General features: G+C 42.0%; 2 protein-coding genes and 3 long non-coding RNA genes across 5 annotated transcripts; 1 reads left to right on the plus strand and 4 right to left on the minus strand.

Moving 5' to 3' along the window:
• Positions 1 to 7,185: 7,185 nt before the first annotated feature.
• LOC134873364 (uncharacterized) lies at positions 7,186 to 8,354 on the minus strand. The gene is made up of 3 exons (XR_010166949.1): positions 8,204 to 8,354; positions 7,713 to 7,808; positions 7,186 to 7,271 (listed from the first exon to the last, which is right to left on the minus strand). It is a non-coding gene; the product is annotated as an uncharacterized LOC134873364 (long non-coding RNA).
• Positions 8,355 to 10,787: 2,433 nt separating this feature from the next.
• On the minus strand, positions 10,788 to 12,343 carry LOC134873990 (uncharacterized). Its single transcript, XR_010167009.1, has 3 exons — positions 12,251 to 12,343; positions 11,238 to 11,469; positions 10,788 to 11,104 (listed from the first exon to the last, which is right to left on the minus strand). It is a non-coding gene; the product is annotated as an uncharacterized LOC134873990 (long non-coding RNA).
• A 7,856-nt stretch (positions 12,344 to 20,199) lies between these two features.
• On the minus strand, positions 20,200 to 21,443 carry LOC134873065 (uncharacterized). Its single transcript, XR_010166910.1, has 2 exons — positions 20,942 to 21,443; positions 20,200 to 20,668 (listed from the first exon to the last, which is right to left on the minus strand). It is a non-coding gene; the product is annotated as an uncharacterized LOC134873065 (long non-coding RNA).
• Positions 21,444 to 31,942: 10,499 nt separating this feature from the next.
• On the minus strand, positions 31,943 to 36,420 carry LOC134873270 (uncharacterized). The gene is made up of 5 exons (XM_063896754.1): positions 36,335 to 36,420; positions 34,301 to 35,274; positions 33,859 to 34,011; positions 33,039 to 33,128; positions 31,943 to 32,263 (listed from the first exon to the last, which is right to left on the minus strand). The coding sequence occupies exons 2-5, from the start codon at positions 35,267 to 35,269 to the stop codon at positions 31,943 to 31,945; spliced, it is 1,533 nt and encodes a 510-aa protein (XP_063752824.1). The 5' UTR covers positions 35,270 to 35,274; positions 36,335 to 36,420.
• Positions 36,421 to 45,495: 9,075 nt separating this feature from the next.
• Positions 45,496 to 47,398, plus strand: LOC134873149 (E3 SUMO-protein ligase ZBED1-like). The gene is made up of 5 exons (XM_063896586.1): positions 45,496 to 45,571; positions 45,686 to 45,917; positions 46,011 to 46,148; positions 46,267 to 46,338; positions 46,446 to 47,398. Exons 1-5 carry the CDS (start codon positions 45,558 to 45,560, stop codon positions 46,809 to 46,811), a joined length of 822 nt encoding a protein of 273 aa, XP_063752656.1. The 5' UTR covers positions 45,496 to 45,557; the 3' UTR covers positions 46,812 to 47,398.
• The last annotated feature ends 5,867 nt before the right edge of the window (positions 47,399 to 53,265 follow it).

Here is a 53,265-nt window from a genome sequence, read left to right on the forward strand (position 1 = left end):
GCGTCAAAAATGGAACCAGGAGAAGAGTTTTATTCTTGGTCATGGTTGCGGACTCCACAGCACCACGCGGGTCATGGATGCTAGGAAGAGTCCTGGAAACCTTCCCTGATAAGAGAGGTCTGGGACGTGTGGTTCCTTTGAAGACAAACATCATTGAACGACCCATAACTAAAATATGCTTGCTTAATGAAGCTAAAGAGTAATTGGTTCCCATTTAAAATGGGCTATATATATATTATTTTATTTTTTTCTCTGTATTTATGGCTCATTTGAATTTGGTGTAATTGCTCTGGCAGACACAATTAGGGGCTGGAGTGTATGAGCCATATTCATTTTGCATTATTTCATGTAATTTTGCCCTGTACCACTAGGGGGCTGTATTTGCTGTGTGGCTCAGCTGACCTGGGGTCAGCCAAGTTAGGCCATTTAACCTAGAGAAACCCAGACACAGGTGTTGCTGATTTGGGAAGCAAACAGTTTATGCGCCTATGTGCCTTTGTGGTTTTGATGTGGTGCGCAATTTGGTTTGTTGTTTTGGTTACATGTATTATGAGTTAAAGTTATTGCCGCTGATTCACATACATTCCCTGTTCCCTTCCGTTCTTGCATGTTGGTTGACAAACCTCACTATTATAACTGTTTTCTCCTCTATGTTAGTAGCGCGACCATGGGTGCACACTTGGCCGTTCTCGTTGCATTTAATCATACATTTACACAAACCTGATTTTAGACCGACATTTCCTGAAGTGTGGGAGGCATATGCACCACCGTCTCCTCTTCCGGCAAGAGTGGCTGGCAAGACGGGGCGCACCATTTCTCCCGTTTAAGTAGTGAATTCTCGCGCGCTTGCGAGATTAATCTATTGGTGGTATGAGAAAGTTAAGCCCAGTGGGAGGGGCTATACAGTTAAAAGGGGCTGTTTTGGCCTGGGATGACGGGTTCAGTCTGGGGAAGCTACAGAGCAGGTAGCACCTGTAAGACCCAGTGAGAGTTGTTTTGAGAGTTATTGTATGTCAGAGTTATTGATGAACTCCATTTGTGGTGAATACTTGTGTTACATGGTAAACTATTTATGTTTCCAGTCTTTTTCCACTATTTTCATTTTGTTGTAAATAGTTGTTTTTCACTTTGGGAGACCGGCAAAATAAACATCACTACTTCTCCGACTATGCCTGTGTTTGTGGAGGTATGAAATAGAACCCCGCTACATATTGTGGCAGTGGTGGGATGGCTAGTCGGGGAAAGACAAACCGCCTCCCAAAGCAGCGCACAGGATTGCGTTCCCAGCAGCGACCGCAGTATGAAGGAATAGCAACCGCCAATGCAGACCTGGCTTGGGAAACAGCTCTATCATCAGAGGACAACGATGAGGAGGACGGGTTTTGGGTGCCTCCAGCAGATCCTACGGCAGCAGCGACAATTGGTCCAGGTGGAGAGCTACTGACATTGATGAGAGACTTTTTGGCAGGTCAGGAAAGAAGGGAGGAGGGTCTGTTGACAGAGCTCCGAGGTCTGAGGGCTTCTCTCCCGTTGACTGACCACCTGCCTCAACCTGCCACCCAGCCACCTCAAAATGTGGTCCAAGTGTCGCATACTCCCCACTTGCCAGTCACTGCTGAGACCGCAAGCACAGTGACTGCAAGTGGCCCAAGACTTTACCTACCAACACCGGCACCCAGGCGTGTGCAGCAGTATACCCCATCACCGGCACCTTCTCTCCCGTTTCCAGACGCTAGCGGCAGACCTGAGCAGCCAAGACCAGAGTGGAGGCACTATGCTGAGCCAAAGATTCCGCCATACCAGTTGGGTGAGGACATTGAAAACTATTTGTTGCGTTTTGAGCGCATTGCCAAAACATGGAAATGGCCAGAGAGTGAGTGGGCATGCCGGCTCGTTCCCCTGCTGGCGTGGAAGGCATTGGAGGCCTACACCACGATGGACGAGGAGAGAGCCCACTCATATACAGACCTAAAAGCAGCGCTGCTGATCAAATTTGACATTTCCCCAGAGACATACCGGCAGCAGTTCCGGTCTGCTACGTTACCACAAGGCGAGAACCCCATCGAGACCTACCACCGCCTGAAGGGCCTCTACGGGCGCTGGATTCGGCCAGGGCAACACACCAAGGAGGAGATTGGTGAGGCCATCATCTTGGAGCAGTTACTCCGGCTACTTCCCTATGAGGTGAGGACCTGGGTGAAGGAGCATGAGCCAGCAGAGGGCCTTGCAGCTGCCAAGCTGGCTCTACAGTACCTCAATGCTCGCAGAGGAGGACCAGCTATACGCTCCACCAGTGCAGCACCCCGACCAACACTCCAGCCGACTCAGCCCAGGCCAACAAGGAGAGAGTATGGCCAGGAGTTTCCAGGTAACACCAGTACTGCCCCAAACCAACGAGCATCCGGTAAGGACTTGGTTTGTTATTATTGCCAGCAGCCGGGCCACAAAGCTGCTGTGTGTCCAGTCCGCAGAGCAAAGGTCACAGGCGCTTGCTATGCACCCCGGGCAGAGGTGGGGCCCACGGGGGAAATGGAAGCAAGAGTTCAGCGCTATAAGACTGTCATTGTTAATGGTCAGCAGGTTACTGCTATGTTGGACACTGGTAGCTTCATGTCGCTGGTTAAACACAGTCTAGTGCCAGTAGGCAGAGTGGATTACAGCAGACAGGCGGACATTTTGTGTGTTCATGGGGATAAGCATCCTTATCCCAAAGCGGACTTAACGGTGACCATTGATGAGTAGCCTTACCTGTAGACTGTTGGTGTGGTAAAGAACTTGCAAGTAGATGCTATCCTGGGATGGGACTTACCAGTACTTCTGGACTTACTGCACAAAGAAGAACTGCCAGAGGAAACTGACTCTGGGGGGAAGGTCAATGTGAATGTTTACTGTCCTGTGACCACTCGAGCCCAAGCGAAAGCTGGTGTCCAACCACTCCCAGACCTTGACAGTAGTCTGTGTGAGGGTGGCACTAAGGGGCCAAAAAAAATCCAGTCGTCAACGCCGCTTTGAGAAGCAGCTAAGGCCAACGGTACCTGAGATAAAATAATAAAATGTACCTGAAAATATTTCTGTGTTGCAAAGGGGGGATGAAACGTTGAAACCTTTGTTTGTGAAAATGGGGAATCAGACAAATGGGAACTGTGTGGCAAGGGAGAGGTTGATTGTTGATAAAGATGTGTTGTACACAGTTGAGGATGACCATAGACGCCTTGTAGTCCCTGCTAGCTGTAGAGCACTTGTCATGCACCTAGCACACACACTCCCATGGGCCGGACACCTAGGCCGCCACAAAACCTATATTCGCATCAGTTCACGTTTTTATTGGCCCTCCATGTACACCGACATTCAGAAATATTGCAGCACATGCCCCACATGTCAGAAAACTGCTACTGCTCGCAAGTCCGACCGGGCTTTTCTGCAGCCACTTCCTGTCATTTCTGTTCCATTCCGCAGGATCGCTATGGACATTGTGGGCCCTCTGGTGAAAAGCAGTGGTGGTCACCAGTACATCTTGGTGGTGTGTGATTATGCCACCGGTTTCCGAGAAGCCTTTCCCCTGCGCACCATCACCGCACCCGCTGTTCTGCGTGCTTTGGTACAGCTGTTCTCCAGAGTGGGGATTCCGGACGAGATCCTGACGGACCAAGGGACCAATTTCACCTCCAGGTTAATGCAGCTGTTCCATAAACAACTGGGCATCTCAGCAATCAAGACCACGCCATACCATCCACAGACTGACGGTCTTGTTGAAAGATTCAATCAGACGCTGAAGAGGATGCTCCAGAAGTTTGTGGAGGACACTGGCAAGGACTGGGACCGATGGCTACCATTCCTGCTCTTCGCCTACCGAGAGGTTCCCCAGGCCTCAACAGGGTTCTCCCCATTCGAGCTGCTATATGGATGGGAGGTACAGGGACCGTTGGACCTGCTCCGAAAGGGATGGGAGGCCCCTTCGACCACTCCAAGTGACAGGGGGGTGGTACAGTTTGTTCTTGAGATGAGGGAGCGGCTGGCAAAATACAAGGAGGAGGCAGAGGTCAATCTGCGTGAGGCCCAGAAAACCCAGAAGACCTGGTATGACCAACAGGCTCGGCACCGTGAGTTCCAGCCTGGCCAAAGAGTCCTGTTGCTTCTCCCTTCTTCCACCAGCAAGCTCTTGGCAAAGTGGCAGGGGCCGTATGTCATCACCCGCAAGATGGGCTTGGTCACCTACGAGGTCCATCACCCAGAGAAGAGGAAAACAAAACAGACCTACCATGTGAACTTACTAAAAGAGTGGAAGGAGCGTCCAATCCAGGCTCCAGCAAAGGTTCTGCTGGTGAAGGAGGTGGATGTAGAAGAGGAGGTGGAGACGGGGTTGGAAAGTCTAACTACAACTGCCATTCCTGTGCTGGCACATCTTTCACCGGAGCAAGCTACGCAGCTCCTGCGGATCTTTCAGGATGTTCCATCACTTTTTGCTGCAAGTCCAGGTAAAACCACCATTGTTGAGCATGTCATTCGCCTGAAGGATGGACGACCAATCCGCCAACGGCCCTACCGGGTCCCACAACAGCTGGTGGAAAAACTGGAGAAAGAGGTGGCGGAGATGTTGAAGCTTGGGGTGATTGAGCATTCCAACTCAGAGTGGTGCAGTCCAGTGGTCATTGTCTTCAAAAAGGATGGGTCTCTCCGGATATGTATTGATTTCAGGAAGCTCAATGCCATCTCTGAGTTTGACGCCTACCCCATGCCAAGAATTGATGAATTGCTGGAGAAGATCGGAGCTGCCAAGTACATCACCACCCTCGATCTGTGTAAGGGATACTGGCAGGTGCCGCTGGAGGAGTCGTGCCGGCCATACACAGCGTTCAGAACACCAGCTGGACTTTTCCAGTTTACAGTGATGCCATTTGGACTGCATGGAGCCCCAGCCACCTTCCAGAGACTGATGAACAGAGTCCTCCAGGGTTGTGACAACTGCAGCGCAGCTTATCTGGATGATGTGGTGATCTTCAGCAACACATGGGCGGAGCATACCCATCACCTATCACTGGTCCTGGGAAGGATTCAGAAGGCTGGGTTGACACTCAACCCTTCCAAGTGTGAGTGCGCACGGCAGGAGACACGGTACCTGGGATACCAACTCGGAAGAGGAGAGGTGCGGCCGCAAGTGGATAAGGTGGACGCTATCCAAAACTGCCCTCGACCTCGCACCAAGAAGGAGGTAAGGTCCTTCCTGGGATTGGCTGGCTGGTACAGACGGTTCGTGCCCCAGTTTGCAACCATTGCAGCCCCACTCACAGCCCTGACCTGCAAGGAACAGAGGAACCCAGTAACCTGGTCAGACGACTGTGAAGCAGCCTTCTGCACCTTAAAACCCTACCTGTGTTCTTCCCCTGTCCTAAAGAGTCCGGACTTCAACCAACCATTTCTGGTACAGGTGGACGCCTCCACAGTCGGCCTTAGAGCAGTCCTGGCCCAAGGGGACCCTGGAGAGGAACATCCAATCCTGTACCTAAGCTGCAAGCTGCAGCCACGTGAGACCAGGTATTCTACGGTGGAACAAGAGGGCCTGGCCATAAAGTGGGCACTGGAAAGCCTGCAGTACTACTTGCTTGGGCGGGAGTTTGATCTGGAAACTGACCACAGAGCTCTCACCTGGATCAACTCCATGAAGGACCACAACAGCCGCCTTACCCGATGGTACCTCTCACTACAGCCTTTCAAGTTCACCATCCGACACCGATCGGGCAAGACCAATGTGGTGGCAGATTATCTTTCCAGGTTGCCGCACATCGCCAACCTAGGGGAGGAGGGGGATAATGTGACGGAGCGGCTCTGTCACTGACCGGCTCTGTCACATGCTGCAGCGCATACACACACACATACACGTTCACATTCACATACATTCCCTGTTCCCTTCCGTTCTTGCATGTTGGTTGACAAACCTCACTATTATAACTGTTTTCTCTTCTGTGTTAGTAGCGCGACCATGGGGGCACACTTGGCCGTTCTCGTTGCATTTAATCATACATTTACACAAACCTGATTTTAGACCGACATTTCCTGAAGTGTGGGAGGCATATGCACCACCGTCTCCTCTTCCGGCAAGAGTGGCTGGCAATACGGGGCGCACCATTTCTCCCGTTTAAGTAGTGAATTCTCGCGCGCTTGCGAGATTAATCTATTGGTGGTATGAGAAAGTTAAGCCCAGTGGGAGGGGCTATACAGTTAAAAGGGGCTGTTTTGGCCTGGGATGACGGGTTCAGTCTGGGGAAGCTACAGAGCAGGTAGCACCTGTAAGACCCAGTGAGAGTTGTTTTGAGAGTTATTGTATGTCAGTTATTGATGAACTCCATTTGTGGTGAATACTTGTGTTACATGGTAAACTATTTATGTTTCCAGTCTTTTTCCACTATTTTCATTTTGTTGTAAATAGTTGTTTTTCACTTTGGGAGACCGGCAAAATAAACATCACTACTTCTCCGACTATGCCTGTGTTTGTGGAGGTATGAAATAAAACCCCGCTACAATCTCTTCAAGGCAAAGCATACAAAGCATGAGAGGCCATCTGACAATGTAAAGATGAAAGGCATCATGGTACACTGTAAAAAAAAAAAATGTTGAGAAAACTCAAACTATCAAGGCCACATGATGCAAACAGACTTTTAAGTTTTCTCAACTTTTGACTAACTGTTGTTGACTTTACTAAGGTTTTAAAGTTTATACAAGAGTTCTGCCAACTTAGATGTTCTTGTTCACCTGAATATGATATTCTTGTGAGGCTAACAATGAAATTCTTGTTTGAATGCCAGGTATTTCTACTTTCAACAAACACAGATATTCTTGTTGAATAAACATAATTATTGAATCAGTGAGATATAACTTTGCCTTTATAAACCAAGGAAAATGTATGTTGCTGTAATTGTATTTAAGGAATGGTCAATAAATCAATGAATGGATCAAATAAAGGGCACACAGCTGAAAGTTAGCTGAAATCTTATTGATTCTTCTTGTAAAGCATAGGTTGTGAACAGTTCTACAAACATTTCTTTATGCGCCTGTGAACTGGCACTTCCACAAATTTTGTAAAGATATTATACAGCAAGAAAACTTAACTCGCCGTTGCATTAATACACTGCTGTACTAGGATCTACAAATGAAGTGCACAGATATAAATAAAGCCAATTGGACACATTTGGTGATATGGCGGCATTATCATCTTCAATGACGGCGAGGATGCCCACAGACACACCTCTGACCACTCTTTCTTCATGGTCAGTGTCCTGAGGAAAAGTAAAATATGCATGAATGAGTGCTATGGAAAATAAAAGACAAAATACATTTCTACTGATTGTAAATTTAGCTTTAGCACCATGCTACTGATTCTTACCATTCAGTTTGTGGAAGTTAAAATTGCAACTCAACTGCACGGCTGCCATCACCCAGCAACCTTGTTGTGCCAAGTTCTATAAAGAAGTATTTTCTGCCAAAGAACACCAGCCAACAATGGCCAGCTGTATCGGGTTGGCTTTTGCCCTATCAGCGGGCATATCTATTTTTTATTTTGGGTGAACTCATCCCACTTGGGTTCATGAGGTGAAAACATCTCTGGGCTCAAAATGAAACCTTCCATAAAGTGTATTATGCATAAAATGATTAGCATCAGCTATGACATCATAAAATGTTTAAGCTAAGTTTATTTCCTACAGTTACTATTAACTTACCAAACACTCCAGAAGAAACTTGGTTGTGTCTTCCCGGACAAAAATGGGCAGGCCTCTCAGTGCTGCTGTCTTTCCGTGAGACACAATGTCCGATGTCTAAGGAGTATCCAGTGGAAAACCCACAAACATATCAATTAGTTTAGTGTCGTAGTGAATTTATACAAAATCTGACTTTCTGTATAGTAATGAGGAGGATAATGCACAGGTCAGATCCCAGTAACATGCTTCAGTAAAAGACTAGCAAACAAAAACCAAAAAAACTACAATCTTGCAGACAATTTTATTTTCCACTTTTACAAATTAAGAATACTGTTATAGTTATTAAATTCCACCAACTAAGAACACCAAGCAATGACTTTCCATCAAAGTGTTTTTGCTCCTACAAATGTTAGGCGAAGGAGCATTTCATATTTTCAAACAGGGGAAAAAGGCTTTGGTGGACATGGCTCCTTATGCTTTTGCATGCTCTTAGATTCAGGCACTTCACTCACTTGTTCATCAAGCTTTTCGAGGAGGTCTTCCATCTTCTGTCCAAAAGCTCCCTTCCTAGCCCGGTACAGTTTCAGCAGGCAAGGCACATGTTTGTCAAGGGATGCACTGAAAGTCCCCAGGAGGTCTCTGCTGGTGATCCGATGAAATTCTTGAGATATCTGAACAACACAGAACAAGACAATGTCATTTGATTGTAACCCATCTTAAGGGGATAGTTTGGATGTTTTGAATTGGGGTTGTATGAAGTCACAGTCTTTAGGAGGAGATTTAAAAAAACTAAAATGGCATTACAATTTTGGGGACTGATGGGGGAAGTGTGGCGTAGTGTGTTGGAGGGGCCTGTAGTGGAGTGGTAAGGCAGGGTATAGTACAGTTTGCCAATTGTCTTTCCACCCTGAACAGCAGATCCTGTATTTCTTCAATTATAGTCAATGTAGTATAATGACTCCTGCCCAATTACACACACTGCAATGAGGATTTAAATAAGACAAGTAATAAACGAGGACAGCCTTACCTCCTCAATGGAAAACAGCGCAGGCCATCTCTCCTGGACCTCTGCTACCATAGGCTGCCCCTCTACTACCTCTCTCCGCCTAAGGGAAAATGTCAGCTCCATCTTGTCCCGGATCAATGTCATGTTCTTTTTTTTCTTCTTCATTTCATCGACCAGAGCAACTCTTTCCTCCTCAAGAGTAGAATCATCATGGTGTTGTGGGTAATCCGGGACATGATTGAGGGTAAGAGTACCCATTAAGCCCACCAAAATCTAAGTTTAGCTATTTTTCCTAGATATAGACATAATTTGTAATTGAAACAATTTGTTATATGGCAAGATTTACCTCTCATTTGAAGATTTACTATTTAGTTTATGTACATTTCAAAATACATAATTAACAAATGTTAAGGAAAAAGTCAAAAGTCTGGCATGGGCTTAATTGGTACCGTGGTACCATTTAAGCCCATGTGTGTTCCAAATAAGCCCACAACATCATTTATTGATAAAATAAACTTGTTTAATGCTTTTTTTTAAAGTGAAAAGCTTTTTATTTAATAAATGACAGTGGAAATGTTTTTAAAATCTCTTTTGAAAAAGATCTGAACAAACGATGTAGGCCTAGATGACAAACAGTGCAGTACACAACACAGAACAATGAATCCGTTAATTTAGTTTAATTTCCTTTTAAATCCTTTGTTGTAAAAGATAATCTGAACTGACATTCAACATGACAAACAGTGCAGTATACATCAACACAGAACATGAATCATTTCATTTAATTTTCTTTTGTTTCAGGCAATTTAATGAGCAGATTTCATCATTTTAATTTTTTGTTTGTATGCAGTCTCCACCTCAATGTGGTTGCTCAGGTAGAATGGGCCGGCTCCCTCCAGGTTTGCTCTGCAAAGAATGGCCTTCTGTTCAACATCCTCAACCTTATCCCTTGATGGGAGATGGTAGGTGTTATTTGGGCCACGGTCAAGAAACTTCATAACGTATGAAGTCTCGCCTTCTGGTGGGGTAGACTCGTTCAGGACGCGTGCTATATAGTATGCCGCAGGCTTAGTAAACATCACGGCGTAGTACATGTCGCTCTTTACTGCAAAGTTTGCATCACTTGTAGTGGCTACTTCCAAGCCTACATCATGGATGTCAGTGTTCTCGTTAGTCTTACCGTCTTCCTTGTTGTGGTTGGCTGCTTTTGTTTTCTTCTTTTCTGGTTTTTGTTTGTTCTGTTTCTTTATTTCAGCTTCATTTAATCTGTTTAAAGCCTGCTCTGAGGTAAGAGACTCTCCATATTTCATGTTTGAGATTCTCTTTTTTTTGTTGGCAGGAGTTTTTTCTTTTGGCATGATGCGTTTCAGGAAATAGTCCTTTATTTCAGTGATTGAGGTGGGATTAGAGGATGGAGTCTGGTGTCTAGACACTTCGATGTTTGTGATGTTCAATATGTTGGAGCCCGGCAACATTTCAACATTTAGGATGATCTGAGAAGCGGTCTCATCACCCACTGTCAAACGTGGAGGATTGATTGTTGTCACTTCATTCACAGATGCTGCAAGCACAGGTACTGGCATAGCTGGAGGCACATCTGCAGGTCAGTGGGATGGTTGGAGGTTCTTCAGTCGGGTTTGAAGTATGTTCTGCAGCGAAGGGTGTGTTGGGCTTCAACCCCTCGCGTACGCGCCTTGGGTTTAATGGGTAGTAGCACTACATTATTTTCTTTTGCCCTCACTGCAAGACTCAGGGACACATGTGAGGTATGGCCATCAAATATTAAGAGACGAGGTGAGGTCGGATCTGAGAGCCGAGCAGATTCCGGTAAGAAAAGATTTGTGAAGTAATCTAAAAAGACAACCTTTTCCATCCAGCCATGGTCGGTAACTGCGAAGCGTGCACGGTCAGGTCCACCTTCACACCAAGAGCTGTACAGATGTTTACCTTTGTACACAATCATTGGTGGCAGGATGAGGCCAGCAGCATTCCCAGTGATACAGACGGTTACCTGCTCCCTACCACTTCCTCCTGTACTCTGGTACACATTCTGTGAACCTCTTCGAGCCAAGACGTATCCTGACGATGCATCGGTCACAAACCCTGTCTCGTCGACATTATAAATGTTTTGAGGCTTTGATGTGACACCAGCCAGATCCATTTCCCTTTTGAGAAGCTCGTACCAGTGGTTCAATACATCAGCATTAGCTGAGGCCTCCCATCTAGCCACAGCAAACTGTTCGGATTTGCGAATGGTGAGCTCAGGATGATCTCGCATGAAACGTTTAAACCATTTGCGTCCTGGCCTTCCATTAGTGAATGGACTCTGTAGATTATTATGTAGAATGTATTCCTCAACAAGATCTAGAAGATCAGCACGGGTAAGGCCCCAACCCCAGTCACAGAGGACCTGCAGGACAGAAACAGTAGTGTAAGACACTTTAAGATCACATCAAATCACGTAAATGTTGTCCTTTCATGTTGGACTGAACCTGTTCTGTGCACTATAGCCTCACAGTCTAGGTTCTATGTTTACAGCCTACCTGAAGACTCTCCGAAATGTCCCTCTCTATTTCTGAACTGAGGAAGGTCTCCCGTCCCTGATGAGCCTCAACTCTGACCTTGACCGTCACTCTTTCCCTCAAAGATTTCCTGTCCACGCCACATTGTTTAGCAAGCACAGACAAATTCCTTATTGCTCCGTCATGGTAAAGGCGACATGCCTCTACCATCTTTGGACATGTGCTGTAGTTTTTTCTCTTTGACATTTCCTTGCTGAAAACAAAGACATCTATAATCATAATCACACCAAGTTAGTTTACATTCTATCTGTCTATCTATAGGCTATATCTCTCTGTCTGTCTCTCTATCTCCATCTATCTATCTATCTATGCGTATCTATATAGTAAAGTAGATCAGTAATTTAAAGTCACACATTGCACTGTTTATTTTAAACAATTTTGAACAGAAAACTGCATTTAACTGGTACTAGAGGAAATTCTCTATTGAAATACATGAGGTGGGCTTAAATGGTTCCGCCATGATGAGCGCTGAAAAAAGACAAAGCTTTCTTTTCAAAATGTAAGATATGTTTACAAAAACATGCGTGGAGCTTAAATATAGTTTGAATCAAACATTACAGCAGTTACTGCTGTGCACAAATTCAGAAATATTAAGTTTTTATCATTAAATATTAGCATGTGCTCGCTGTAGTTTGCATGCACTTTCATGTGATGTACCATTTAAGCCCATCTGTAAAAGAAGCTAATTTATGAAATTAATCAACTCCACAGAACAATCTATGATGTATTTATCTAAATATCAATGTTAAAGGAATAACAAAACGCTTAATATTTGTAGCTGACAACTTAAGTTCTTGTGGCAGTGTAGCTTTAACACGGCAGGGGGTATTAGCATGAGATTAGCTATGTTTGCAAGCTCATAAAACTCATCTGTCCATTTGAAGGGAAATGGTATAATTCGGCAAAATACTATATATCTGTATATCAAAATTAGCACATTTACCTCTTATTTGACATAATATTAATGTACTTACCAAAGATGTGGCTGAAAATTGATGAAATTTGATAATTTCTGACAGGTCCCAAAACACCAAAGTTTTTGGCTGTCTTCTTGTCAGGGGTCCCGAACCTATATACTTTTGGGCGGGGCTAACTCAACAATGGAAAATGTGATTGGTGTGCAATAAAAAATGTGATAGAAGTAACAAACCATTTGATTGGATGAAATAATTGATGACAAAATATATGTTTTCCTTTTTTCGTAAATTGACATCAAAGTTAAAAGTGGGCTTAAAGGGTGCATGGGCTTAATGGGTACTCCTACCCGACCTCTCCACGTTTGGGCTTTTTCAGGGTGAACGGACTGTCATCCTCATCTCCCCCTTTTCTTTTCTTGTTTACATCTACCTCATTGCGACCCGCCTGACGAAGCTTTGACCTGTAGTTTCCAAGCTTGTATTTAATACTTGTTTTCCATCCATCGTATCCTGTGATGCTACCTGGCTCCTTCAGGCATGGATACTTGAGAACTAGCAAAGAGGCAACTGATTCAAGTTCATCTTTCTCAGGGTAGCTTTTGATTTCAATAATTGCTTGTGCAAGTTTGTCCAAAATTTCCATTTTAATGTCTCTTGTCACGTCAAGGCCCTTCTTTGTCTTTTCATGTGCCATTGCCCTTACGCAATTTCAGTTCAACATCATATGAGAACTTAGGGATAGAGAATGGAGAGGGCCACTCTGCAACACGCCTTAAATTGCTCGGGATAGAATCGGTATAGCTAGACCTGAAATCTTCAGAGTTAACACTGGCTGTATCCAGAGAGGAGACTGAAACAATTGAACAGTCACTGGATTGGTTAAGTGGAGATGAATCAAAGTCCCACATAATATGCAGGACTGCACGTTCAGCTGGTAATTCAGACATTGCTGTCAAGTTACATAGTGCATTTCCAAACTCTGGATCCTCAAACTGTAGTGAGAAATCCCCTTCAAGTTGAAGTTTCTCTTTAAGTTCATCAATCAGTTGGGCCACAGATCCTGGTACTTCAGGAAGCTGGATTCGCCGGGCATGTTTGGAGGAGACAACTACCTTAAGTAACAAAGTCTGAAAAGAGGAGAGAAAAAAAGAAAATAGTTAAACCTGGTTAGAAAACATTTGACACCTGTAACATAGGGCTGCGAGTGGTATTTTCACTTGATACATCAATAATACAATCAATGATCAAATAATGAATCAATTTGTTCTCAATCAAATAATCCATTAATTGTTTCAGCACCACTATAATGTAATACTTTCAATTTCGCACAAGACAACATACCATTTTGTGTTTCTTTAATGGAGAATGAATGTTCTTGTGGTCACCATCACCTTTCCACCAACTGAGTATGCTTCTAGTGGGTGGTAATCCGTCAGCACATCTGGATCCAGGACGACAATTTCTGCACAGTTGCCTTCAACAAGCTCATAAGACCTGAAATGTTCAATGTACCAGGAAGAGAGTCTTTTACAAATGAATGTCACTTCCTCTGCATTGACAAGAATAGTCACAATCTTATGGAATTCTGGGAGGCCACTGCACTGCCCAGCAGATAAAATCCTGCCCTCCGCATACAGTGTTCCATGCAGGTGAATCGATTTAGACAGAGACACACTGTCTAGATGTGGGTACTTCTTTTGTATTTCACACTTCAGTGATGGATCCAATTCTGAAACCCTGACCACTTTCACCTTTTCAATATACAGTTTTGGCTTGAAAAGGTTCCGACTATCCAGATGGAATGCCATCATTTGCTGGTGTTTGGAGGAAAGAGTGAGCAGCACATTTTTCCAATTGTGAGTGTCATGGACCACCTTTTTAAAGAAGCTATGCTTAGCTTCGAACCTCATTGTCCACAATTCCACTAAAGGCCCATAGCAGCGAATGAGATGTGGGTAGTGGTCAATGAAGTGGTGTTTCGGCCTCAGTCTGAAGTCCAGAAAGGTATTGGTGAGCAACTTGCGATGATCAAGTAGTTTACAAGATAAATAACACAAGGTTTCCTCTACACTGCAAAAAAGGAATTTCATGAAAGTAAAAAAAGCCTTGTATCAAGGAAATAAGTCTTATTGTTTGTCCAAAAAGAATATCAATCTTGTCAAGCATGTTTTGCATTAGAAAAATCATCTCATTTTAAAACAGTATGGCTAAGTTTTTCTTGATAAGATATTCCAGCTCATTTTGAGCTAGAATGAACCAGAAACAGAGTATACAAATGTTTAACAATAAAACTCAGTGGAGCAACAAGATTATTTGCCTTATTTTAAGAGTATGACAATTTGCACAACTTCTCAATTTAAGAATGCCATGAAACAAGAACAATTCAAGTTGTTTTTATTATTATTATTTCATTGCAGCCCATCTGAACCTGACAGAACCTGCTGCTTCATATCTAACATGCTAAGATGACAGCAGACTGGTCTATACAACACACAACATACAACATAATACAAATAACCATTCTGGATGAAAACTGCATGGCCCACAAACAAAACAAAATGACCAAAAACGGCCAAAATGAAATGACCCTTGACTCAACTGCATCCTGAATCACAATGTAGCAAAGAACATGCTTATGCAGTACCCTGCAGCATCATCATTTGACTGCTAATTGATTGTTGATCTGCTGTTTTATCAGTCAGATTAAAGTCATTTTGATACATGGAAAGAAGAAAGAATCATGAAACAACAAAAACAAAAACAACGGTCAAGAAGTACAGTTGGTCTATGAGAGGCAAACACATTAAACAATGCGCCTTTTACAGTCCATCAGATGAGGCTCTGTGTAGCCCAAGCACATCTCCCAGATAATATTTTGTAGGGACATATGTCACATCCTTGGGAGGATAACTATAATATGGAGTGAAATCTACCAGATTATCAGATGTTATCAGTTCAGTTGCTTGTGCCATGTTTGGAATCTGTATTGTATATGCCATGTAATTTCTATCATAGCAAACAGTATTATGCTGCTGCAACTCAAAACAATGTAACGATGAGTTAATTACATAGATATTGCTCACAAGTCCAAACTCAGGTAAATCACTGGAATTAACAGCGGTTACAAGTAATGTCTTCTCCCGTATATATTTATTACCATTTAGATGAATCCATTTAACAGACACTGCATTGTTTATGTCATCATTTCCAAGGAAAGCCCTCGTTTTTTCTTTCAAATATGACATGTTGCGTATTTCTGAAGTTGGTCCCAATGCACATTCGTTAAAAACAATTGGATGTTCAGAATGACTTACATTTTGACAACATTCATACATTTGATTATGCCTTGTTAAAGACTTGCAAACGTTTCGAAAATTCAGTTTTGAGGCCCACTGTTTGAAACAACAATGTCAACAATTTCCTTAAGGTCCATTAAAATCTCCCATGCAGGCTCCTGTTCTGGTATCTTACATCCAATTATAAAAGGAAGTAAGCGCAGCAGTGTCCAGTTTTCATGTCCATTACCGCCAACAGTTCCTTTTCCAAAGCTTGCTTTTGGAATCTTTTGTGGTTTGTTAACTTTGTCTGAATTCTTGTAGGGAAATGATTTTATGCAGTCATTTAATGCATCAAATGTAATGAAACCTTTTGAGATCAGATTTTTCAAACACAAGGACAATTCTACAGGGATGACCCCTTCAAAAAGGTCATGCAAAATATCTGGAGGAAATCCAGTGACTGGATGAAAGAACTGTAGATGTTTGCTCAGTACACATTCCGTTTTTACCCCATTAATACTTTGGAGGTTTCTGTCCTGCCTAAGCTCTTCCAAAAAAGCATTGTGTTGATCAACATCCCTCAATTGGAAATCATTAACTTCAGTTGTTGCAATTTGGTCCCGACTTATCAAACAAAACCGACAGAACTTGTCAACAATAAACTTTCAAAAAAGCCTGCAAGACCATGTGCTCCGAGGTTATCTGAACACACACAAAATATAGCACCCTTAACAAACTGACCTACAACTTCAACAAAAATTCCCTCTTGTTCTAGACACCTTATATCTTTAATCAACGGCTCAAGAAACTTTTCATAACCATATTGCTTGACATCCACACTTTTACCCAAGACAGCTAGCTGAATTGAAGTGAGACTTGATCGGAACCTGGCTGGTAAATTTAGAACAACCCAATATACTGCGGTTATCTTGTGAATTTTTCTAGAGGTGCCCAGAGGGTTACAAACTTCAAAATCATCAATATATAACGCCAAACTGATACATAGGTTTTGCTGCCCCAGTAGCTTATTATCTTTGTAATACTTGCCGTCTTGAAAAGACTTAAAGTGTCCAGATAAAGCTTCTTGATCAAACACAATTTGGTCCAAGAAATCAGCCCGTCCTAGTAACTTCTCAAGTACCTTAGTGACAGATACATAAACAAAAGCATTTTTATGGGCTGTGTTATAAAGATATTCTATGGGTTCTATAACAGAAATTGTTCCTTGAAATATAAATTCCTTCGGTAATCTGTAGATAGGAAACCTTTCTCTGATGTAGTTAAAAGGATTGGATTAGTTTTAACTATAGCATTAGAAATTTCTTCCAAAACAGAATCATTTATTTCAATTTTATGTTTTGAAAGGATCTCTTTGACACTGTTGAGAGTCTGAATGTTAGAAAAAGACAGCAGATTATGCAAATCCTCTACTATCTTTTGTGTTGCACCTCTAGAAACATGCAACACTGTTTGCATATATAGAAAGAGAGAAGCCAATTTGTGCTGAAGTGTCTCACTACCCACATTTTCTACAATCTCTTCAACCTCGTCTGGTCTCAAACTATTGTGTGATGATGCTCCTGCTTCAGTATCAGATTGTTCACCATCATTTGCCTCATCTTCAGTATTGGCTCTTGCTATTGTTCGAAAATCCTTAAGTGTACAATTTTTATGGTTACGACTTCTGTGAGAACTGAAAGTCGGACGAGTGTTTGTTTTAAAGGTACACCTGAGAATAGGACATCGTACAGTTTCTCGATTCTTTAAATGATGTCCAAGATGGTTCCAAAAAGTTTTTTCACTGCAAATCTCTTTAAAATCACACAATTCACATCGAAATGTTGAGTTTTCAAAGATTTTCCCAGTTGTGTGTGATCTTGAGAGGTGTGATCGTAATGCACCAGGTGTTTTAAATACACATACACAGTCCGTGTGAATACAAGGCCAGTGTGCACCTTTTCCGTGATGAAGGCGACAATGTTTTAGAAGAGTCTCTTGACTGGAGCTTGCGAATTTGCAAAATTTGCACTGCATGTGATCCACCCCTGAAACACAAGAGACACATATAAGACATTCAGTTTTGCTAAAAGCATTTTAGCTGCAGACCCTGTAATTTTCAAACATAGGATAACTGACACATACAGCTCTATTTCACTCATATGACACGTATTCTATCGACGCCATAACAACCCTATCCATGTTCCATGACTAAATAGACAATGGCCACGTTGAATCTGTCATACAGGGGGAAGAGGATGTGCACAATTGCCAACTGAAAACTTAACAGTAAACCACTTGCTTGAAAGGATGGCACTGCAGTATTGAGTGAAAGTAGTTTCTAATTTTCTTACTGATCACAATATGCAATGTTTACAATATGAAGGATCTCTTAAAAACTGCACTTAGTAACTTCATTGTATTTCAGAGAAGCAAAATAGGAATGGGGCAAAATAAAAGGTGAGAACATTCTGTGAATAAAAAAAACTGCCACATCTTGGGGGGTGAGGGGGCATGCTCCCCTGGGGAGAGGGATATTCGATTTTCATGCTCTTTCTAGTTACTTTTAAGTATATTTGCATCTGCCTGAAAACTAATTCTAACAGCCACAATGGGGTATAACCCTAAATACAACACATACAAGGAATCAATCAATATGGGAGCTGAATACATCAACAACACAAAACAAGATACAAAGGTATGTTGGAAATCTGTTTATCGTTTTTATTAACACTCTCCCACTATCAGGCCTGTAATTGGTAACATTCATAAAAAGGTTTCATCTAATCTATATGCATAATTACATATGACAAGTAACATAAATGCAAACATGAATTGAAATGTGTCTTTGTTTAGATATTATAAAAAAACAATATGAAACCAGTACATTCCTTTTTAATCCAACTCATTTTTGCAAATTCCTAAAATGAAACTTTACCTTATTTCTAATCGATATTAACCTATATTACAATACTCTAGTCAAGTTGAGCAGCAAAAGACTCTAACAGTATTTGAAACATAAAATGATGGACTTATGTTACTTAATTATTAGATGTACTTATGTTTTACTTTTCCTATGTATTATTTTGTTTTCATTGAATGTAAAAAGCTTCTTGCACAATCCCCTTTCCCAAATGTTTTTGTCAAATTATTTTTTTAATGTCAGAACTGAATTCCCTGGCACTTTAATCCGTGTATCATTCGTTCATTTGTTTTTCCGATTTCAAAACCAAAACCAGAAATCGGATAACGGTTCGTTTTCTCGTTTTTCCGATTTCAAAACCAAAACCAGAAATCGGATTACGGTTCGTTTTCTCGTTTTTCGTTTTCCTCGTTTTTTCGATTATGCACCCCCAAACGGAAAATGGAAAATGAAACAATCGGATAACAAATGAACGAATGATACACGGATTCTTGCGCAGGGCTGGCAGGGCTCGTTTGGTTGTCAGGGAAACCAAACAATCGCGAGCCACAGGGTAAAAGATCATCGGTGCCTACTGTATGAAGCAGCTTGTAACATGGGGGTTTTGAGCATTTGATCTAAATAAATACGTCATATGTTTAATCCTTACCTTAGCAATCTCCATCGTAGCCTATTCGCGTAGGTCTGTCATTGTTATGTGCATTGTTGTTGTTGGCTGATATCAGGCTAGCTTACTATGAAAAACCCATGAAAGTCCATATAGGCATACAAGAGTAGACCTAGGAAATCACCTTATCACCACTGTTGGGCAAGTTACTCAAAAACTGTAAAGCAGCCTACTGATCAGGCCTACCCAATAGGCATAGGCCTACTGTCTTTTCAACCCTTACACTACCATAGGCCTATTACTATTTAAAATGTAGGCCTAAGGCATTACTTTTGCATTACTTAAGTAACTTTAACAGACTAAAAAAATTGCAGGTTCAGGAATAGCTTTCTGACCCACCACACTGAACACCATTAAAATCCAGGTTACAGTAAAACGTATTGTAACTTAAGTTACTAGCATTGTAACTAGTATATATTACAGTTCCCCCCTCTGCAATGCCTTACATTAGTTACAGGAAATAAATAAATAATGCATTACAGTAATTAAATACTTTTGTAATGCTTTATTCCCAACACTGCTTATCACGTGGGTGATATCAACAAAATACAACAATACGATAAGATAGATAAATAAACTTTATTGTCCGTTAAGAAAGCTTTCTGCTGAGGAGTTCTTGTAGTTGGTGGTAGTAGATTGAATCTCCTGTCTGGTGGGAGTTGATGAAGGGGATGAGAGGGTCCTCTATCATAAATCTTAATTCTTATGGTAGTCAGCGTAGAGAAGCTTAAGCAGGAGTGATGTCATAGACTGCAGAGAAAAATGTTGAGGAATAAAGATGAAGTCTTGGAGAACTGTGGCCTATCCAATGGAACTTGAAGGACACTGTCCGGTGGGATAACAAAGTAAGACTCTTCGGAAACAGACGCAAGAGAAGCAGATCCCAAATCAGGAACATCACATTGCTGTGGAAGAAGACAGAAAAAAACCAGGTATGAGTATATGGGTGGTTGACGTGAACTCAAATCCAAAGTGAAAAAAATAATAATTCAAAAATATATGTCCAATGACATATAATTATATTCCCTTATATGTGAATAATTCAAAACTGAATGTGTCCATTTCTAATTCTTCATATATTTTGCATATTATTCACTTTTTGGTGTGGTAGTCCTAAAATGAGTCCACCGGTGCAACGACATAAAGAATGCCATTATTTAATTCAGAGAATGTTGGACAGGTAAGATAGATAAGCACAAGGCATATTAGTTTGTCCCAATTATATTTCCACATCAAACATACCCCCAACAAATTCAGAATTATGTTATTTATATACTATAAGATGTACACATAGAGACTTAACCCAAATGTCTGGGTTACATTCATTATAATTTGTATAAAACTCAAGGAATCTTCATTTCATCCTTAAAGCTGCATAGTGATGATATCATTGTTATACTATCCAACACTTTTTACATACATTTTTCATTAAAATACCTTTTCCCCTCACAATTCAATTTGTCGCACCACAGGACATTTTGTTGCACCGTTGGACAACAGAATACTAGTATGCCTATGTTGTGTACAGTCAAATTTATTATTTCACCCACTTTCACCCCCACAGATGACAGGTACCCTGTCATAAATTTCCGTCCGTACGTTGGACCGGTCTATGGACAGTAAATAAACACACAACTAAACAAACAAACAAATACCCTAATAATAAAGTCATAAAGGATTACAAGTGTGTAGCCTAGCCTACATTCAATTATTAGGCCGAGGCTAGGCTATTTCGGCTACGGTTTAGCCCAGACGGCAAAATATGTTTGGCCCGATCTATTTCCTATCTGGGGCTCATCTGGCCCTGAATCGTTTTCGGTATTCATAAGGCTATGGCAATAATATTCAAACAAATGCCTAGTTCTAGATCTAGGCTTACTCACCTTTTGAATAGATGTCAGGACAGCTTCTTCCAGCTCTTGGTCTGTGATGTGCCCCTTCCGTCTCAGCCCAACGTCGCCACAGAATCTCCTCACCGACATCTCCGAGGACCCCTTAATTCCCATACTCTTCAATGTCTCAGACATTTCGGCGTGAGTTTTCCCCGACAGAAAGAGTTGATTTATCATCTCGTAGTGAGACTCCAAATTAGCCATGTTTCCTTACAGATCAGTTGTGGCATGAGTCAGTTGTTGGCTCGCGATCGGTTTCCCTGACAACTAACATTTCCGTTTGGGGGTGCATAATCGAAAAAACGAGAAAACGAAAAACGAGAAAACGAACCGTAATCCGATTTCTGGTTTTGGTTTTGAAATCGGAAAAACGAGAAAACGAACCGTTATCCGATTTCTGGTTTTGGTATTGAAATCGGAAAAACGAGAAAACGAACCGTTATCCGATTTCTGGTTTTGGTTTTGAAATCGGAAAAACAAATGAACGAATGATACACGGATTCACTTTGTTTCCTACTTTTGTTATTCAAACTTATTTATGTGTTGCTGTTGGAATTTGACCGTTATCAATAAAGTTGAAAATAAAGCCCGTCGAGCATGACGTCAGCTCACATGCGCTAGCCTCACAGTCACAAGCCCTTTTAGACTGATATTCTGCAACACTGTTAAGAAGATGCACGTCGGCTTTGTGTTTTTACCCTGAACCACAACGTGATGTGTAACACATGCGCGGCCGGCTCCCCATTACACGTAACATTCATACCTGCAAACTCAGAAGGGCTGAAAAAGGTGACAAACTAAACCGTTGTAGGGGGGTCTGGGGGCATCGCCCCCCCCAGCCAAATTTTGCTATTTTAACATGTAAATTAAGCATTCTGGTGTACTCCCATAAGAAAATAAAGGGAAAAGACAACATTTTCTTATGGTAACAATGGCACATTTATTGACCCATAAACTGGTGAAATGCATTCAGGACAGGTCAACAGTAAATCCCATTGGCCAAATTTGGCAACATATCAACATAATATTATTTTCATTTTTTCATCCTTTTGGCCTGGACAAGCCTTTCAAGGGCCCGTTTTCGCTGCTTGGCAATGTGCCTCTTTCGGGCCACACTATCGTTCTCCACCACCTCTGCCCTATTACTAGCAGCACTGGTAGATGGCTGGCAGCCAAACTCAACCCTCCTTTCTCTGATTACAAGCTGATTTTCCTGTCGTTGGACTTTGTCCCTAGTTCCAGCTGCACTAATGTTAGAACACAACCTCCTATCTACCTCCCCAAACTTCAAATCATCCCTTCTGAACATTTCCACCCCAGTCTGGTTCCTGGTCTGCAAAGTGTATTTAACAGTCTGCACAGCACTGAGGGTGGAGATCTTCATTGACGTTGATCGTTGATGAATGATGGTCCCCATGACACTGAAGGAAGACTCAACCAGGGCACCATGGAAAATTGAGAGGGCAGGCTTGACTGCCTGACACAGTGCAGGGTACTTCCCTGTATTGAAGACGACGGCCCACCACTTGACAACATCCTCTCCATGCTGAAAACTGGGAAGCGCCTGGTCAACATTGAAACGCAGAATTTCTTGGTCTGTGTCAGCATCTGGTGGCAGGAGGTGACCCATCATATGTATGAGCTTCCTCAAATATATTCTCTTCATAGCTCTGACCAAAACGACCTGTACTCTCGCTTTGTACACGTTGCCTAGCAACGCCGCGCATGCGCATTATATCCTGCTCCGCTCCGAGTTATAGTAGTAGGCTATTCATGGGAAACGCATGAACAGCACGTTAAGATCTCGGCCAAGTCGTCATTAAAAGCAGTTCTTCATTATTTAAGTTAAGCGGCGGTAACGCCAGTGTTAAACACGGTGTTAAACACGCAAATGCCGGTTGGTGTGCGTACGGTACTGAGTGTTTATCGGTCCACGGCCGTAATGAACGTGTCGCATTGGTCCATATGTAATGCGCACGTTCTGTTGTTCCCATTGGCATAGAGCTATTGAACATTAACTTTAACAAAGGATACGGATAACATATAGCCCACGGCAGTTCTGTCATTGTATGTATAGCCTATATTTGTATTACGCTATCATCATTCAACATGTAGAATGAACGTGTAATCTATAGAGTCGATTTACATAGATAATTCACAACCATGAACCTAATCTGGATCTTAAACCTGCCAATTGCCAACAATTGTTACTACATATAAAACATGTTTTCGTTTTTAGATCGCGTGTTTCAAAGGCATCTGCGTCTTGTGTACATAACACAGCGCAATATGAATACTGTCATTTCCAACAGTGAAGCGTTATATGTGCTTACTGTAAACAAACTCTACACACGGTCGCCAGCGTTTGTAGATTTTGTTCGTAACTCCTAACTTTTCGTAGCTACTAAAAAGTTGATGAATGCGAAACCGAAATAATTGATCCGAACGGATCACGGATCACGGATCATCCGTTGCTCCACTACTAGCTACTCACTAAACCACACACGGATGTGTATTTGTTCATTACGTGTTCGTTTTCATCCCTCTCATATCTGACCACATAGCCGCCAGTAATATCAGATAACAGGACGGATGCTGTGGAGATTGGCCTTCACAAACGCATTCTGTTCGCATTGAACGAGGTGACGTAGAACTGGTCTAGCTAGGCTAACTTTAACACAATTCACTGAGGTTAGCTAGCAACCTAACAAGCTGATCAGCTGAAGCATGTTAATACACTTTATTTGGCTCAAATAATTTTACTTCAGCAATGTTAAAATTATACAGCATACAATGTTTTTGCCAGATTAGCTGCAACTAGACCTACCTCAAAACTTGTATCTGTAACGTATCCCGAAAATTGTCCAGAATAACCACTCGCTGAACACTGAGCACTCCACTCCAAGAGGGACCGATGGGTAAAAAGACACGCGCTGTGGTTTATCTTGCTTATGATTGGTCGGTGGTCGTGGAACGCGAGTCATTTGAACAAAGATGTTATTTATTGTGAAGATAGCAAACTTGTTTCTTGCTCATTATACAGTCGGTTATACAGTCTATGGTTGGTCGGTCAGTCGTCGGTCAGCCCCCCCCCCCCTAAAAAAAAACACTCTTCGGATCTACACGATTCACGTCAATGACATATTTTGAGTTGAAAACGGCGAATTTCGCCGAAAGGTGAGTAGTTTGCAGGTATGAACATTACCTCCTCAGCCAGCTTAACAGCGGAACAATAATGCCCCCCCCCCGCCTCCCCCCCATTCCGTGTTCGTACGTCTTATACAGAGCATACACACATACATACATATCCGCCATGAACATGCTGTATAACGGGGACTACATGCGCTTGTACGTCAAGGTCGCCGCCATGTTTTTGACGGGGAAACAGTATTCACAACACCAGACAAGACTGGCTGTAAAAATACAAGTCAAGGCTAAGTTCCAACACAGCGGCAACGTTGGCATATCCCAATCAATGCTGTGTGTAACGTTATATGTCTGGCTGAGGTTACTTGTATAACACCTGTCAACCTCACCATCAAAATGCATTATAAACGCCTTCGGGTGCTTGAACAAAATTGCGTGTTTGTGGACGAATTATTTTGGGGGGTAACAGTCAGCCTAACTGTGTGTAGTAGAACGACATTTGTAGCTAAGCTAGCAAAGCTAACTGTGGTGGTTAGTTGAACTCATTGAACCTATATTTTGGTTGAAATAGTACAGTGCACTTTACTGTTAATATTCCTTGTTAAGTAAAAACACACTTACCTGTTTAGGCAAACACGGTAGACAAATATCCCAAGAATCCCCAACTTAGCATCCAAATTCGGCCACATGTTGATGTTTCTGTCCACAAAATGTCCGACAAATTCGCTCAGCGCCGCTCAGAGTGACGGCTCGGACGAGGAAACCCCGCAGAAGACAGCAATGCGCAGGCGCGTAGTCGTCTACGGAGTTTCCATCGAGGAAAATATGTGTGCACTCAAAAGTCCTTGTTATACTGTGTTTTAAATACTTGTTAGGGCAACTATAGAGAGAGGTTTGCTGGACCGACACGTTTTTGTTAGTTACATATGGCAAACCTTCAGTCAGATTAATTTGAAAACTCTAATGAGATCCACAATTTCAAGTTCTTTTTTTACAGTGTAGATGCAGGAGCAACATCCCACATTGTGAACGATATCCAAAAGTTTGACAGTTTTGATGACTCATTCCAGTCTGAGACCCATTCAGTGGAGTTGGCCGATGGGACCAAATGCAATGGAATAGCACAACGAAGAGGAACAGCAATTGTATATCTACTAGACGACACCGGACGGCAGCACAGTGCACAGCTACGGGATACACTGTACATACCTTCATACCAACATCTTTTCGGTGGCAAGAGCAACAAACGGAGGAGCGGCGATCACTTTCGAGAAAGTAGACAGTCGCATGATTACCAAGGATGGTAGCAGGTTTGACATCCACGACAATGGAAATCTGTATTACTTGCCAACTGTTATTGAAAATATTGACAAATGTAAAGGGTGTCATGACATGCAAACTTGGCATGAAATTTTGGGTGATTGCAATTATGAAAATGCACAAAAGTTACAAGGTGTGGTGAAAGGCATGGGAATAAGGGGAAGTACAGTTAAACCTACTCAGTTATGTGAAGTGTGTACAAAAGGAAAATTCACACAGACAAGAAATAGAGAGTCAGAAGGTCTGAGAAACCCTTAGAACTAGTCCATTGTCATATCTCGCAAATGATGTTAAGTTTATTTAAGTGTTTTTGTCTTTGTCTTGTGGCTTTCCCTTTATTTTTAATAGTAACCTTCCCTCTCTTTTCAGAATATCTGACCTCCCGTCCTTGTGTGCCTCCCTCTCCTGTGATTGTCCGCCCGCCCCTGATTGTTTCCACCTGTTCCCCATTACCTGCTGTATTTATTGTCCTTGTCGACCTTTGTCCTGTGCCAGTTCGTTTTTGTTCATGGTGATTTTCTACCAGTGTCATCAAGCCACGAATACTCCTCAGAGCTTCGAGCCACGTCGTGATTTAGTTGCTTTTGTTTTTTCATGCTCCCAGTGTTTTTTCCTCTTTAAGAGTGATTTTGTGTTGATACTGTTTTTTGTCCATCATAGTGGATCTTTGGTTTGAATAAACCTTGTTTCGTTAAAACCTGTGTGAGTCGTGCATTTGAGTTCTATCCTGTTTTCTCAGTCGTAACATCCAGACTGATTTAACTGGCCCCATGTCTACACGTGTGCACAAGGATACAGATATGCACAGTCTTTTACAGACGATTATTCAGGCACCATGATGGTGTATTTTCTAAAGACAAAAGGCGATACAGTGCAAGCCACAGAAAGGTTCTTAGCTGACATAGCACCTTGTGGAGAAGTCAAGGGTATTTGTTTAGACAACGGCACTCAGTTTACAAGCTGTGACTTCCAGGCACTGTTAACTAAAAATAGGATTAGACATGAGACGTCTGCGCCTTATTCACCCCACCAAAACGGGACAGCAGAGAGAAGTTGGCGAACTCTATGATATGAGCCGATGCTGACTGATAGAAAGCGAGTTACCAGGCAAACTATACAACTACGCTATGCCGACAGCAGCTTATGTGAGAAACAGGTGCTACAGCAGGCGAACAAAGAAAACGCCACACAAGCTTTTCACAGGAAAAGAACCAAACGTATCCAAGTTGCAGAAATTTGGATCGACATGTTTTGCTTACAAGCAAGACAAGGGAAAGCTAGACTCTAGATGTGAGCAAGGTGTTTTCATTGGCTACAATAAAAACAGCCCAGCTTATCTAATGTATTACCCAGACGAAGAGTGAGTCCAAAAGCACAGGTTGGTGAAATTCACAACCAAGATGGAAAAAGAGAAACAAAGATCTGAATCACACATTTAATATGGTGACGGGGATATACACCCCACGGTCAATGACAATGATGTAAATGTTGTTGATGAAAATGTGGAGAATGTATCAGGCCAGACATGTGAACCTGAGACTTTACCTGAAAAGACTGAACGCACACAGCCGGGTAAAGCCACAGAGACTGTGACCAAAAGATACCCAGAGAGAAACAAAAAGAGACAGCTCATCTACAGGATTTCGAGACTGAGGATACAAATGACAAAATACAGACATGCACAGATTTTTGAAGGTGAAGTTAAAATGACAGAAGAAATACATAGGCAAGATACTAGAACGATTTGAAATGCAGGATTGCAAGCCCAGAGAGACCCCATGTGAGTCAAAACTTGACTACACAGAAAATGCTGAAAAAATGAAAGAGCCAAGAAAGTACAGAGAGGCAGGTGGGAAGTAGACCAGACTTAAGTTTTGTGGTCAGCAGTTTTTCTCAGCACTTTGCTGAACCTACAGAAGAACACTGGAACACAGTTAAACATGTGTTCAGATATCTCAAAGGCACAGCAGGACTGGAGTTATGCCTCAAGAGAAATGACACAGAGGTACTAGGTGCCTCAAGAGAAATGACACAGAGGTACTAGGTGCCTCAAGAGAAATGACACAGAGGTACTAGGTGCCTCAAGAGAAATGACACAGAGGTACTAGGTCTAAGAGTGTACAGGTTGAGAGAAGGAAGCTCTCTGATCTCATGGAAAACAAAGAAACAACCAACAGTGGCACTATCTACCTGTGAGGCAGAATACATGTCCTTGGCGTCAGCTATACAGGAATGTATCTATTTATATCAGCTACTTAGAGGTATAGACAAATATCAGTATGAAACACATTTGTCGTCACGATCGGATGTTTCCGTGAACGGCCGAATAATGTGTCATGTCAAATGTTGGACAGCATTTTCTCCTTCCCTTTCGTAAAGGAAGGTCCAGTGTTTCCTAAGGTAGAAAGAAGTTTCAGAGCTCCTTTCCTATCATCTAGAGCAGAGATTCCCAAAGTGTGGTTTGCGCAAGCTGCCACCAGGGGGTGCGCGAGATGAAACGTGATGGTGGTCTGGTGTAAAAAATATTACACAGTGTTGTTTTTTAAGTGGGATTTTTCCATAGGCTACAATAAAAAACAGGAACAATAAACATTTCCTTTGTAATCCCTTTTATTTTAAATCAAAAAACTATAATTTATTAGTTTTTGGTATAACAGTTTCACTGTAGGCTAGGATATATGCACGCCAACTCATTTCAGTCATTCTTTCAAATATGATTAACTGGCTGAAATCAGGGAAACTGTCAAGTGGAACGTCTCAGGACAAAGTTATTTATATGGCGATAAAACAAAGCTCTGTTGCGTTTTTTTGGGGGTGCGTCAACCCGGTTGGGACGTAGAAGGGGGTGCGCCGCAAAAAAAGTTTGGGAACCGCTGATCTAGAGAATTCAAACTACTCTTATCATGGCTGCCACTGAGGGACTTTCGGGTCATTCCACTCCGTTAGGAACATTCTAAAGCTAAACTGACTATTAGACCGTACCCCCTGTGTATTTAGTCTTGTCTTCCCTTGTGGTCCTTGTCGATAGGTCATCGCTTTTCCCATGTCCTGGATGCCTCTTGTCTGTCCTCCTTTGTCCACCCGCATCCTTCTGGTTTGATATATTTTTGTTCTGCTACTTTGCATGTTTGTTGTTCTTTGCCTGCTTGCCCTGTGTTCGAGTTTTTTGGAATAGCTTTTTTATTAAATAAAGCTCGCTTTTGGTTATACTTCGTATCCCTCCTCCTTATTTCTGCATTTTGGTCCTGTTAACCTCCTAACATTCTTCTTAGCATACTAACTGGTGAACACACACACACACACACACACACACACACACACACACACAATGACCAACCTTTGATTGACCAATTCACTGTGAACATTCAAAGCATTTAAATTTCCCCTCTGTGGGACCAATAAAGGGATTCTGATTCTGAATGAGCCTAACAAAACAAAAGAAGAAGAAACCTGCTAAACACACATTTCTTTACAAACCACATGCAAATTAGGGGAACTCATTTGCGTAAATTCAGATTGGTGATGTCTACCAAAATGTATATGTTAACAGCAGGTCTTTGTCTTCACATAGAACAAAACTCAAGACATACAATAACAATTTCACTACATGAAACTACAGTTGAGGCCACAATTATTAGCCCCCCTTATGAAATTAGACAAAACTCTTGATTTCTCAATGGAAATGACCATTAACAACAAGTGTTTATAGTGTATGTGTTTCCAAAATAACAAAGACAAAATGTCCACTAAGTTTGATAAAGATATTTTATTCATACACTGAGTTGAAACAAGAAAGGGCAAAAATGAGACATCCAAAATGATTAGCCCCCTGGCCATTAATAGTCAATAGTGTACCCTTTCTGAGCCACAACTGACAACAACCTCTTAGAGTAGTTCTTTACTAGGTTGGCACAGGTCTCCTGAGGGATTTTGGCCCATTCTTCCATTGCAAATTGTTCCAGCTGGTCTAAATTGCGTGGTTTCCCAGACATTCACTTTGAGCACCCGCCACAGATTCTCAATAGGATTGAGGTCTGGGCTCTGTGCGGGCCACTCCAGGACCTTGGTTTTGGTATCCTTCAGGAACTGTTGGACCAATTTCGATGTATGCTTTGGGTCATTGTCTTGTTGGAGACCCAGCGACGACCTAAGGCTAGACTATGAGCAGATTTCTGCATATTATCCCTCAAAATTTCAGCATCATTTTCTTTTTTCATGATGCCATGCACCCGAACAAGGCTCCCTGTGCCTGAGGCTGCAAAACTGCCCCACAGAATGATGCTCCTACCACCATGTTTAACTGTGGGAACTGTGTTCTTAGGGTTGAAGGCCTCTCCCTTTCTTCGCCAAACATAAGCAATACCCATGTGCCCAAACAGTTCCAGTTTAGTCTCATCAGACCAAAGCACTGACTTCCAAAACTCATCTTTACCTTGGCTTTGATACGCCGCTCTTTGAGTAAAGGGGTTCTTCTGGGACGATGGCCCTGAAGCCCACCACGATGGAGAGCCCTCACAACTGTGTTCCTTGAAACATCAACTCCAGAAGAGGCCAGGTCAGCAACAAGCATCTTGGCAGATGTACGGGGCTTCTTGCTGACATCTCTGACTATTTTCCTCTCTAGAGTTCTTGAGATCTTACGCTTACGACCACGCCCAGGTTTGTTTCTTACAGAATTTGTCACCTTGTACTTGGCAATGATGCAACGTACAGCAGTTCTAGACACTGTGAAACGCTTGGAAATGGCAGTACACTGTAAAAAAAAATGTGTTGACTCAACTTAAAAATAGGTGTAACCTGGTTGCCTTCAAATTTGAAGTTGTATGGAATTGAAGCATGAAGTTGGTACAAAAAGGCAACCAGTTCGCTCAGCTAAAGGTTGCAAGTTCGGTGAACTAATGACAGGTCAGGTGAACTGATGTTTGTTTTCCAGACAACTTCCACTTATGCGTTGTATGAACAAATGGTCTTGTGGACTGGACTCCAATCTCAATCAATCCAACTTCTAATTGTGTGTTGTATGGACAAATTCTCTTGTGGACCCGACTGTAATCTCGATCAGTCCAACTTCTAATCGTGTGTTGTATTAACAAATGGTTATGTGGACTCCACTGTAATCTACATCAGTCCAACTTCTAATTAGGCATTGTCTTAACAAGTGGTTATGTGGACTCCACTGTAGTCTACATCAGTCCAACATGTTTATACAGTCAGCTTGACTCAAGTTTTGCATTTATCCAGACTTCAATCTGTTAGCTCTATGAGCATATCAAGTAAGTTACCTTGGTTGCCTTCAAAATTGAAGTTCTTCCAACTTCTTTTTAGGCGTTACCTTGGTTGCCTTCAAAATTGAAGTTCTTCCAACTTCTTTTTAGGTGTACAGTGTAAAATTACATAAGACTCACTCATATGAGATGAATAACAACCAACATTTATTTCACACTTTTACTGTAAACTTTCACTGTACAAGACACTTGGTTGTGTAGGACAAACAGTGGCAAAAATAAAACATATTTTCTGAAAACAATATACCATAAAGGTGCTGAAGATACACTAGCAATTCTTAAATATAGCGCATGTACAGTACTATACATGTCTACAAGAGGCAATAAAACAGTAATTTCTTAAGCCACGTCTGCATCAGCGTTTGCCGACCAATCAAAAGATTAAGTGCATGTACAGTATATCTACAAAAGGTGATCAAAACAACATGGCAACCTCCAAAGCCATTTGAACCAGTTGCGACCCTCATCTCTCAAACACAAAAGTATCTTTGGCATTAGTGGATAAGGGTGATGACTTTTTGAGCAATGCTTTTGAGAAACAATACAGCAAAATGTTATTTGGGCGGTTTATCAATACAGGACCTTGATAAGGAGAACTTGAATCAGCAGTGGACAATCATGTTGCCAGGCAACATTGCTCAAAAAGTTGACCAGTGCATCATCACTTGGGGTATGACAAAACATTTAACACAAGTCACTGTTACTGTTTGTGCATGACTGATCAGAGTTCGCCTGTCTCTCTACATCTATCTGAGTGTCTGGCCGTCAGTCCATCTGTGAGTGTGTCTGAGTGTCTCTAGTCTAGTGTAGTGTGTGTGTGTGTGTGTGTGTGTGTGTGTGTGTGTGTGTGTGTGTGTGTGTGTGTAAGCCAACATGTTTAAGTCAGTCGCAATTAAGCATAAGTTGGTAGTCACATCTATCTGAGACATTAAAAGAAAACAAAAACGTAAGCCTCACTATTACTGCTGCTGTGTTCACGTCTGTCAACGTCTGCCAACCAGTGTGAGTGATGTCAGTATATCTTTTGGTTCACTTACCCAAACTACCATACACATCCAGTTTATGTACAAAATACACATCTACAAGGGCCAGAAAAACCAACATAGAAAATTCCAGTCATTTGAACAGAGTTGCTACTCTCACCTTTCAAACTTAAAAGTATAAGCAACTAAACCACTTAAAGGAGAGAAAACGGCATACAACTGAGAACATACAACTCCACTCAAAGATGCGTGTGCAATCACAAATGTGTGGACATGAGCCTGTTCCAGACACCATTAACTCTTGAGGAGCAAGACTCTGCGCCAATCTTCATTACCACCTTTTGTATGATCTCGAACATGTATCTGAGTCCTTTTGGGTAGTGGATGTTGAGACCATAAAGCAAACCCATCAGCAACGAAAACGCGTGAGGCACATCTTTCAGGTTTCGGAGAATGACATCCTCCTCCAGTGCAAGTGCAACATCGATCACCTCCTTGGGGACAGGGCGCTGTGCATTCTCTGTAAGGATGAGGATTCCCACGTGCATTCCCTTGACAGCTTCACTCTCCTCATTTGGCTGGTGACAGAGCAAAGCAATTGGAATAACATAGCCAATCAGCATTAATTCCTCAAGCAATGGAAATTCAAGATGCATAAGGATATACAAGATGCATTTCAATATATAAATATCTGATGAAAAACAATTGTTAAAGGTGCACTGTGTAGAATGTGACCAGAATGGATACTGCAACTATGCTGCTCTTTGAAACTGTGCTGCATGTTGCCAAATTTAACCTTTTCATGAATATATACTAAATAATAAACCAATATTTACTAGTTTAACCAAAGTACAGTAAGGTTTGCAGCTGAAAATGCCTATTTTTGGAAATTCAAAATGGCGGACCACGGAGAAGATCCCCTTTTTCATGTATGAAAAGTGCAATTTCCCCAGTCATAATGAATACTTAGAATTTGGTGGTGGTGGTAAGTATTCATGAAAAAGGTAACATTTGTGAATGGGCAGCGTAAATTCTGGAAATAAACTACTAAAAATCTTACGCGGTGCACCTTTAAGGAAGAAGGGAATACTAAGTGTGCAAATGTTTTTCCTTGTAAATCTTGTAGGCCTACCTTTGCACCAACCTGCATCAACAAAAGAGTGGTAAGCCTTCGCTACTTTACGTAGCATTTTGAAGTTATACCTAAAACCTTGTCAAAATCAAATGCTTGCCATTTTTCAACTGGTTTTAAGATTTCACTCAGGAGTGTACAATTAATACATTCTATAACTACGGGTCATTGCTTTGGATGAAAAAAAGACTTAAATCAGCAAGTGATAATTCCTCACTTACTTTACAGATTTTGAAGAACTGGGAAGGGTCCTCCTTCAGAAAATGGGGCAGGGCAAGGAGAACAACTGCTCTCTTCTGTTGATTCGAGTTCTGTACAAAAGAGAAATACAAACCAGAAAGGAAATCAGTACTACACAAGCAACTACCTTTTGAAAGTGTGGAGTCAACTTGAATTTTGATAGTTTCTATTGAAATACACAAGTCAAATAGCAAATATATTGCAAAAGGAGGGTAGTTTAGGCAACATGTCGGATTAAAAGAGACAATGTCATGTGTTTTAATTTTAGACAGGTGACCACGATTTGTAATACAATGTCTACCTAGTAGGACTTTCTGGATAAACTGTAGAAGAGAAATCAAAACCCAAATAAAAGCCAAAAGGTGCTGCTACAAAGTAATAAATGTAGATCTACTAGGAAAAGAGCTGCTTAACTTACTGTACTTTGGTCAGACCAGTAAATTAGTTTATTTAGCTAATACTCATGGAAAGATCACATTTGGGAATGGGCAGCTACAATGAGCAGCATAGTTGTAATACATACTCTGAATTCAATCCAACATACTTTAAGTTTATTACATACATTTTTCCCTTTTAAAGGCTTCAGTTGCTTTTCATTAATATTTACTAGGTAAAATAAATATGTACTGGTCTGATTAAATTATAGTAGGCTTTGCAGCCAATATGTTTTTACTTATATTTCAAAAAGGCAGGTATGGAGAATAATCCACCTTAAATGACAACACAAGTCTGTTGAATGAACAAACTTGGTCTAGAAAGACAGACAGTCAACAGGCCTTCTTCCAGGAACTGATTACTTACGTCCTCATCCAGAGAGTTGAGGAAAGCCGGAAGTTCCTTCACAGACTGCCTCTGTCTGTAAAGACGCAGGAATTTCGGGACCATCTCATCCAGGCCGCCAAAAAATGATTGCTGCAGGTTCTTTGAGACAATCCGTCTGAATTCTGCTTCAATCTGCAGTAATGCCAAGAACAGACAAAGACAAGAGAGCCCAAGTTATGACTTTTCTAGCAGTTTCCACGACCACGACAGACCTAAGCACTGATCTCTTGTAAGTACAGGGCGAAGATGTTTAATCTATTCGTAGTCAGTATATTTGAGAATAGATAAGTGCTTCAGTGCCATGGGCCCTACAAGAAGGGACTTTACGTTGGTGCTCAATATTAACATACCTTATTAACAAAGGATGAATGTACTACAATATCACTTTAATAATAATACATTAAGAAAATATGGCACCTACCTGGCGCTCTGTGAAAAACGCTGGCCATCTGGTTTTGACATCTTTGACCAAAGGCTCCTCCTTGATGACTTCCACCCTCCTCAGTGAAAAGGTGTTGTCCATCAGGGCGTCGACTTTCTTCCAGTCGACGTTCTTTTTCTTCATTTCACTCTGTAAATCGTTTCTGTCTTGTTCAAGCAGTCCCATGGTTCTATTCTGAGGGTGACCTGGCAGAAAATTCACCTCGGACCTCATGGCTTTCTTTGGTCTCCTGGAATCCCCCGACGCTGACCTTTTGTGCACAGAAAGCTCCACTGAACCAGCAATGCGCAACTGCTGCCTGAAATTCCCCATTTTGTAAAATATGCTGTATTTCCAGGCAAACCACCCACATGGTGAGCCAGGTTCTTTTAAGCAAGGAAATTTTCCCACCAAAGCTTTTGCAACAACGACACACTCTTCAACGGAAGGGTGGGTCTTAATTTCAAACAGCGCCTCTGCCAATGTATCAAGTATGTCACTAGACATAGATCTAGACACTTCCAAAAGAGAGCCATCTCTGAAATATGCCTCATTGCCACGCTGGAGTCTCAACTCTGTGTCTGTTGGGAACTTTGGAATGATGAAAGGGTCTGGTAGATATCCACTGCGTTTGGGAGTTGATTCTCCAGAGGAGGTTGATGGCAAGCTAGCTGTGTCGAGTGTGGAATCAGACAGCAGATCATCATTCGAGGTGTCCAGATCATTTGAGGACTCTGGGACTTGCTTCTGGAAAACCTTCAAGGTAGTCAGCTCTTCTGTCAAATCAGACATGGATGTCAAATTGCAAAATTCATTGCCAAAGCTTGGGTCTTCAAACTGCACAATCAGCGTTCCATCAAAACGAAGTTCTCTCTTCAGTATGTCGATGAATGCATCAAGCGTGTCTGGAAGGCTTTCAATGTGGAGTCTTCTAATGTCATCTGGTGCAATGATCACACGAAACCGCATAGTTCCTAGTCATGACAGAGAGAATACATAAAAACACCAAATTAAGCATGCATGCAGGATGTGCACCAACCGGCACAAAATATTTAGATCAGTTAAAGAAAACTGCAAGAATTTGCACGTTACACATTTCCATTTTAACAAAGTTATAGGCATAGTTTTAAAAAAGCAAAAAGTAGTAACAGGGACAAGAGACCAAATTTGAGAAAACAATTAACTGAAATAGGCAGTTAACCATCTGAACAAAAGTGCCTAGTGTTTTGGCATTCCCTTTATTTTTGAGATGCCCATTTAACCATGGGTTCTTCCGGGTGTAATGCTGACCAACTTTGAAATACTTCGCTCTTAGGACTGAAAGTAACAGTCCACTGTGTTTCCAAAATAGTGCTATTCTCTGACTTAATGAGTTCATCCCTGCAAAGTATTATACAAAAATAAATAAAGGGAATGCCAAAACACAACAACGTAACCTCAAGTCAATCACACTTCTGTGATATCAGCCCATACAATTAGGAACCCATGCCTACTGTTGTGCAAATTTAACAATGGGTAGAAAGTAGAGGAAATGGCCAAAGGATGACCCAAAAATCACTCCCAAAATTGACACGTCTCCTGGCATGGCCTCCATGTTCTGGACACCATGATGGACACAGCAAACCTTTTTGCCACAGCACACATTGATGTTTAAGCCTGGGTGAACAGCACTACCTAAGAAACTGCAGTTAGGTGATTGACACCCCCTCATAGTACCTGTAGGGGTACACTGAGAAGTCACACGTAGCCCATCGACATCCCCAGCAGAATAACTATTTTAGGGTGGGCCTTAATTACCTCCAAATTCTACCCATTGCTCATTCAATTTGCACAACAGTAGGCAATTTGATTCACAATCAATGTTGCTTTCTAACTGGACAAGTTCATATGACAGATTGACTTGGGGAGGCGTTGCGTTGTTTTGGCATTAGCAATGTAATGTTAACAGAAGGCAGACAACACATTGTGTGTGAATATCAAAAGATCAATAGTTTGGAATATCTGTATATTAAAGGAAACTCACTGAATAGTTACCTCACTGAAGTAGAAAAGCCTTTGGAGAAACGTAATTCCGTCCTCTGATGGTATATAATGACAATGGAGTGTAATCATTCAGGTCCTGAGGGTCTGCAATGGAGACGTTTAAGGGCTCATTCTTGCACAGTTCATAACATCTGAGGTGATCAATATACCAGGCTGTGAAATGTTCAACAATGAATGACACTTTCTGTGACACCACCAATATTTTGACAATTTTGGCAAAGTTAGGAAGTCCACATGTATGTCCAAAAGATACAACCATGCCCTCAGAATATTTAGTGCCATGCACAATCACACTTGAAGTTAAACCAACAGACTTCACACCAGAGTGTTTCTGTTGAATGGCAGTCCTGACAGAAAATTCCAAAAGTTCTGGAGAAATATTTGTGACATTCACCACTTCCAATTCAGGCTTGAAAACACTTGGCATTCGAAGATTGTAAGCAAGGAGAAGCTGGTGGTGTGTGGATAAAGTGAGCAAAATGTTCTTGAAATTGTTCACATCTCGCACAACTTTCTTGAAATAACCATGCTTGGCTTCAAACCTAATTGTCCAAAAGTCAACTAAAGGGCCAAAGCACCTCACAAGGTGAACATAATGTTCTATAAAATGGTGTTTTGGTTTGATTCTATAGTCAGGAAAAACCTCCCGGAGGAGGCTCCTATGGTGAGATATTTTAGACTCCAAAAAGCACAAAGATTCTTCTGAGAATTTGGGGCTACATACTATCTCAACAATGTCTTTCAACTCCAAGACAATGCCCCATACCTTGTTATGATCAGGGATTAAATGGCCGATTATGAGTGGTAGCAACCGCAGCAGAGTCCAGTTCTCGTGGCCATTTCCCCCTATGGTCCCTTTGACAAGAGAAGCCTTTGTTATTTTGTGAGGTTTGTTTAGTTTGTCCACAAATCTGTAAGGGTATGTCCTAATGGCATTGTTCAAATCTTCCAAAGTGAAAAACTTGCATGAAATGAAATATTTGAAACAAAGTGCTAGCTCCTCTCTGACTATCCCTTCAAATAAATCATGAAGGATATCTGGAGGAAATCCTTTTGCAGTTTGAAAATATTGTAATCGGTCTAATGGACAGGCTCTCTTTACACCATCAACAATTTTCAAATGCTCACTTTGTTTCAATGTAGACAGACAGTCATCAATTGACTCCTGGGTTCTGAGAGCAAACTTTCCACTTTTCACTGGATGAACTAGTACATCCTTACGATCAGCTAAACAAAACCTGCAGATCTTGCCTTCACTGAAAGACTCCTTAAAGCCAGCAAGCGAATGTGCCCCAAGATTGTCTGCGGAAACATAAACAATTGTGCCAGTGACACTTGCCCCTAGTCTCTGAACAAAAAGCCCATCGCGCTCAAGAATCTCAATATCTTTGATCAGAGGCTCTAGAATTCTCTCATATCCAAAAGATATTATGTCTTTCCTATGGCACAAAGTCGCAAGATAGATGGATGACAGAGAGGACCTGTACTGAAAAGGTAAATTAACAATCACCCAATAGATGCCACAAATCTTGTATTCGTTTTTGGCAGTAGCTAAAGGGTCACAGGGCTCAAAATCGTCTATGAACAACCCAATAGCAATGTGAAATTCTTCACCAGAGAGCAATTCATTCTGTTTTCTGTTCAAACTGTCATAAAATGACCTATACTGGTTTGCATGTGACCTTGAGCTATGGTGCTGTAGAACTTTATCAAGTACATCATCTCGATTCAGTAATTCAGAGAGAACACGCAAAACTGGAATATACACAAAAGATCTCCGTCTAGCAGCATCTAGTACATACTCAACTGGTTCAATTAACGTGAAATGTTCTTTGTAGAATGTAGCCCTCTTGTAAGTTGTGCCAAGTTCATGTCCTCTAGAGAGGCATCTGAAAGGGTTTTCTTTCCTAACAATATCAGACACCTGAGCAAGCAAAGAGGCATCACAATTACAGTTATGGAGTTCTAAAATTGGTCTGATTGATCTCAGCGTCAAGATTTGCGATGAAAGGCTTATTTGATAAAGTTCATCAACTATTTCTTGTATTGCAGATTTAGAAACATGCAAAACTGTCTGCATTCGAATGAATAAAGAAGCGAGACTGTACTTAATACTTTCCTCAATATTCTCTCCATCATACTCATATTCACCATCAGAGCTTGGGCCTGCCTCAACATCATCCCCTAAAGGTGCATGGTCAGCAACAGCATGGCTCTCAATTCCAAAAACAATAATATGGGGTCTTACATCATCTACACTAGGAGCATGATGATACCTGCTCTTGTGAGCTTTGAACGTGCTGAAGACATTTGACTTGAAAGTGCACTGCTTGAAAGGACAATTCACAGTTTCCTTGTTTTTAACATGCTTCCCTAAATGAACAAAGTAGTTTTTTACGTTGAAAGGTTCACAGAAATCACAGAGTTCACATTTCAGTTTCGCATTTACAGGCTCAGAGTCAATTTGTCGAGCATGCTGGGCAACCAAATGTCTCTTTAGGGCAACTTGGGTCTTGAGGGTGCAGGGACAGTCTTTGTATATGCAGGGAAAGGGACAGGTGGTTCCATTGAATCCATGCGTTACCTTATAATGCCGAATTACTGTTCGTTGATTTCCTGAGGAAAAACTACAAAACTTGCAGGTCCACCGCATCAATCAGGGGATTGAATGAATCTTCCACGAACAGTTTCTGAAAAACAAGACAAAACAATGTTTGGCTTCTGGTACAAACTAGGCTGCATTCCTGCAGAAAAAAAGCTTGCCTTTTCTTCCAGAGGTTAGGATAGTAAGCCTATAGAGAATCCGGTAAGTTTTGGAAAGTATATTGGTATTATGTGAAATAAGAGGTAGCCTAAATGTGATATTTATATACACAGTCCAAAATTTTATGATTTATGATTTTGCAAAGTTATATATCCAATTCCCTTCAATGAAAAGATTAGCTCAACAAACCCATTGAAAAGTTTTGGGCTGAAAGTTCAGTTGACGTCAAAAATGAAATGGAGTCAACAAAAGGGGAAAATAATTTTTTACAGTGCACACCATCCCATAGGAAACAATGCTTTTGCTCGCGTCACGTTTTAAGAGACGGATCCTGCGTGATTTTACCCTTTGCATGCATACTTAACCATGTCAGAAATTCTAAAGAAAACACAATTTGCCCATGCATACGTGCATCGAACAAACTTCATCAGAGGTAGTTACACTCTCGAGAAAAATCATGCTGGCCGTCAAAGCTAGCACACGACCTAACCTCAACTTCTCAGAACATGTTAACGTTGCTTGCTACACTTCCTAAACCTATGTCACTCAGCGAACATTGAGAACAGTGCAATCCCTAATAAGGTGTACTCTTTGTTCATACTTTTACCGTTCACATTTCACGATATAGCCATTACATATAGGCCTATGGGTAGTTTTTAAAGTGAGTCTGTCTCATCCTGACCTAGCCGGTCGCTTGCTAGGCTAGTCAACCAACTGGCTATTCGCATAACTTAATTGGCGGCAAGTTCAGAATTTCTCCACATAATTATTATATAGCTAGTAATAGTCTTGTTCATGTAAAACGTGCAATGTTCGTTCTTTTCACTGCTTAGGCCTACTTGTTTTTTTTACAAATTACGTCTATGACAAATAAACTCTTGAAATTTTGAATCTTTTCCCGCGATTCATATAGCGAATTCTACTACTAGCTATCACTTAAGATTTTGAAACTAAGAGCTAAGTACCGTATGTTTGAATGGTCAGTTCACAGTATTTCGCTTAGTTAAGACAAAAGTCAATCTTTACTAAAATATCTGACGGTAAAAAAGTTAGGTTTACTTACAGTCGGCTCTCTTCTCATCCGCTTGGTCCTTCAATGAAGAGACGGTTGACGGTTGACATTGACTAAGTTAGCGTGGTCTGCGCGTGTGCAAGATGACGTAACGTGTTGAACCAGAGGGTGAACTTCAACTTAAATTTGAGATGACAAGAATAACTCAGTTGTGCCAACTGTGGATTAGAATTTCAGAGCAAAAACACAGATATTTGTGTTATCTCAACAAAAGTAATGAAAACTTTTGAGTTGAAAGTTCACTTGACTCAAAAACAGAAGTTGAGACAACAAAAAGGGAAAATATTTTTTTACAGTGTATAGCCTTCCCCCTTATCATGAGCCTCCACTATCTTCTGTCTGAGCTCAAGACTGATTGCCTTTGTCTTTGGCATGGTGAGTAAAAGCGGTCCCTCTCAATAATGAGTTCAAGTGCCCTGTTCCTTGGACTCCTTTTATGCTGATTGAATGCTCAGGTGTTGGTAGGAAGCCAATTGACTGCACAGGTGTGCTTTGAAAGCTGATTGGTTACTTAGGTGTGTTTTGAAAGCAAAATTCCACATGGAAAAAAATCAACTTTTCACTATATTTGATGTAAAGCAAGCCTAAAAATGTATTTTATATTCCAAAATGTACCGAAAGCTTCCAAAAAGCACTGGTGAATGTTTGATTTTGTCAACTTTTACCAATGCTGTAAACATTGGGAAGAATCTTAGGAAAATGTTCCATAATTCCTGGGGGGCTAATCATTTTGGCCTCAACTGTACATATAATATAACAAACTTCTTTATCTAATATAGCATAGGATTCCTTCTCATAAATAGCACAACAAATGCACTTACTTTATTAATTACTTGATCACAACATGTTAAATAAACCAACTTTATATCAACTATTTCCATTAACTGTCTCTTATCAACCCTCTACAATCTCCTAATTTACTATATCCTCAAGTACGTAATAAATGTAATATACATACTATATTGGGAGAAAGCCATTAGTGACCTTGGAGTGGAAATTGAAGACTTGGACCAGAAAAATAATAGATGAACAAGGTAAATCATTATACAACAATGCACTTACTGAATCTTCTTTAAAACTTGCCCAACAAAAACAAATCTACAATGATAACAACTGCCTAGCTCACTGAGCGTATTTCCTTATGACTCTACAGGAATCCCTGATGAGAACAACAAGACATGATAGAGGAGGACACAATCTTACACCTCTCCGAAGACGGCACATAGACAATACAGATTCCATATATTTGATCTTATTACATTTTTTATTTTAATAGCCATTTTAAACATTGTTTTTACTTCACATTACTGTATTAAAGTCTCATTTTTGCAATTATGGTTTATAATAATAAAGCATTTTATTGATATGTTGTCTTTTCTTTTAGTATTCAATCTACCTGTAATTAGCTGATATATCCATGTGCAATGCAAGTTTTAAAATTAGGGAAAGTTACATCTACATGGAGTGAAGCTCCCACAGGCACAGAGGGCAGCTCAGGGGTCCTGTAGGTGAAACGCAAAGGTAAAGACATCACTCATTAGACCGTGCCGAGTGTAAGCAGCCTCGTGCTGTGATGTGTTTGTGCTTTTGTATGTTACAGGTAAGCAAATGTGGTGAGAGGTTGTATATAAGTATTGACACACGTATATTGTTTATGAAACTGTCACAAACTAGCAGTAATACATATCATATATTTGTATCATAATTTAACATTGTAGGGTTCTAAATTCTATAGTAGGAATAGCAGGGGCGGTTTGTGTATTAGGGCGATTTGGGCAACGCACTACCGAACACAGCAGCAGTGGTAATCAGTATTCTAGAGATCTGTCAAAAACGTCATTGTCCAATCAGACTAAAGTTGTGCTTCACATTGTGATTTCAGTCAGGTTGAATATTGCCCCAGGGGTCTCTCATAGACTCTCATGTAAAATGCATTTTTTTCAAATATCAGAGCTTTCAATGCAATCTCTATGGGTTCCGGGAGGGCTTGCCCTTACGCGCGTTCGTCATACGTAACTGAGAAAGAAAGCGGGCAGCTTCTTCAATCAAATCACTTCTCTTAAGATGGCTAGTGTTCAGTGCTATTCCATTGTGTCTTTGAAAGAAGTTCCTTTTAGTTGGCGTGCACATCCAGATAAATTGGCATTAAAACAAGGAACTCCAAGACCAAATTTAACCATTCAACAACTTTCTGCCACTCAACTGGATGAGGGATACAGGCTAGCTGTTTGTCGCCACAATGATGACATGGGCAAGAACCGTCACATCCTCAACCGGCTTGTCCAGTGTGTGAAATCCTGCGGGGTGTTTGAGCTAGCTTTGCGAGGCAAAGATGAAACTGTGAGGGCTCCACCAACCCTGGCATTTTTCTCGGACTGGTCGAGTTCGTGGCACAGTTGGATGAAGTTTTTGATGAGCATCTGAAACATGCTACAGTGTTCAGTCAATACATTTATTTTATTTATTTATTTATTTAGTTGGTAGGGACAGTGCTCATTGATTAACAGACAAATTGCTGTAAATAAGCCAGAGTTAGCTGCTATGCTAATTTCCATCTGTTGTCCCTAGCCAGATCTTAAAAGGCACCCTAAGATATAAAAATACATAAACTGATAACAAATAAAACCATAATTAAAAAGACATAAACACACCCTCAAACAGACACAGACAATGCACGCCTCTCACTACACACTCCACATACAGCATACAGTAGGTTACAGTATGAATAATGAAAGGAGGGAAAGAGAAGAATAACATTACATTGCTTTAAGCATTTGGTATGTGGTTACAGATATGATGTTCCCTAATCCAACATTTGAGTTTGCTTTTGAAAGTTGTAAGGCTGTTACACTCCCTTAATTCATTGGGCAGACCATTCCAATAATTGGTGGCTCTAATTAAGAAGGCTGTGTGTCCAAACTTGCTTTGTCTGTACTGCACTACGCAGTCCCCTCTGGCGGTTGATCTGGTTACTCTATTGACATTATCTTTCTGTTTTATGAATTGGTGCTATAACTGAGAAAGCTACTACGCCTGTCAGTGGCGTCAGCTGCCCAATCGGCATCACTGTAGGCTAGTAGGCCTAGCTTCTCACTGTTGTTTCTTCTGAAACGCAACTCTTTCTCTGTAGTGCCTCTGAGGTATCTTAACACGTGTTTCAGTTACCCACTGCTCTTCTGTAGGCTCAGCAAAATATTGTGATAGTTTGCTTACAACAAAGCTTAAGTCTGGCCTTGTACATGTGGCCAGGTATGTACATCCTGACATCATCATAAATCTTTCATCTTAAATTTGGCAGAGAGCATCTCTTTCACTTCCTTCAGTATTTTGTCATAGCTAGCTGCAATTATCAGATGTCCAGCAGTAGGGATGGGAATCGAGAACCGGTTCCTGTTGAGAACCGGTTCCTTGTGTTTCAATTCCATGGAACCGTTTGGCAGCTCGTTAAACGATTCTCTTATAGATTCCAGACCGCACGGTTTATGTAACGTTATTTACGCAGCAAGGTACACACGAATGATTCAGTAAGCCCGGCTTGACGTGGCGTAGTTGCTTGGTTATGCAGGTGACGCTCGTGATACTTTTTACAAGTCTGAAATGGCACCCCTAAGGTTAAAACGGTCCAAAGTGTGGCTTCATTTCACATTACATAAGGATGGCAACAGGGCGTTTTGCAACCACTGCAAATTGTTGATAACATCGGCGGGAGGGAATACTTCAAATATGCATAAACATCTGCGCACACAACACGGGATAAACTTTAACGAGTGTCGCGTTTTTGATGCCCTTCGGAGTGACAGCAGCCAAGCTTCTACGACCACCGTGACCTTGGGGGCTAACACCGAAGGCAACTCTGGTGGTAAGTAGCTATCCCACTGACTAATCCTTAATGTGATTCCTAGTAAATTATGTACCACGCCATTTCTGGAAATAAACCCATTTCCTACCTCTCCTTGGGGTAATTAAGGGAGTTTATGTTTCTGGTTAATCAAGCCGTTCCTTGCTAGCATGTTTAATTAGCTTACTTGATGGCAAGGCATCCGTAGTTCTAGGGAAGAATTCTAGCTGTTGCTATGTAGCTAATGAAACATGCTAGTAAGTTGCGCCGCCGATTCAGGGAGCCAGAGAAAGGTGACGCTCATTTATTTAAATCAAAGGGAGGTGGGAAATTAGTTTATTTCCCGAAATTGTACAGTATTGCTTTTTCATCAAACGAATGCCTTCTTCGTTAGATTTAGAACAAGATGATGACCGGGACGAGACGGGTAGTCTGGCTGACTCAGAGGCTAGCAGCACTTGCTCCCGTTTACCTCTGGCTTCTATTTTCGTCGAGGCAGGCAGAAATAAAATGTCCCAGGCAAAGGTAGAAGAATGTCACCGGGCAGTTACCAAATTTGTTGTTAAGGGTTTGCACCCATTTTCTACAGTAGACGCCCCTGAATTTCGGTAGGTGAATGTGAGGTTGTTGTCAGATTATCAAATGTCAGATTAGAATAGAATAGAATAGAATATTTTCCTCCTCATTAAACAGATGTTTACACTCATTCATTTTCATATGTTTTCTAGGGAGATGACAAAGGTTCTCAATCCAAAATACAAAGCCCCCAGCAGGGAAAGCTTAACCAACCACTTAATCCCTGCTTGGTATGGTGTGGAAAAGGGAAATGTGATCTCTGAACTGAAAACAGTGTCAAAGGCAGCTATCACGGCTGATGGGTGGACAAGCTTTTGTCAGGATCATTATCTCACGGTTACTCTGCACTACGTGAGCAATGGCCAGGTAAAGGAAAAGGTCCTAAAAACCAAAGCCGTGTACCAATCTCAGACAGGCTCAGCTGTAGCAGAGGAGATTGATTACATTTTAGAAGAATATGGTGTACGGGAAAAGGTTGTGGCAGCAACTGTAGACAATGCAGCGAACATGGATGTAGCCATCAAACAGCTGCAAATTGTCAAATGTCCATGCTTCGCTCATACGCTGAACCTGGGAGCGCAAAAGCTGTACAACTGCACTGCCATATCCAATTGGGCAGCACGAGTTCGAGCAGTTGTTGTCTGGATGAAGAGGTCCCACATGGCAAAAGTTGTTCTTAAAGAGAAACAAGACTTGCTCAGTAAGATACTCTCCTTACAGTACATTGCAAGCATTATACTATATGTACATGAAAATATACATGTATAGGTATGTGTATGTAAATTATTAGATAATAAATATTTACATTGTGTTGTGTATATGTGAACCCTCAGAGCTGCCCAAGCACATGCTCCTCCTGGATGTAAGGACCAGATGGAATTCCCTCTATTTGATGTTGGAGAGATTCACCGAGCAGTTCCCTGCTATCCAGGCTGCAGCCATAGATCCACGCATAAGAAGGCCCATGGAGAAGGAAAGGTGATATATATTTTAAATGATAATATGACTTAAACTTTTTTTTAAACTTTGACTGGTTTTGTTTTTGTTTATTTGTGCTACATACATCTTTTTCTGTTTTTATTTACATTGTAGGTTGGACAGAATAGGCAACGAGGACTTAAGGAAAGCAGAGGAGTTTGTGCATCTCATGCGGAAGCATTACACCTCCACACTGGCCGTCTCCAGCGACAAAAGTGCAACCTGCGGTGAGATTTTGCCCATCTTGCAGAAGCTGGAGCAACAGTACACTGTGCAGGAAGGTGACTCTGCGTTCACAAGGAGCATCAAGGAGAACATTTGGAAGGATCTCTCCAAACGCTACCAGGTAAGCACAACTACATTTAATCTTACCTTGATGCTTTAGGCCAATTTGTACCACTAGTCTAATGTCATCCTATCCTCCTTTTTGAAATTGAAGGGAACTGACATTCAGAGATTCCTGGAGGAAGCCACCATCTTGGACCCCAGATTTAAATACAAAGTGAAAAGTGATGCAGTCTGGGACAGGATCAGGGAAGCTGCAATAACAGCAAATACAGTGGCAGCAAGAGATGAGGTATTTTAATTTCTGTTTAAATTCTGTATGTCTTATCATTGCATTTGATTCCATTGTGAGTGAGACCTTCTACGGCTCTGTGTTAAAAGTTATTAATGTGTTTACATCACTTCTCAAGCTCCCAGGGGAAGGAGAGACACAGAGGGAAGGCTGCGAAGATGGGGAGGAGGAAGAAGTAGAAGAACACTATGTAAGTTAACTCATTCATTTGTAATGACCTTTGGATGCTGTTTTGTCATGATTATTGACTTATATATGTTTGTTTTTTTTTTTTACTTCATGTTCATTTAATTTCAGGCACTGCCACCACCATCAAAAAAGACAGCCTTGGAAGAACTATTCGAGGAGGAGGACAACGAGCTGCAGTCAATCCGTGAATCACAGCCCCGTCTTTCCCTGGCTCAGAAGGTGGATCAGGAAATCCAGTTCTACAAAAGCCTGCCCTCCATCCCCTGCAGGGATAGCGCCGCACTGTGGTGGTGGAACAAGCAGGATACGCTGCCCTTGCTATCTGGACTGGCTGAAAACTACCTCTGTGTGCAGGCTTCCTCCACCCCATCTGAGAGGGTGTTCTCCACGGCTGGAGACACCATAAGCCCCGAAAGATCCCGTATCCTTCCAGAAAAAGCAGATATGCTCATATTTCTGCAAAAGAACTGTTAATTTTCCCTACTACTACTTGAGTGCACACACACACACACACACACTCACACTCACACTCACACTCACACTCACACACACACACACACACACACACACACACACACACACACACACACACACACACACACACACACACACACACACACACTGTGCTTGTGATTACATTGTTCTTGTAATTACATGATTCAGTATTTGTTATTTGTTGTTATTTGTTACATTTTCTTGTACAGAAAAGCAGATATGTTCATCTGCAAAAGAACTGTTAATTTTTTTTACACACACACACACACACACACACACACACACACACACACTACTTGAGTGCGCGCACACACACACACACACACACACACACACACACACACACACACACACACACACACACACACACACACACACACACTTGTTATTAGAGATTAATAAGTAACTGTCACAATAGAATATTTTTCATTAAAACAAAGATAAATGTTACATCAAACTGTTTATTCTCCTTTTTCCCCCAAATTGGAATCGATAAGAGAATCGATAAGGAATTGAATCGTTTCACAGAATCGATAAGGGAATCGGAATCGTAAAAATCTTATCAATTCCCATCCCTATCCAGCAGTGGCTCAGTAAGTAGGGGCTTGGACTAGGAATCGTAGGATCGCCGGTTCAAGTCCCAGAACAGACTTGAAAAAATATGGAAAGTGGACTGCTACTTGGAGAGGTCCCAGTTCACCTCCTATGCCCTGCTGTGGTGCCCTTGAGCAAGGCACCGGACACCTCCAATCCCCCTTCCCCATTGCTCCCCGGGCTTTCATCCTCCGATTCTATCTATCTAGATCATCGACCCAGATGACTATTATTATCTTCCCATCTTTGGCCCCTTTGGCATAAACAAAGTGGTCTGCTGGGTTCTGTGCAAAATCATCTTCAGTTAAACAATCGTACAAAATCCTATTCCAGTTTCCACCGGATTGTTTCAGACCATAAAGAAATTGTTTCTAGTTTACATACTAGATCTTCACCTCTTTCTTCATAGCCCTGTGGTTGATCGATATAGATTTCATAATCTATAGGAGCGTGTAAGTACTAGTTTTTACATCCATCTGATGCAGTAGCCTCCCTAAATGTCTGTGGAACGCCACATACTGCTCTGTAGCAGTGGTCTACAGTAGTATGAATCCCATCACTATCACTGTCATCAGTTACAAAGTCCTTTAAGTGACTTGGTTTCCTCCTGTCTCTAGCTGGGTACCTCCCACTCTCAGATCCCTCATCTGTCACACTTTGTTGTGTTTGGTTACTGTCGTCTGACATAGTTACTGGACTATCACTTTGTGCACTAGTCTTATGAGCATTCTCTATACTCTCACACCTGGAATCAAGTTTTCCCTTTTCCTGTTTGTATGTGTAACATACAGACCTAAACTTCTGTATTGTAGAGACATTAGGCTTTTTATCTGTCAGCATCTGGTAAGGTTTTTTTCCCTGTACACCCATTAAAACATCTGTTACGTACTATGGCAGCTGTTTGGACTGCATAGTTCCATAACTGTTTTGGTAGCTGACTTTCAATTAGCGTATACCTACCCATCTCAAAAAGAGTACGCCAGCTTCTCTCAGCTGTACCGTTCTGGTGGGGTGAATACGGGGCCGACGTCTCATGTCTAATCCCGTTTTTCCTTAACAGCGTTTGGAAATCCCTGCGTGTGAACTCTGAGCTGTTGTCGGATCTTATACACTTCACTTTCCCATATGAGGCTGTATTTGCTAGGAGTTTTTCCGTTGCCTGTACCGTGTCACTTTTAGTTTTTAGAAAAATATACAAATACTGCACCTGAGTAGTCATCAGTGAATGACTGTACATATTTGTAACCATCTATTGACTCCATTTCCATTACCATTTGTAAGGGAGCCTTTGCTCTGCTATCAGGGTTTCTATTTCTGGTTTTTGCAAATTTTCCCTGAATACATACCTCACATTCTTGGTCGGGTCAATCTGATTTGCCCTTGATCTGCATACCTTCAAACACATTTTGCAATGTTAGTACATCGTCATAATTACAGTGGTCTAGTATTTCATGCCACATCTGTGCATCATGACAAGCGCTGCACTTGTCACTATTCTCACCTTCAGTGAGCAAATAATACAACCTGTTGAACACATGAATGTTAAACCTGGTACTGTGTTTATCAAGGTGTCTTTGTCCTCATTGAAAACAACTGTGGCTCGACAGGCGGTCGCTCTACCTTCACTGAGAAGATGTCCTGGGGGTATGACGGTATAAACAACGCCTTTCTCAGCTTAGTGGTATACCGTCGTCCTCCGCTGTCAACCAGGCAAACCTCTGCATCTCCCTTGCGTTGAGCGACGCCGCTGCACCTGGTACCGTCTGCCAGCTCTATGCAGTGTGTTTCTGGCTTGAACGTGTCAAAGTTTTTGAACTTGGTAATGTCTGTGATGATGTGCGAGGTAGCTCCTGTGTCGACCAGGGTTGGAATTTCACGGCGGCCATGACGGCCATGGCCGTCGATGCCCCTCGGTCTGGCCATGATGCCCCGAAAATAATTGTACGTCCTACGGCCACCATGGCCTTTGTGGCCCTGATACTATTAAAATCTTGAAGTTGCTTTAAAAGTGTTAGTGCAGTGGTCTGGTCTCTGAACTGCATTAGTCATTGTAGCTTGGATTGGTTGCGTGCACGTCGCATGTTGCATCATTCAAATCTATCTGCATCAGACGACATTGAACTTGAAAACGGGAGTGCAACTGAGAAGAACCGACAACGAATATTTAGGTAAGCAAGCTAGAAAGCTAGCTAGATATCGATAGATATATAGCTGACTTATTTAGTGCTTAACTGAATCAAACATCTCTGTTTTTAGTGCCACTTAACGTTAATGTAAGACAGGAAGCTGACTAACATTAGCTGACTAGCTTGGTAGTTAGAAAATTATTAGCTAACGTTACACTTGTCTGGTTTGTGCTTTAAACTTGATAAAAACTTGATTTATAGTCGGTGAAAAAAGACGCGATAGGCCAGTCATTCTATGCCATTTTTGGGTCAAACCCACCACAAATTGCAATAGTAATGAAACAGACATTTTTCAATGTCAAATGTAGTGGAGAATGACATACTAAAAGTCAAGGAAAATCGGAGCATTGGAACATTCCCAAATTTTGCAATCCTTAAGAGAAGGTTTTAAGAGAAAATCTGCATACAATTTTCAGTGTATATTTTAGACAACTGTTTTTAACAACTGTTTTCTTGATAAATCCTAATCAGATCTTGCAATTTTATGTCCCTGAGGCCTGCAATGTGATGGCTTTATCTGAACAGGTTCATATCTTAGTATATAAACATTGCTTCAATGGAGTTATAATGTATTTTAACCACATGCCAGCTTCAAAGTGTAATGCATTTTGGGGGGTAGGGTAGGACATTTCTGTCGGTGTTCATGTTCTCCTGCCCCATTGCTTGAATATGTCTCTGGAAACATGAACCTTGATATTTCCTGTAATTATCTCTTGAAGATATGAAAATTCAATGAAAAGAAGTAGAGCAATAATCATTTCAGCATTCTTTTATTACAAGAAAAATCCTGAAAAACAAAAAACGATATCTGAATGAATGAATTGAATGAACATCTCCATGTACCAGACCACATTGACAAATTATTAATCTTCTTCTGGGTCACTTTCTGGTTCTGGCAAGGTCACATTAGAACAGTGAAGTCCTTTGCATTCACTGCAGGCGGAAGAGCATTCCAGGCTGTACTTGCGACAGCTGCATCGTCGGGTGCTGCAGTCTGCTTTGCAGCCACAGTGGATGGCATCTAGCAGGTAATCTGGAGCAGGCTTCATCTCAGTCATAACGGGAACCATTCTCTCGTCACGGATAGCCCATCCCCAACCATTGGCATCCATGCCAACTCCTAGCCACTGCTGAACCTGAACATACACCCGTAGGCAATGTTGCTTTGCAGATGCTGATGTAGGGGGCAGGGTACGAGGCTCAACTCTGACAGTGCTTGTTGAAACCTTCTGGCAGAAGCGTTGAAGCCTCAGCATGTCCAGTGTTTCCCCGGGCTGGCCATTATACAAGCAAACCAGGGCATTCTCTCCAGCTGTCATGACATCCTCTTTCGACGCTCCAGGAGTGTTGAACGTTGCCAAAAGCTCAGAGAAATACGCACTGGAGTTCAGCTTCCTCAAAGCTGCTGATTTGCCAATTGAGTACAGTCTTGACGTGGTATCACAACCCAGGAGTCCATGTGCGACAAGAAGCTTGTCACACACATGGCGTCCAACTGTCTTTTGCACTTGCCCGATATTCCAACATCTTGCTTGCCTCCTTGACGTCAGCTTAGGCTCAGGTCGGAAGAACAGGTTGTGTGATGTGGGCCCAGCACGACTGCATAGGAGAACAAGAAGATTGGTGTCATCGCCAACTAGCACAGTGTCCTTGGTGTTTGCACATGCAATGGCTGTCACCTGACATCTGCATCTGCCCTTGCATGAAGAACATCGTTGTGCTGCCGTTGAAGGTCATCACTCAGTAGATTGATGAAGCGTTGTTTATTTGTTTGGTTGGCAAGGAAGTCATCTTTCTTCATAGTACATACCATGTCCTTTGTGAAGTTGACAAGGGGACTGCTGTGAGATCGAACGCGCCTGCTGTGCGCTACATCTTTGGTGGAGGGTGCGCTCACATATCCATCAAACACTATGACAGCGTTACCATACCTGTCTCTAACATATCGTACGTAGTGACTGGAGATTCCTTCATAGGTCTCGCCAGAATTCCAAGGAATTCTGTGTAGCAATGCCCCACCATCCAGAACATATTGCACATTCTGTGGCAGCACTGTGTTGCGAACGGCAAGGGGGAGTTGTTTCCAAATGGCCTCAGCTAGCGCTGGCTTGTCGGCCTCAAGCAGGATATAAATGGTCTGAAACAGTGCTGGTGGGTAACTGCATAGTTCGTACTTGAAGACATCAGTGAGGTCATCACAGCGTGATCCTGCCGTACTCAGACGTTGGAACAACAGTTGTGGATCTATCAGAACAGATTCTTTGCCAGTTTTCACTGATGAATGTGTGTCAAAAGTCACAACCTGATTTTTTTTCTTGAACGTGTGATCAAGAACCTTTTTGTCAACCATTCCATCTAAGATCTTCCTGCCCACTGACGCTGCTTGGTCAGCATTGACCAAATCTCCAGCTGTGATGCCAGTGTCAATGCTTTGCAGAGTTGGATCGTTTCCAAAGGGATCCTTTGATGACAGGTAGCCAATGAGTTTGTGCGTGTCATCTGTGTCCCGTGCTTGTCGAGCTGCTCTTTGTTCTTTGTGCTGGTCACTGGTCCCATACTGCACTGATGTGTAGTCTTGCAAGGCCATGTTGACCTCTGCACATATGGGGGTGGACAGCAGCCATGTGATCCTTTGCGACTCGCTCATGCCACGACCCCTTGTCAGTCCCCCTGTGGTTTTCAGACTTCTCATGAGCACTTGCTCGATCAGAAGATCTGTGGACAAGCCGGCCCAGTACCGATCTGAGCGCCGCACTACGTGATATCCATTCTGGAACTGATGGTGGACCTCGGGATGCTGAATAGACAGTCGTGACAGTCGCTGCAGGTAGACGTAAAGAGATTTGGTGTAGAGATTGTGGCCTGCAGCTGCCAGGTAGGGCAACATGTCGTGCAAAGCGTGCATGTGCAGACGCCAGTCACCAGTGCGTTCCGACCTCAGGAATGTCCTCAGAATGTCTATCATGTCCATGTATTGCAGCCATAGCTGTGCAGTACGCAGATCCTTCATCGATTGTCGGGCAACATTCATGATGTCACGAACAGAGTCCAGAACCGGGGCTGAAAGGATATCTTCAGTGGAACCCTCACCCTTCATCAATGAATCATACAGGTCTCGTAGCTCACACAGGTCAACTGGTCCAGCTCCCACACTTTGTGACACTGACTCGGTATCATGTGGATCCATGGCTGCCTGTGCATCATCTATGCTTTGCATTATCTCGTCTTCACTTGGTTCATCATCTCCTAAAGTGCCCTGAGGACCATCATCCTTAGCCTGCGAACAAGTAGGCACTAGCGTACCAAGTATCCTTTCTGCGAGGAGAGTGTTCAGTGCTGCATCAACCAAGAGATGCCCACGGATAGCTCGGTCATATGCCTTGCCAGACAGCATGTGCGTTACAGTGTTCTCGGCATACACCAGTTCCAGAACAGAGCGCAGTCCAGATCCTGACATGATATTTCCAATACTCCCCAAGAAGCTCATCAACATGTGGAAGCCTCCCATGCGCAGTACAATCTTACGCAAGTCACTGCCCTCCGATTGACTTTCGATGATGGTAAGCGCCTTCCACCAAAGTGGTTGGTCAAATGTGATGATGACCTTTGCGTTGTACTGTTTGGCGTGCTCAGATAGAAATGTCAATGTTGAA

Source organism: Eleginops maclovinus, chromosome 12 (genome assembly GCF_036324505.1).
Source record: "Eleginops maclovinus isolate JMC-PN-2008 ecotype Puerto Natales chromosome 12, JC_Emac_rtc_rv5, whole genome shotgun sequence".
NCBI classification, from domain to species: Eukaryota; Metazoa; Chordata; class Actinopteri; order Perciformes; family Eleginopidae; genus Eleginops; species Eleginops maclovinus.

What these genes read in the sequence shown, in the direction of transcription:
- LOC134873270 (XM_063896754.1), bottom strand. Translation starts at nt 35,269, where the DNA reads ATGCGGTTTCGTGTGATCATTGCACCAGATGACATTAGAAGACTCCAC. An exon ending in CGTTTTTCACAGAGCGCCAG is followed by an intron (nt 34,012 to 34,300) that starts GTAGGTGCCATA and finishes GCATTACTGCAG; the next exon opens with ATTGAAGCAGAATTCAGACG. An exon ending in TCAACTCTCTGGATGAGGAC is followed by an intron (nt 33,129 to 33,858) that starts GTAAGTAATCAG and finishes TCTTTTGTACAG; the next exon opens with AACTCGAATCAACAGAAGAG.
- LOC134873149 (XM_063896586.1), top strand. An exon ending in CAGTGGCAGCAAGAGATGAG is followed by an intron (nt 46,149 to 46,266) that starts GTATTTTAATTT and finishes TCACTTCTCAAG; the next exon opens with CTCCCAGGGGAAGGAGAGAC. An exon ending in AAGAAGTAGAAGAACACTAT is followed by an intron (nt 46,339 to 46,445) that starts GTAAGTTAACTC and finishes ATTTAATTTCAG; the next exon opens with GCACTGCCACCACCATCAAA.